The 71,222-nt window shown below is 45.3% G+C and overlaps 5 protein-coding genes and 1 non-coding gene across 7 annotated transcripts; 2 read left to right on the top strand and 4 right to left on the bottom strand.

Moving 5' to 3' along the window:
* Positions 1-26,177: 26,177 nt before the first annotated feature.
* On the bottom strand, positions 26,178-28,710 carry LOC123410640 (disease resistance protein RGA4-like). The gene is made up of 2 exons (XM_045103584.1): positions 28,640-28,710; positions 26,178-28,549 (listed from the first exon to the last, which is right to left on the bottom strand). Exon 2 carries the CDS (start codon positions 28,496-28,498, stop codon positions 26,540-26,542), a length of 1,959 nt encoding a protein of 652 aa, XP_044959519.1. The 5' UTR covers positions 28,499-28,549; positions 28,640-28,710; the 3' UTR covers positions 26,178-26,539.
* A 1,438-nt stretch (positions 28,711-30,148) lies between these two features.
* On the top strand, positions 30,149-37,086 carry LOC123409544 (disease resistance protein RGA5-like). Its single transcript, XM_045102412.1, has 4 exons — positions 30,149-30,788; positions 30,893-31,100; positions 31,396-33,450; positions 36,801-37,086. The coding sequence occupies exons 1-4, from the start codon at positions 30,149-30,151 to the stop codon at positions 37,084-37,086; spliced, it is 3,189 nt and encodes a 1,062-aa protein (XP_044958347.1).
* A 6,736-nt stretch (positions 37,087-43,822) lies between these two features.
* Positions 43,823-48,104, bottom strand: LOC123410894 (vegetative cell wall protein gp1-like). The gene is made up of 7 exons (XM_045103821.1): positions 47,863-48,104; positions 47,640-47,744; positions 45,144-45,270; positions 44,990-45,061; positions 44,858-44,906; positions 44,395-44,767; positions 43,823-44,304 (listed from the first exon to the last, which is right to left on the bottom strand). Exons 1-7 carry the CDS (start codon positions 47,894-47,896, stop codon positions 44,267-44,269), a joined length of 798 nt encoding a protein of 265 aa, XP_044959756.1. The 5' UTR covers positions 47,897-48,104; the 3' UTR covers positions 43,823-44,266.
* Positions 48,105-52,675: 4,571 nt separating this feature from the next.
* LOC123412904 (germin-like protein 5-1) lies at positions 52,676-54,843 on the top strand. The gene is made up of 2 exons (XM_045105863.1): positions 52,676-52,845; positions 54,179-54,843. The coding sequence occupies exons 1-2, from the start codon at positions 52,725-52,727 to the stop codon at positions 54,709-54,711; spliced, it is 654 nt and encodes a 217-aa protein (XP_044961798.1). The 5' UTR covers positions 52,676-52,724; the 3' UTR covers positions 54,712-54,843.
* Positions 54,844-62,102: 7,259 nt separating this feature from the next.
* On the bottom strand, positions 62,103-62,183 carry TRNAL-AAG. Its single transcript has one exon. It is a non-coding gene; the product is annotated as a tRNA-Leu (tRNA).
* Positions 62,184-62,439: 256 nt separating this feature from the next.
* Positions 62,440-68,575, bottom strand: LOC123413239 (probable E3 ubiquitin ligase SUD1). Of its 2 annotated transcripts, none has more exons than XM_045106183.1 (9): positions 68,233-68,575; positions 66,838-67,518; positions 65,533-66,300; positions 65,212-65,423; positions 64,754-65,128; positions 64,007-64,164; positions 63,726-63,889; positions 63,465-63,611; positions 62,440-63,299 (listed from the first exon to the last, which is right to left on the bottom strand). In XM_045106183.1, exons 1-9 carry the CDS (start codon positions 68,491-68,493, stop codon positions 62,772-62,774), a joined length of 3,294 nt encoding a protein of 1,097 aa, XP_044962118.1. In that variant the 5' UTR covers positions 68,494-68,575; the 3' UTR covers positions 62,440-62,771. The 2 variants fall into 2 exon arrangements, with proteins under 2 accessions (XP_044962118.1, XP_044962119.1); XM_045106184.1 differs by having other exon boundaries at positions 64,007-64,158.
* Positions 68,576-71,222: the final 2,647 nt, after the last annotated feature.

Genomic DNA, 71,222 nt, shown 5'->3' with positions numbered 1-71,222 from the left:
CCAGGACATATTTCCAACAGGTGGGCACAGGGAGGGGGAGAGGGATGGGTGGGGGAGGGGAGGTAGGGGGCTGGCAGCGACGGTGGGCTCTAGCCTCGGCGGCGGCTGCGTTGGAAGGCACCAGTGGCGGGAGGAATCCTAGTGCGGGGCATGTTCTGCCGAAGTGAGGATATCCTTTGTGTAGACAAGCTGCAAGCTGCATGGATGAGTTTATTGCGGTAGGGCTTGAAATTCTTATGCTCGTGGAATCTAGTATGAATGTTGGTCGAAAATGTTGCGTCCCTTTGCTGGGTGCCATGGATTAGATCAACACATCACACAACAACTTATCATCTCGCATATTGAAACTTTCTCCTCTACATTTTCTTGGATGGGTCAACCATTCCTCCAGATCACTCTCATCCTCGCTATCATGCTTCGCCTAATAGGTGTACGAATCGGCTAATGGGTGTACATGCCTGGCTGTGGACAAATTCACTGTTTTGACACTTGCCTAAGTTTAGCCACGGATCTGACCCTTTTCTTATCGCCGGACCCTTTGGCGGTAGGGTATGACAACCTACTGTCGAGGTCCCTGGCGGTAGAAAAATGGCCTACCACTGCACGGCTGGCGATAGCATGAGTAACCCTACCGTCAAAGGGTCCGACTTTAGGCACATACGCACACTGTGTGTGTAACTTAGAAATTTTTGCTGTACGCGTGCAACCATACCATCAGGGACCTTGGCGGTAGGTTGTTATACCCTACCATCAAAGGGTCCGCCGGTAAGAAAGGGTCAGATCCGAAGAAATTTCATGACCGGATTCAGATCTGGATAAACTTAGACGAAAGGGTCAAAACAGGAAAATTGGCCCCCGGGTGTTGGATGTACATGTCCAACTTGGTGTACGTGTACATGTCCAACTTGGTGTATGTGCATGGTTGTTCGGTGTTCAGTTCCGGCTTCGAACCATCCACTTGTCTGTCCGCAAAGCAGCCTCCGCTTCCATCATAGATCATCTCCATCATATCGTTGTACGCCTCATCGTACACCGGCTCACCCGGTTGACACATACTGGCGAACAGAGAGCAGGCACCAGTTAATCCATGCCCGACGTCAACGACCAGACAAGCTGCAACGACGATGACTTGGTGAATACTGCGACACAACATTGACGGCCAAACTACATGGCAGTGTAGAAGTAAGGTGGCTGGTATTACTCTGGCCGTGATGGCGCGTGTGGATGGACGGCGTCGGTGCCCTGCATTCCAGGCCCCGCTCGGCTCTAGTCCTAGGCCACATTTGCCTCGGTACCTACCTGTATTTTTTGACCGGCCGCCCCATCATTTGCATTCACTTTGAGGCAGCGGGCTTGCCGTGTTGCCGAGTTGAACTTCTGGACAACCACCTTATCTGGCTGCACCACCTTCACAGTCTCTGCCAGCTTTTTGTACGGATTCATGCGGCATCGGTGGCAGAAAGGGAGAGAATTAGGATGGAGAGGAGAGGGATGGTAGCGGAGAGGGTGGAGAGAGAGGGGTTTTGTTGTAAAAATAGTGCACATAGCTCCAAATGTGCGGGCTTCGCCTTAGTTTTGGGTGTCCGAGGGTGATACTATTGAAAGTATGCCCTAGTGACAATAATAAATATGTTAATCCGTGTTCATTATTAAGGTTATGTTTCTATGCTACAATTGTATTGGTTATTGAATATGAGATTCAGAGGAAAACCCAAATACATGTGTGAAAATACAAACATCAATTGGTCCCTAGTCTGGCCTATAAGACTAGCTCATGTATTCATGATGATCTTGTTTTCCTAATGATGAACATTTTTAGTGCAACATGGATGCTATGAATATGAGAGAACATTGTTGTCATGATACCAACGGAGTTGGATGGTGGATACCCAACTTATGTATTACGAAGAGAGTCATTGTTGTTATGTTATCGGCAGTTCGTATAACCTGCTCATGGTTGTCGGTTTCTAAGAACCTACTCACCCGATGGACCGCTTGTGAGTATATATGTGAGTTCTACAGAAAATAAGTATGTCACCATTTTGGCACATGATCACACTAGTGCGCAATTCCGTGTCAAATGGCCTAGTCTTCTCACTCCTTAGTGATATGGACCCCAATATGAAATCAACGTCAATAAACGACTACTCTCTATGAAGACAATGCCGAAGTTGTCACATCTTCGCAATGCTACCTCCATAGATTGCCAATTCAGTGTGACATGTTTCTGGAAGGACACCACGTTCTTTGATCGATCCAAGAACCCTTATTACAAGCCTTGCATATCATCTAGTCGGTTTTGATGTCATCATCAGCACAGTTACTACACTCTGGCATATCAAAGGGCACTAATTGTCGTGGGAATAAGCTTGACAGTAGATGAGTAGGGTACTAAAGTAGAGGGCAGAGTCCTAGCTACGACAAGGTTGTATGAGTTCAGGCCCCTCTGTGGTGGAGGTAATAACCCTACGTCTCAGTGCTCTGGAGCTTTGTGTCGAGTGGAATATAGGCGTTACAGAATGTGAACCCTTGTGCGAGAGGGGAGGGGTGCCTTATATAAAGTGTGTTGCCCCTCATAAGTGTCCGGCATACAAGGGTGCAATAAGTGAGGATAAATGCATAGTTATAGATAACGTATGCCATTAATGACAATAACTACGGTAGTCTAACGTATGCCCGTTGGCCTCCCTGGGGTGGCTTCTCGCCTTCGATGTCGACTGGCTTCTGGTCTTCACCGAGTGGAATCCAGTCATCGAGTGTATGATACTCCTCCGAGTGGTTTCCTACCGAGTGGACAAGAGGTTGTCTTCATCCAGTCGGTAGGTCTCTTGTGGTCTTCAAGCTAATAATGAGGTGCCCTTGGATAGGACTTATAGGTCAGGCCTATGACCCTCCCCTAGGGCTATAACCCCGTCACTAACCATCTCGCACACTTAAAGGCGCTTTGAAGACTATGGTAGACAATATCTTCAGTGGCATCAAGTTTAACCTACATAACTTCTTCATTCGTGAGCTTGATGCATTAGGCATGAATTTCTTTGAACTGAAAGTCTATGTGCCATGGATCATACGTTTCATCAAGCATGGCTCCACAGTATGGTACCAACCTTCCTCCCGCAATCACCACATCTTTCTGCCTAAAGTGGAAGTCAATCTTGATGTCATATACCCTTCAGCAGACAAAGATCCAAATGTGATGGAACCGAGCTTCTACGCCCATATTGAGGTTGTACACATACCATCTGAAGCCAATTGTGTTCCCATTGAAGGCACCATTCATCAACCTTGTGCAAGTGCCGCTTACTAGTAAAGCAACAATGAGCATTGTTCCTCAAAGCCATCAACCAACACATGCTCGCACCCTGACTAATAGGGAACTGTTGGTTTCGCTCCACCAAAGCAAGGTAGACATCACAAGTAGTCCAAGTGCCAAACGGAAAGTATTCTTTCTGACAATAATCGCAATAGGAACCTGTCTACAAAGAATGTCTTTGTGGATCATGAAGTGTGCCACCGTGCTTGGAAGAGTCTCACCTTGTTATCCTCTTAAGATGATCTTGCAGATGATGGCTTCAAGAAGTCATTCAAGTTTTGCTCCAAGCCTCCATCCAATGAACGATGGCGTGCTACTCCATCCATTGAGGGCTCTCATCATTCATCTTCTACACCAACCGTTGACGCTCTTCTAATTGCCGAAGAAGATGACGCCATATTGCTACATCGACAGAAACCTTCCGTCGTCTCTTGAGCTTGCGTTGGTTTTCCCTTGAAGAGGAAAGGATGATGCAGCACAGGAGCAGTAAGTATTTCCCTCAGTTTGAGAACCAAGGTATCAATCCAGTAGGAGAATATCGTCAAGTCCAGAGTACCTGCACAAACATAAAGAACTTGCACCCAACGCTATAAAGGGGTTGTCAATCCCTTCAAGATTGATTGCAAAGTGATATCTGAAGGCGGAAAGTGCAACGAGGAAAAAGTGTAAGGCTGAAAATATGGTGTGGAGCAGACCCGGGGGGCCATAGTGTTCACTAGAGGCTTCTCTCAAAATAGCAAATATTACGGTGGGTGAACAAATTACCGCGCAAAGTCATGACGATATCTAAGGCAATGATCATACATATAGGCATCACGTCCGAGACAAGTAGACCGATACTTTCTGCATCTACTACTATTACTCCACACATCGACCGCTATCCAACATGCATCTAGTGTATTAAGTTCATGACAAACAGAGTAACGCCTTAAGCAAGATGACATGATGTAGAGGGATAAACTCAAACCAATGATGAAAACCCCATCTTTTTACCCTTGATGGCAACAACACGATGCGTGCCTCGCTACCACTTCTGTCACTGGGTGAGGTCACCGCATGGTATGAACCCAAAACCAAGCACTTCTCCCATTGCAAGAATCATAGATCTAGTTGGCCAAACAAAACCCACAACTCAAAGAGAATTACAAGGATATGAAATCATGCATAAGAGAGATCAGAAGAAACTCAAATAATATTCATAGATAATCTGATCATAAATCCACAATTCATCGGATCTCGACAAACACACCGCGAAAGAAGATTACATCGAATAGATCTCCATGAAGATCGTGGAGAACTTTGTATTGAAGATCCAAGAGAGAGAAGAAGCCAGCTAGCTACTAGCTATGGACCCGTAGGTCTATGGTGAACTACTCACGCATCATCGGAGAGGTCATGGTGTTGATGAAGAAGCCCTCCGTATCCGAACCCCCCCTCCGAAGGGCACCAGAACGTGCCCTAGATGGGATCTTGCGAAGACAGAAGCTTGCGGCGGCGGAAAAGTACTTTCGATGATCTCCTGATTTTTTTCTGGGATTTTAGGAAATTTATAGGCGAAAGACCTATTGCAGAGGAGGCCCAGGGAGCCCACAGGCCTGGGAGGCGCAGCCCCCCTGGCCACGGGGGCTTGTAGGATCCCTGGTGGCCCCCTGCCCTGATTCTCTGGCTTCCGATCTTTTTCTGTTTCGGAAAAAAATCTTTTTAGTAGTTTCGTTCCGTTTGGACTCCGTTTAAAATCCTACTCTAAAAAGGGTCAAAAACACGAAAAAACCAGGAACTGGCACTTGGCACTGAGTTAATAAGTTAGTCCCAAAAAAGATATAAAAGGCATACAAAACATCCAAAGTTTGACAAGATAATAGCATGAAACCATCAAAAATTATAGATACGTTGGAGACGTATCACATATCTCCTATTATGGCCTCACTTCATCAAGATTCAATGGCACACCCTCTTGTTCTGTCCAAAACTAGCATCACCCGGATGCTCCATCTTCATCACCACCTATAGAGAACATGTCGACATGCCATGTTGTAACGCCTCGGACACACCCGCTGGTGGACGTTACTCATGGCGGGATCTAGACTAGCCCTACAGATCAATACTAGTCTTTCCTGTGCACTTTGTCCTCACTCATGTGCACCCGAGACCAACATCCCGCTCGGTCACCCATCCTAAAACTACTCCAAGATGAGAACACTTAGCTTGGGAGTTCTTTCCGAATGGGATCCCGAAGAATGAGGAATTTCTTACTGATATGAATAGTCTATCACCCCTATTAAGCAAGACTATCACATACACCCTCACTCAGAGGAACTGACGTCCTCATCGGGTCATAGGAATGTTCCCTCTTGGCACATACATATCTGTGTCCAGTCCAGTACATGTTACATGATGTGTGGCATGAAGGGTCACAAACGTCATGGATAACATGACCGCGCACCTGACCCGCAAACATCCGTGTAACCGGGACTCGGCTCTGATAACAACTCGTAATGCCCCGGACACACCTGCTGCTAGTAGTTACTTCTGGCGGGATCTAGACTGGCCCCATATATCAATACTAGCCTTTCCTGCACACTGTTTCCTCACTGATGCGCATCCGGGACCAAGTTTCCAGTCGGTCACCCATCCTGAAACTACTCCAAGATGAGCACACTTAACTTGAGAGTTCTTTTCGAATAGGCTCCCGGCGCCAGGCTATCACACATGTCTTGAAACCTTTTTGGTCATTTGATGAAAAAGGGAGAGAATCATGTGTATTAATAGTCTTCAAGCGGGCTATTTGGGTGGGGCTGCTATATTTTGTTAAGTTTGCAACAACCATTCTGTTGGTTTGATGTTTGGGTTGTAAACTTAGGTCTTGATGGACATCTGCACACTACCTACTTTCTTTATTTTGTGTGTTTCCTTAAATTGGTCTTATACGCGTGAAATCATTCTGTAGACGCCGATTCATCATTTTGCATTCCATCATCTTCAAATTATCTCCTATGCACTTTGATTGGATTCCAAGTTATAGGGGGAGTTCTCCATAATCAAAACCTGCCATGTGCATTTGTATTCAAAACAAAATCTTCATATGCAGATCTTCATGGGGTGTTCTCTCTATATCATGAAATCATAATCTCTGAGTCCTTACCTTCGCATACTTTTATCCCCACTGAAAACCTCAACAAGATTGTCATCAATCACCAAAAAGGGAGAAATTGTAAGTGCATCTAGTCCCATCCCTTTGTTGGGTTTAGAGTATTGCCGACAAACCTGATTGATGGACTAATGTGTATGTGAAAGTCACATGATAACACAGATAGAAGTCCATGGAGATTCGGTTTAACTGTCGAAGATGACCCCTAAAAATGTGTGTAGAGGTTGAAGCCAATGGTTGCCTTTGAAGAGAATGAATTAAGATAATGGAACACGAAGACTTAGCTTCTTTGTAATTTTTAGTTTCTATTTATTGAGTCATGGGAACAAAGATAGTTGTCGAAGTGTCTGCTCAACCAACAACATGTATCTTCCTTGTGGAGATAATGACCTAAAATCTCTTTCAGATTTGGATGAGTCAACTTTTCTTGGAGCCCAAGTAAAGCTGCAACGTGTATTTGAAATCCGACAGTTGGACACTATCGGCTGGCCACTACCCTAGGGTCAGTTTGGTCATATCATGTCGGGTTGCCTCCTGGCTATAAATAGTCACCCCTCTACCATAAGTTGGTGGTTGCTCCGAGTTATTGCATGGCTTTTGTCATTTCAGAGCATCCCACCTCTGAAGCCTTTGGGAGAGAATTCCTGCAAAGAAAACCCAAAACACCCAGAGCCTAAAGTGTCTGGGATCACAGAAGAAATTATGTGCCGAACGAACTGAAAGACTTGTTACACTTGAAGGCTATGATCTTCCAATCCATTAGACGTCGCGTTCTGATCATCCAAGAGCCATGTGGATTACATGTCAACAAAGTCTATGAAGGTTTGGAAGTGTACCTTGAAGACTTATCAAAGTGATTGGATGAGGTCTATACCGACCATAGCTCAAGGGGAATAAGGTGAAGACTAGGTCTTCGGAGTTCAATCTCAGCCTCCCCAATCAGACGTACAACTGCCACAACAACTGGAACTGGTCAAACAAATCACTTGCCTTCTCCAAGCAACTGGTTCTATCACTTCCCGCTTTACTTACTGTTTTGTATCGTGAAGCCTTTGCTTGCTCATCTTCTTTGAAGATATTGCGTGAAGACAAGCCCTCTTATCACATCTTTGTCTTCAGGCTAAGTGTGTGAATTGTCTTCACGCTAACTGTGTCAACTGTTCATTGCTACCTGGTTTGACATATGTATTCACTTCTAATTTCAATTATGTTGTTATATCATCATGTCTGTTGCAGCTTATCTTCGGTTGTATCCTATTTAGTTACTGTTTTGCTTCTGCGTCTTTGAAGACATTGCCTATTTTGAAGCCTTATAGAAAAATCGCCTATTCGGCCCCCTCTATCCGATAACTATCACTTTGAGTAAACAACAAAAAGTGTCAAAATATTCTGCCATGGTATTTGACCAAACACTTGCCAAATGTGGTGTCCACCATCGACATCATTGGCAAGGGTGGAGGATACTTACATGGTAGCGGCATTGGCATAGGCAGTGAGGTGGTTGAGTGGATCGTCGAAGGTTTACCAACGTGTGGATGATGTGTGAGTGCGTGTCGGGGAAATTGGGGGGGGGGGGGGGGCAAAGATGTCACCAGCCTTTAAGAGCGTATTCATCAGCCTCCGAGAGCGTACATAAAGAGTGGAGGAGAAAGGTGTGATTGTGAAAAAAAGTTGACTCCGGATGGAACAAATCTGCTAGAGTTCAACGTTACGCCCGGACTCCTCCAGATCTCCCCAATGACTTGGGGGCCCTCCTGAGGGATTTTGAATGTTCAAAACGGTCCGGTCCCAAATTGCCATTCACGTTGGTGGTCTAGATTAATGCCTTTGGGGTATTTGGGATGCAAAGGTTGCCTCACGCAATTGAAAATTTTGTTTAGTAGTCAAAAAAAAAAAAGAATTGGGATGCAAAGGTTGTCAAGTGGGATGGAAATGTATTTTTTTATTCTTAATTGACTTGTACAAAAGCGATTTTTTTGATGTCGTGTCTGCCGAACAAACACTTTGCCATGGGTTTTTTAAGGCCATTGCCGAGTGACTATAGTCTCAAAATCCAGTAGGAAAAAATAGTGATTTTACGCTAATGAAGTAACAATCCTAGATATTCATCTTTTACTGCTGAGGCTGCAGTAACAGTAATGTACGGCAAAATTCACTATTTGAAGCCTAGCTGACCAGCAAATCCAATAGGAGCTTGGACGAGAGGAAGCATGCCAAGTGCAGCCTCCGACACCCGATCCTCGTTGGGGAATTTCTCCCGCAGGCTTCGCGATTCCTGCTGCGACCTCCGAACGCAAAGGGACACCTCGTCGTCGCTCACATGGTTGTTCCGCTACGCCTTCCCTGCACTCGTCGTCTCAGCAGCTAGCGTGCTCTTGGTGCTACGCTTCGCCGTCGCCCCGCAGGTCAAGGCCTACGTCGAGGACGCCCGTCTCAACAGCTTCGCCTTGGCCGTCACGCAGGCGTCCTTCCCGGCGTACAACATCTCAGCCTCGGTCGCCCTCACCGTGCGTAACCTCAACGGGGCCATGGCCATCACGTACACCAGGCCCCTCGTGGCCACCTTCCTCTTCCACGACCGGCGCCTGTACAACGTCACCGTGGCGGACGAGGGGCACAGGCACAAGCCGCTCAAGAGGGAGCTGTACCTCCTCCACACCGGCGGGAAGGTTCCGTATGTGCTCGACGCCGCAGCAGCGGAGGAGTTCGAGAAGCAGAACGCGACGGGGGTGTTCGAGGTGGAGATGCGCCTCTCCGGGGCGATCACCATCGGCCTCGGCAACATCCGTGGGCTGGAGCTCACCTGCCCGCTCACGCTGCAACGCCCGGAGCCGGGACCTGATGTCGTCGTGTTCCATGAGGTCGAATGCGAACCTGATAAGCCCAAGAAAATCATCTTTTGACGATTTTTGTGTGTTGAAGATCGATTATTTTCGTGTGTATTGTCCTATTTTGCATCGTCGTCTTCCCATTAACCTAAACCACGTATATATGGTTTTTAAGGAGTGTGCATAAGTACCCCCTCCATTCGGATTTAATTATAAATCACATGTATTCTAAGAAAACTCAGACCATTAGTTTGATCCGAAAATGTGAGTCATCTGTCACGAAATACGGAGTATTATATAATTAGATATATTTTCAAATGTGAACAAATTTGTGTGCCATATTATTCGTTTATCCAATTAATGTTCATAATTTCATTTCTAAGACGTGCGGAGCATATGAATCTGAGAGGGGTTAGTACAATTCATACAAGTTGTCTATTAATCATTTCGTTCTTGACCATTGCAAAAATGTCTAAGTTATGCACCGAGAACCTATCGAGCAGTACGTGTAAAATTATTTATCATATACAAGATGATATCATGTGTATTGTTCTGTGAATCTCTTGCAATTTATTTTAATAAGACTTGATTCTATCCAACATGTATATTTGGATTCATAATGCAAGAACTGAAATTGTAAACATATATTATCTACGGTATTTAATTATTATTATACAATTGTAAAAATATTTATTGAATATTAGTATATTACTACCATGATGAAATGAAGAGAGGTAACCATTTGTTCCAGGTATGGTTACCAAGTTGAGGTCGACATTTTCCATGGGTTATATGCTCGCTTTAACATTGTGGAATCGTATATGAGTATATTAGACGCACATATATTCATCTCTATGAACGAACGCATAGACACTCTACTCCTATAAGCACTTACGATATGCTGAGCCGACACCACATCTCATACTCAGTGGGAAAGTCTCCTTCCACGGAATGAACGTTACCAGGAACGGATTTAGGGGGTGAGAGGGAAGGGGAGGTCAATTGTGATGAAATGGCTTCACACTACAGCAGGGAAATTCAGTAGTTTAATTGCATGCTTGCTGATATGGCATGATAGCTGCGTTGGCATGTGTGCATGTCAAGATAAATAGATTAGTGAGGATGACTCTCTCCCCGAATGTTGCTTCGGTAAATTTGTTAAAAAATATGCAAGTACTAGTTGCTAAAAATAACTAAATCTAACTAAAAACAAAATATAAGCTTGAAAATCAATAAAAGAAAGTGTCTAAAAATAGAATGAAACTTTTAAATTACAGTTAAAATTGATATTTCGAACGAGAATGCGAACGATGACTAACATGAACACATGGTGTGACAATGTTACTTCAATAATGCAATTATAATTCTAATTTATAAGTTAAGTGCATGACTCGTTTATGTGACAAATTTTGCATGGCTTAGTGGAAGAAAATACTTAAATACATTGCTTAGAGCATCTACAACCATACTTGACAAATCCGGCCCCTCAAACGCCCGTAGACGCACCGGCACTGACCGGTCACACCTCATATTTAGTGTTGTGCATCTGAATATCTCTTATTTCACCCCCTAGATTCATACAAACCATGCAAAAGAGTTCCTAGGAACTACCAAGCTAGCCTAACCTTCATCGTCGGAGATGTCCACTACGTACGTGTCGGGCGCCGGGTAGATGGGAGCATGGAGGGCTTCAACTCGTTCTCTTCCTCCTCATCCATTGCCGGAGATGCCTCTATGTCGTCCGTGGTCGGCCACTGTCGGCATAGGGCCGTCGGGATCGCGTACGTCGGCATAAGTGGTTGTGCCGACGGAACCCGTATAGCTGTCGGCATAGATGTTTATGCCGACGGAAGTCATACGTTCGTCGGCATAGATAAACCGTCGGCAATGTTTTTCCACTTGATGGTAGATGACGGCGACGTTGGCAGGAGTCATCCAACAGCAACGAGCCATGTGCCCGACCTATACCGACAGCATAACCATCGGCATACCCTACTGAACCTATGCCGACGGCATACCCGTCGGTGTATCTCTGCTACGTGGCTGTTGCTGGTGCATCGCGGCGACGCCGTCGGCGAATCCCTGAACCTATGCCGACAGCCATGCCGTCGACGTACCCTTGCCACGTGTGTGCTGCTGGCGCATCCTGGCAGCTGACTACGCCGACGGCATAGCCGTCGGCATAACTCATGTTTTTTTGTCATTCATGTCCAAATCAAATGCAGAACACATATATATCACAGACGACCGGCGGATCTAGTCCTTTGACTTTCGACGAACGGGATTTGACCGGTGGACCTTTTCACCGGGTTGTCATAGCCCAACCCATAGCTACACCCCTGAACACGGTCCCGGCCCAACCCACCCAAAGATTCCCTCTGTGTCGGCCCGACGTTGTCGTTTCCCCCTCCGTGACTCGACGACATCAACGGGGGGCACACCCACGGAGCCGGGTGCCGGGTGCTTGCGCCTGCCATCACGCTTCCACATGCGTAGGAGGGCCCACTGCAAGACCTCGCGTGTTTGCTACCCCCCTAGGTACCCTGTCCCGTCTAACCCACACACAAACGACCGGCAGATCTAGCCCTTTGACTTTCGACGATCAGGGTTTGACCGATGAATCTTTTCACCGGGTTGTCATAGCCCAGCCCATAGCTACACCCCCGAACACGGCCCGGCCCAACCCACCGCAAAATTCCCTCCGTGTCGGCCTGATGTGGCCGTTTCCCCCCTTCGTGACAAGGCGGGTGCGACGCCCGTGAGGGGGGGGGTACACTCATGGAGCCGCGTGTCGGGTGCTTGCGCATGCCACCATGCTTCCACACGCGTATGAGGGCCCACCGCAAGAACTGGCGTGTTTGCTACCCCCTTGGTACCACGTCCCGTCTAACCCAGACACAAACGACCAGCGGATCTAGCCCTTTCACTTTCGCCGGACGTGATTTGACCGATGGGCCTTTTCACCGGGTTGTCATAGCCCGACCCATAGCTACACCACCGAACACGGTCCCGGCCCAACCCACCCCAAGATTCCCTTCATGTCGGCCCGACGTGGTCGTTTCCCCCGTCCGTGACACGGCGGCAGCAACGCCCGCGAGGGGGGCACACCACGGAGCCGCGTGCTTGGTGCTTGCACCTGCCAGGACGCTTCCACACGCGTAGGATAGCCCATAGCAAGACCTGGCGGCATAGCTACCTTATGGGCAACGTCGCATGGGAAACAAAAATTTTCCTACGCGCACGAAGACCTATCATGGTGTTGTCCATCTACGAGGGGGATTTCAGATCTACGTACCCTTGTAGATCGCACAGCAGAAGCGTTAATAAACGCGGTTGATGTAGTGGAACGTCCTCACGTCCCTCGATCCGCCCCGCGAACCGTCCCACGAACCGTCGTACGATTCGCTCTGATCTAGTGCCGAACGGATGACACCTCCGCATTCAGCACACGTACAGCTCGACGATGATCTCGGCCTTCTTGATCCAGCAAGAGAGACGGAGACGTAGATGAGTTCTCCGGCAGCGTGACGGTGCTCCGGAGGTTGGTGGTGATCTAATCTCAGCACGGCTCCGCCCGAGCTCCGCAGAAACGCGATCTAGAGGAAAAACCGTGGAGGTATGTGGTCGGGCTGCCGTGGCAAAGTTGTCTTAAATCAGCCCTAAAACCTCCGTATATATAGGGGGGAGGGGAGGGGCCTTGCCTTGGGGCTCAAGGAGCCCCAAGGGGGTCGGCCGAACCAAGGGGGGAAGTCCTCCCCTTCCAATCCTAGTCCAACTAGGATTGGAAGGTGGAGTCCTTCTCCACTTTCCCACTTCCCCCTTTTTTTCTTTTCTCTTTGATTTTCCTTTCTCCTGCGCATAGGGCTTCTTGGGTTGTCCCACCAGTCCACTAAGGGCTGGTGTGGCACCCCTAAGGCCTATGGGCTTCCCCCGGGTGGGCTTGCCCCCCCCCCCCCGGTGAACATCCGGAACCCATTCGTCATTCCCGGTAACTCCGAAAACCTTCCGGTAATCAAATGAGGTCATCCTATATATCAATCTTCGTCTCTGGAGCATTCCGGAAACCCTCGTGACGTCTTGATCTCATCCGGGACTCCGAACAACATTCGGTAACCAACCATATAACTCAAATACGCATAAAACAACGTCGAACCTGAAGTGTGCAGACCCTGCGGGTTCGAGAACTATGTAGACATGACCCGAGGGACTCCTCGGTCAATATCCAATAGCAGGACCTGGATGCCCATATTGGATCCTACATATTCTACGAAGATCTTATCGTTTGAACCTCAGTGCCAAGGATTCATATAATCTCGTATGTCATTCCCTTTGTCCTTCGGTATGTTACTTGCCTGAGATTCGATCGTAGGTATCCGCATATCTATTTCAATCTCGTTTACCGGCAAGTATCTTTACTCGTTCCGTAATACAAGATCCCGCAACTTACACTAAGTCACATTGCTTGAAAGGCTTGTGTGTGATGTTGTATTACCGAGTGGGCCCCGAGATACCTCTCCGTCACACGGAGTGACAAATCCCAGTCTTGATCCATACTAACTCAACGGACACCTTCGGAGATACCTGTAGAGCATCTTTATAGCCACCCAGTTACGTTGTGACGTTTGATACACACAAGGTATTCCTCCGGTGTCAGTGAGTTATATGATCTCATGGTCATAGAAACAAATACTTGACACGCAGAAAAACAGTAGCAACAAAATGACACGATCAACATGCTACGTTCATTAGTTTGGGTCTAGTCCATCACATGATTCTCCTAATGATGTGATCCCGTTATCAAGTGACAACACTTGCCTATGGTCAGGAAACCTTGACCATCTTTGATCAACGAGCTAGTCAACTAGAGGCTTACTAGGGACAGTGTTTTGTCTATGTATCCACACAAGTATTGTGTTTCCAATCAATACAATTATAGCATGGATAATAAACGATTATCATGAACAAAGAAATATAATAATTACTAATTTATTATTGCCTGTAGTGCATATTTCCAACAGTCTCCCACTTGCACTAGAGTCAATAATTTAGTTCACATCACCATGTGATTTCAACGAATCCAACACCCATATAGTTCTGGGGTCTGATCACGTCTTGCTCGTGAGAGAGGTTTTAGTCAACGGTTCTGAAACTTTTAGATCCGTGTGTTCTTTACAAATCTTTATGTCATCTTATAGATGATGCTACTACGTGCTATTCGGAAATACTCCAAATATCTACTCTACTATACGAATCTGTTTCACTACTCATAGTTATTTGGATTAGTGTCAAAGCTTGCATCGACGTAACCCTTTACGACAAACTCTTTAACCACCTCCATAATCGAGAAAATTCCTTAGTCCATTAGTTACTAAGGATAAATTTTGAACGTTGTTTAGTGATTCAATCCTGGATCACTCTCTGTACCTCTTAACAGACTTGAGGCAAGGCACACATCAGGTGCGGTACTCAGCATGGCATACTTCAGATTCTACGGCCAAGGCATAGAAGACGACCCTCGTCTATTCTCTTTATTCCGCCGGGGTCGGGTTTTGAGTCTTACTCAAATTCACACCTTACAACACAACCAAGAACTCCTTCTTTGTTGATCAATTTTGAACTCCTTCAAAAATTTGTCAAGGCATTCATCTTGTTGAAACTTCTATTAAGCGTTTCGATCTATCTCCATAGATCTTGATGCTCAACGTTCAAGTAGCTCAATCCAGGTATTCCTTCGAAAAACACCTTTCAAACAACCTTTTATGCTTCACAGAAATTCTACATTATTTCCGATCCATAATATGTCAACCACATATACATATCAGAAATTCTATAGCGCTCCCACTCACTTCTTTGGAAATACAAGTTTCTCATAAACCTTGTACAAACCAAAAATCTTTGATGATCTCATCAAAGTGTATATTCCAACTCCGAGATGCTTGCACCAGTCCATTGAAGGATCGCTGGAGCTTGCATACTTGTTAGTATCTTTAGGATCGACAAAACCTTCTGGTTGTATCACATACAATCTTCCCTCAAGGAAACCGTCGAGGAAACAATGTTTTGACATCATATGTGCAATATTTCATAAATAATGCAGCAACTACTAACATAATTCTAACAGATTTTTAGCATCGCTACGAGTGAGAAAGTCTCATCATAGTCAACTATTTGATCTTGTCGGAAACATCTTTGCGACAAGTCGAGCTTTTCTTAATAGTGACTTATCACCATCATCGCATGTCTTCCTTTTAAAGAACCATCTTTACTTAATAGTCTTACTACCATTAAGCAGTTCCTCCAAAGTCTACACTTTGTTCTCACACATGGATTCTCTCTCGGATTTCATGGCCTCCAGCCATTTGTCGGAATCCGGGCCCACCATTGCTTCTCCATAACTCGTAGGTTCATTGTTGCTCAATAAGATGACCTCCAAGATAGGGTTACCCTACCACTCTGTAGCAGTACGCGACCTTTGTCGACCTACGAGGTTTGTAGTAACTTGATCCGAAGCTCTAATGATCACTATCATCAGCTTCCACAGGAACAACTTCCTGCACCCTGCTACACACTGGTTGAAGTGACGGTTCAATAACCTCATCAAGTTCCACCACTCTCCCACTCAACTCTTTCGAGAGAAACCTTTCGTCGAGAAGGATCTGTTTCTAGAAACAAACACTTTGCTTCCGGATCTGAGATAGGAGATGTATCCGACTGTTTTGGATATCCTATGAAGATGCTTTCATCCCCTTTGGTTTCGAGCTTATCAGACTGAAACCTTTTTCACATAAGCATCGCAGCCCCAAACTTTCAAGAAACGACATCTTAGATTTCTCTAAACCTCAGTCCATACTGTGTCATCTCAACGGAAATACGCGGTGCCCTATTTAAAGTGAATGCAGTTGTCTCTAATGCATAACCCATAATCGATAGTGGTAATTTGATAAGAGACATCATAGTATGCACCATATCAAATAGGGCGTGGCTATGACGTTCAGACACATCATCACACTATGGTGTTCCGGGTGGCATGAACTGCGAAACAATTTCCACATTGTATTAACTGCGTACCAAAACTCGTAACTCAGATATTCATCTCTATGATCATATCGTAGACAGTTTATCCTCTTGTTACGACGAACTTCACTCTGAAACAGAATTGAACTTTTCAATATTTCAGACTTTCTGATTCATCAAGTAAATACTCCTGTATCTACTCAAATTGTCAGTGAAGTAAGAACATAATGATATCCACTGCGTGCCTTAGCACTCATTGGACTGCACACATCAAAAATGTATTATTCCCAACAAGTTACTCTCTTGTTTCATGTGGCATGTTTTGCATGTCTCAAGTGATTCAAAATCAAGCGAGTCCAAACGATCCATCTCTGATGGAGTTTCTTCATGCATTTATACCAACAGGTATGGTTTGCATGTCTTAAACATTTCAAAAATGAGTGAGTACAAAGATCCATCAACATGGAGCTTCTACATGCATATTATACCAACATGACTCAAGTGGCAGTGCCACAACTAAGTGGTACTATCATTATTATTTTGTATCTTTGGCACTAATATTGTGAACATGTGTAACACTATGATCAAGATTCAATAAACCATTGAGGGTAATTATTCAAGCAAATAGAATAACTATTATTCTCTTTAAATGAATAATCGTATTGCAATAAACATGATCCAATCGTGTTCATGCTCAACGCAAACACCAAATAACAATTATTTAGGTTTTACCACCAATCCCGATGATAGAGGGAGCGTGCGACGTTTGATCATATCAACCTTGGAAACACTTCCAACACTTATCGTCACCTCGCCTTTAGCTAGTCTCCGTTTATACCGTAGCTTTCATTTTGTGTTACTAATCACTTAGCAACCGAACCGGTATCCAATACCCTCGTGCTACTAGGAGTACTAGTAAAATACACATCAACTTCATGTATATCAAATATACTTCTTTCGACTTTGCCAGCCTTCTTATCTACCAAGTATCTAGAGTTGCTCCGCCTCAGTGACTGTTCCCCTCATAACAGAAGCACTTAGTCTCGGGTTTGGGTTTATTCTTGGGTCTCTTCATTAGTGCAGCAACTGTTTTGCCGTTTCACGAAGTATCCCTTCTAGCCCTTGCCTTTCTTGAAACTTAGTGGTTTTACTAACCATCAACTATTGATGCTCCTTCTTGATTTCTACTTTCGTAGTGTCAAACATCGTGAATCGCTCAAGGATCATTGTATCTATCCTTGATATGTTATAGTTCATCACGAAGCTCTCACATCGTGGTGGCAGTGACTTTGGAGAACCATCACTATCTCATCTGGAAGATTAACTCCCACTTGATTCAAGCGATTGTCGTACTCAGACAATCTGAGTACACGCTCAACGATTGAGCTTTTCTCCTTTACTTCGTGGACAAAGAATCTTGTCGGAGGTCTCATACCTCTTAATAAGGGCACAAGCATGAAATCACAATTTCATCTCTTTAGAACATCTCTTATGTTCCGTGACGTTTCAAAATGTCTTCGGCGCCTTGCTTCTAAGCCATTAAGTATTTTGCATTGAACTATCACGTAGTCATCAGAAACGTGTATGTCGGATGTTCACAACATCCATAAACGACGCTCGAGGTGCAGCACACTGAGTGGTGCATTAAGGACATAAGCCTTCTGCGCAGCAACGAGGACAATCCTCAGTTTTAGAGACTCAGTCCGCAAAGTTTGCTACTATTAACTTTCAACTAAATTTTCTCTAGGAACATATAAAAAACAGTAGAGCTATAGCGCAAGCTACATCGTAATTCGCAAAGACCATTAGACTATGTTCATGACAATTAGTTCAATTAATCATATTACTTAAGAACTCCCACTCAAAAAGTACATCTCTCTTGTCATTTGAGTGGTACATGATCCAAATCCACTATCTCAAGTCCGATCATCACGTGAGTCGAGAGTAGTTTCAGTGGTAAGCATCTCTATGTTAATCATATCAACTATACGATTCATGCTCGACCTTTCGGTCTCATGTGTTCCGAGGCCATGTCTGCACATGCTAGACTCGTCAAGCTTAACCCGAGTGATCCGTGTGTGCAACTGTTTTGCACCCGTTGTATGTGAACGTTGAGTCTATCACACCCGATCATCACATGGTGTCTCGAAACGAAGAACTGTCGCAACGGTGCACAGTCGGGGAGAACACAATTTTGTCTTGAAATTTTAGTGAGAGATCACCTCATAATGCTACCCTCGTTCTAAGCAAGATAAGGTGCATAAAGGATTAACATCACATGCAATTCATAAGTGACATGATATGGCCATCACCATGTGCTTCTTGATCTCCATCACCAAAGCACCGGCACGATCTTCTTGTCACCGGCGTCACACCATGATCTCCATCAACGTGTCGCCATCGGGGTTGTCGTGCTACTCATGCTATTACTACTAAAGCTACATCCTAGCAATATAGTAAACGCATCTGCAAGCACAAACGTTAGTTTAAAGACAACCCTATGGCTCCTGCCGGTTGTCGTACCATCGACGTGCAAGTCGATATTAACTATTACAACATGATCATCTCATACATCCAATATATCACATCACGTCGTTGGCCATATCACATCACAAGCATACGCTGTAAAAACAAGTTAGACGTCCTCTAATTGTTGTTGCAAGTTTTACGTGGTGACCATGGGTATCTAGTAGGATCGCATCTTACTTACGCAAACACCACAACGGAGATATATGAATTGCTATTTAACCTCATCCAAGGACCTCCTCGGTCAAATCCGATTCAACTGAAGTTGGAGAAACCGACACTCGCCAGTCATCTTTGAGCAACGGAGTTGCTCATAGCGATGAAACCAGTCTCTCGTAAGCGTACGAGTAATGTCGGTCCGAGCCGCTTCGATCCAACAATACCGCGGAATCAAGAAAAGACTAAGGAGGGCAGCAAATCGCACATCACCGCCCATAAAAACTTTTGTGTTCTACTCGAGATAACATCTACGCACGAATCTAGCTCATGATGCCACTTATGGGGAACGTCGCATGGGAAATAAAAAATTTCCTACGCGCACGAAGACCTATCATGGTGATGTCCATCTACGAGGGGGATTTTAGATCTACGTACCCTTGTAGATCGCACAGCAAAAGCGTTAATAAACGCGGTTGATGTAGTGGAACGTCCTCACGTCCCTCGATCCGCCCCGCGAACCGTCCCGCGATCCGTCGCACGATTCGCTCCGATCTAGTGCCGAACGGACGACACCTCCGCGTTCAGCACACGTACAGCTCGACGATGATCTCGGCCTTCTTGATCCAGCAAAAGAGACGGAGAGGTAGATGAGTTCTCCGGCAGCGTGACGGTGCTCCGGAGGTTGGTGGTGATCTAATCTCAGCACGGCTCCGCCCGAGCTCCGCAGAAACGCGATCTAGAGGAAAAAACCGTGGAGGTATGTGGTCGGGCTGCCGTGGCAAAGTTGTCTTAAATCAGCCCTAAAACCTCCGTATATATAGGGGGGAGGGGAGGGGCCTTTCCTTGGGGCTCAAGGAGCCCCAAGGGGGTCGGCCAAACCAAGGGAGGAAGTCCTCCCCTTCCAATCCTAGTCCAACTAGGATTGGAAGGTGGAGTCCTTCTCCACTTTCCCACTTCCCCTTTTTTTTTCTTTTCTCTTTGATTTTCCTTTCTCCTGCACATAGGGCTTCTTGGGTTGTCCCACCAGCCCACTAAGGGCTGGTGTGGCACCCCTAAGGCCTATGGGCTTACCCCGGGTGGGCTTGCCCCCCCCCCCCCCCCCCCGGTGAACATCCGGAACTCATTCGTCATTCCCGGTACATTCCCGATAACTTCGAAAACCTTCCGGTAATCAAATGAGGTCATCCTATATATCAATCTTCATCTCCGGACCATTCCGGAAACCCTCGTTACGTCCGTGATCTCATCCGGGACTCCGAACAACATTCGGTAACCAACCATATAAGTCAAATACGCATAAAACAACGTCGAACCTTAAGTGTGCAGACCCTACGGGTTCGAGAACTATGTAGACATGACCCGAGGGACTCCTCGGTCAATATCCAATAGCGGGACCTGGATGCGCATATTGGATCCTACATATTCTACGAAGATCTTATCGTTTGAACCTCAGTGCCAAGGATTCATATAATCCCGTATGTCATTCCCTTTGTCCTTCGGTATGTTACTTGCCCGAGATTCGATCGTCGGTATCCACATACCTATTTCAATCTCGTTTACCGGCAAGTCTCTTTACTCGTTCCGTAATACAAGATCCTGCAAATTACACTAAGTCACATTGCTTGCAAGGCTTGTGTGTGATGTTGTATTACCGAGTGGGCCCCGAGATACCTCTCCGTCACACGGAGTGAAAAAATCCAGTCTTGATCCATACTAACTCAACGGACACCTTCGGAGATACCTGTAGAGCATCTTTATAGTCACCCAATTACGTTGTGACGTTTGATACACACAAGGTATTCCTCCGGTGCGAGTGAGTTATATGATCTCATGGTCATAGGAACAAATACCTGACACGTAGAAAAACAATAGCAACAAAATGACACGATCAACATGCTACGTTCATTAGTTTGGGTCTAGTCCATCACATGATTCTCCTAATGATGTGATCCCGTTATCAAGTGACAACACTTGCCTATGGTCAGGAAACCTTGATCATCTTTGATCAACGAGCTAGTCAACTAGAGGCTTACTAGGGACAGTGTTTTGTCTATGTATCCACACAAGTATTGTGTTTCCAATCAATACAATTATAGCATGGATAATAAACGATTATCATGAACAAATAATTATAATAATAACTACTTTATTATTGCCTCTAGGGCATATTTCCAACACTACCCCCTAGGTACCCCGCCCCGTCTAACCGTGACACAGACGACCAGCGGATCTAGCCCTTTGACTTACACCAGACTGGGTTTGACCGATGGACCTTTTCACTATATTGTCATAGCCCAGCCCATAGCTACACCCCCGAACACGGTCCCGGCCCAACCCACCCCAAGATTCCCTCCGCGTCGGCTCGACGTGGCCGTTTCCCCCCTTCGTGACATGGCGATAGCGACGCCCGTGAGGGGGGCACACCCACGGAGCCGCGTGTTGGGTTCTTGCGCCTGCCACCACGCTTCCACACGCGTAGGAGGGCCCACCTCAAGACCTGGCATGTTTGCTACCCCCTAGGTGCCCCGCCCCGTCTAACCCTGACACAAACGACCGGCGGATCTAGTCCTTTGACTTTCGACGGACGGAGTTTGACCGATGAATCTTTTCACCGGGTTGTCATAGCCCAACCCATAGCTACACCCCCGAACACGGTCCCGGCCCAACCCACCCCAAGATTCCCTCCGTGTAGGCCCGATGTGGTCGTTTCCCCCCTCCATGACACGACGGCAGTGACGCCCGCGAGGGGGGCACACCCACGGAACCGCGTGCCGGGTGCTTGCGCCTGCCACCGCTCTTCCACACACGTAGGAGAGCCCGTCGCAAGACCTCGTGACATAGCTATCTCCAGGTACCCCGTGCCATCTAACCAGATTCCCTCCGTGTGGACCGTTTCCCCCCTGGCGACAACGAAGTCCGTGAGGGGGGCAATCGATATATATTTGAGCTATGTTTTTTTGTTTAGATAAGGCAAATTTAAGTTAATCAAATTAGTTTTGAAAAAAAGAACAATAAATAAAAAAATAAAACAAATAAAATAGAAAAAAAATAGCACAAATCTATGCCGACGGCTTGCCGTCGGCATAGCTACACTCACGGATCGGCAAAGCCCTGAATTGATGACGTGTCATAGGACGCAGATCGATGACATGTCAGAGGCCATGGGCCAGGCCTATGCCGACGGCAAGGCCGTCGGCATATCTCTGCTACCCTACAGACCGACAAGGGGCTCGGATCGATGACCTGACACGCGTCGCTAATCGGTGATATGCCGACGGCCGCTGTCAGGGCCATCGGCGTAGATACGACGACGTCAAACTCCCGTGAGAGGAAGGCGCACCGAGCCCACATCTATGCCGATGGCGGGGCTATGCCGACGGCCACTGTAGGCGTAAATCAACATATGTCGACGACCTAGATACGCCGACGACCACCGTAGTCGTACCTCTAGCAGCGCCGACGGGTTTTCTACACTGACGGCTTCACCTAGGACGTCGGCATACCTCCGTCTACGCCGACGACCCGGTCGGCATAATCCAAGCTGTCGGGACAAGGGCCGATTCCAGTAGTGTTAGTCGAGTGGTGATCCAAAGATTTGCCACTTCATCAATGATGTTTAAGAGGATGGGCGGTGGAACGCTTCTGTGTCGGAAGACTCGAGCATTTCTCTCGTTTCACAGGGTTCATGAGATAATCATGGTGAAAGAAGCCATGGCCTTCCTATTGGGGACCCCGGAGCTGGTCCTGCCAGACCACCAGTTCAGCACTTAATCCTCGAGATGCCAAGTCGATGTGTCAAGGTGATGGAGCCCATATTTCTCCTTGACCAAGCTCCATAACCTAAGCCTGAAATTACATTTGAAGAAGAGATGTGGTCCACTTTCTTGCTCTCGCTTGCAAAGGGTGCACAGACCACAATTTGGCCAGCCCCTTTTCTCCGGTCTATCAGCAGTCCAAATTCGATCTTTTGAGGATTGTTGTCAGTGGCCTAAGCCTTTTCTGTAATGTCTAAAATGTACAGTTTTCCCTCTCCTGTAATGCGATGACAGAGCTCCTGAAGGTTCCGGTCAAATATATCATGTATAGTAGAAAGATTTAGTTCATACGTATTTGCTTTTTGAATTTGCTCTATGACATATTTGGACTAAAATTGAATTGCTCATAGTCTGACAACAATTCCCCCATGTTAGAATCCTGACTCATCCCTGTCATCGATAAGTCTGAAATAAATCCAAGTAACCAAGTAATACAAATCCAAATTAAGGAGATAATTTGCTTCCCTCAAAAGGACCTTCAAACTGCACGAACAATACTCATCTTCTCCACAATATGTATTCTGGATTAATGTCACACGGTCTGAATCGCTTTGTTGTCATGCTTGATAACTGGTGACCACACAAATAACATCCCCTTAAGATCTTGTCACCATCACCCACTATGTTCCACGCGTCAGAAAACGCCGTCCACATTTATTTTCACACAATAGGGTTTGAAAACATACATATTCGAAAAGCATACGACATGACACGAGAATAGATGGCACACCAGCTAAGATTGTTCCACTGTTATTGTTTAGAAAATGGGATGTTTAGGACATGTTTGCAGATGCTAGCAGAAACACAAGAACAATCTTCATATAAGAATTGGATGCCATGATTTTTAGATCCCTAGATGAAATCCGAGTGCCGATTAGGTTTGAAGGAAGTCTACAGGAATTTTGAAATAATCGATTCCTTGAATATTTTCCTATAGATATTGTTTTGTATGATTAAAAATCATAGTAATGAGAACCAATATGTAGTTGAATGGTTAGGAGGATGATGGTATCTCAGCACACCAGCGGTCAAACACCAAGTTTGGCGCTTTGGTGTCGCACTAATGCAAACAATCCTTTTAGGCAGAGGCGACATTTCAATCACTAGTGGTGTGTCTTAAAAAAACATATGAACTATCCCCATGACCTATTTTGCATGCAATTTCAAAGTGAAAATTTCACTGAATCAATGCTCATCCAATCAGTCCCTAAAACGCTTGTACAGTATGGATGCTTGGACCGATCAGAGGGACGGAATATCCTATGGGACGCTCGGTAACCTATCATGTCGCTCCACGGGACGGCTCGGGAGATCTAGATCTCAGCCACCGCCGCCCCCACCCCCTCGACCTCCGTCTCCCACCATCGCCGGAGGGAGTCACCGGGCTAAGCTTGCGCGGCTGATGGCGGCGGTGGGCCCTCATGTCCTCGTGTGGCGAGGAGCGCCGCCGTCCTTTCATCTCCACCTAGGTGTTCTTGGTGGTGTTTGTACTGTTGTTTCAAGGACTAGATTACTGTAGCAGGACTTTTCCTTTTTTAGATTCTTCTTCTTTTTTCAGTTGTGTGCATTTATAGTGTCATTAGAAGATTACATTGTTGCAGAGGTGGCTATAATTGGTATCTCCGTAATATTAATATATCTTCTTTTTGAAAAATGGATGTTTGGATGTTCGATTGGTGTTTTTAGCTGCTTGATTCAGTTAATAGCAAAATAGTTCATTAATTAAATCTTAGATTCAACTGTGGTTTGCATTATTTTTCTTAGAGAAAAAATAAACATGACACAACAGTTAATAGCAAATTACAATCTTAGCAACATTCTTTCTCAACCCCCTCCCCTCCCTGACCCCCTCGCGCGGCCATCCCAGGGCGACGGCGTGGGGAGTCAATCCCGGCGCCTCCACCCCCCATATCTCGGCCGGTGAAGACTGCCGCCGGCCTTGACCGCGATGGCGGCGGCGCCCGGCGTCAAAGGCGCTAGGGCAGGAGGATGTGGCGGCTATCACCAGGCATGACTGGGGCGCCTCGAGCGGGCGTCGTGCACAGTGGCTAGGGCGGCTGCCTAGCCATGCGGCGGCAATCGTCTGCCGCGATGCGGCGGTGGTGGTTGTGGATCCTCGCATCTCGGCCAGATTCGTCCGGGCTTGGCTTCGGCTGGCCGGGGCGCGAGATGAGGCCGGTGTGGGCGCGGTGGTCCTCTACCGGCTTGCCGTCGGCGCAGTTCGTCCTCGGGGCGAGAGTACTCGCGGATCCATCCAGCGGCGACATCTGGGCGTTGCGGCTTCCGGTGAAAGCCGCGCTAGCTGCTGCCTTGGCAGACGATGGCGGCGTCTCCGACGTTGTTCCCTTCACGAGGCATCGTCATTGCAGGTCGTGTCACCAAGATCGAGATGTTTCGGGGGAAACCCTAGATCTGGGTTTCCCGGATCGGACGATGACGACTCTTTCAGGGTTGCTATCCCTCTTGGAGGCATCGTTTTGGAGCAGGTGTTGGTTGGGACGGGTAAGAGGAGGCGGCTAGATCCTTTGATCTAGTCTCCGTTAGAGAAGGCGGCGACCCGTGCACAAGAAGTTGGATGGAGTTCTCCAAACAGATTTGGGTGAAAACCTACTCTTGGTTAGATGCCAAGGCCGGGGATGGCGACACTCTACGGCATCGTTTCCTTCTTGAAGGCATCGTCTAGGAGAAGTTCTAGACCACTATCTGCTACCTCCGGGGGAAAACCCTAGATCGATAGATCAGAAGACGGCGGCACGCTTGTGTCGTCTCCCCCTTGGGGGCGTCATTCTTGGAGGTGTACGCGGGCTCGGGGACCAGTGGATGTTTTCTTCGGTGGAGCGGTGCTTCATCCTACGCATTGAAGGCGACGGATCTCGATGGCGTGGCGCCCTGGTGATTTGGCATCTGATATGCAATGATGGACTCGTGCAAGAGGGCGGTGTTGTCTGGCGTCGTGGTGACGTCGACGGCTCTAGACCGGGCCAGGTGGATGCGTCCGTACAATTCTAAAGATGGATGTGTGGCAGTTGGCGATGGCGACCTCTGAGTGTGCGCCGGACCAGTGGCTCTCCCATAACCGGTAGATGGCTTGGTTGGAGCCTCAGGTCTTAGATGTTAGTTTTGGCTGCGAGGTGTGTTTGGTATTAGGTCCAGACTATCAGCATCCCTTCATCAACTGTATAGAAGTAGCGATATATGTCGCCTAGACGGTGGCTTCAGTCTTAATGATATATTACTTTGTAAGGTCTTTTATGAATAATTAATAAAATAGTTGCATGCATCGCTCACATGCGAGGCCGGGGGGGGGGGGGGGGGGGGGGGGTCTTCGTCCTTTTCTAAAAAATACAGTTAGTAGCAAAGTTCTTGATCCGAAGGTATACAATAAGATGTACAACAAGAGTAAGGAGTCGTCTCTCTAAAACATTATGCAAGCAACAATCGGTACACAGACAAGTAGTTATTTGGAGAAAGTAAATTGAACAACATGTGGTAAACCCTGTTATAATAGTAACATTAAGAAGAAAACCATAACACAAGGAGAGAAGCAGCATTCAGCTTAAGTTGGCAGCAATGCACACGGGAGGTTGCTCCATTGTTGATTTGCGCCGAGTGCACATACATAGTTAAAGAGTGGATATGCTCTAATTAATTGGCTCAAATGGAAGATACTTGGAGTGGAGACAAGAGAGGAGAAGAGTAGAGGACTAACCTTGTTTGATGAGGTATGCATTATTGATCAGGGTCCTTCAATGGACAAAAGGATGGGTACGGGCCTATTTGTATGGCCGTCGACAACACGTTGCCATTCGTCTTTTATTTCAACGTCGATGTCAGGATGGAGTGCTACTTCATTCAGCTGAGTCATGTGTGCGATTTTGATACCAAGTGCTCTTCCAGGAAGAAGGAATGGACAGATGATATGAAGCGACACAAGACAAGGCAGAGCGCCATCTTGGATTGTTATGTCTGTTAGCATTGGATCATTGAACACGATGGATAACCGTTCAATGCTTATGAGGTGATCATTCCATATGTCGATGAGCCCAAGGTTGTCTTCAATAAGCTTGAGATATTTTAGCCCCCCCACGAAGCTCAGCCCTTTTCGAATAACCTCCCAACTCAGACCAGTCGACCAAAGGCACAGCTCCTCGAGAGCGCTTAGCTCCACAACAAACAGGGGGAGTCTCCTTAGTTGGCCGCGCAGCTTAAGCGAGTCGAGCTTGCCCGCGACTGCCTCTATTTCACCCACGAACTCTCTCGAGCATGCTTCGAAGTCGATTGATAGGGACCGCTTAAGATGAGGCGCTTCGGTGCCATCACGAATGAATTTCATAATGGCGCTTGAAAGAACACCCAGGTTTTCTGGACTTGCGTCAGATTTGCACCATATCTTCACCTTCCGCAGTCGTTTCATGAGACTCATCAGTTGCGGAAATCCGTATCTCTTGCCGGTGACAAATCCTGCTAGCGTCTCTAGCATACTTTTATTACCACTCAGGAACTGCTCTAGCTCCGAGTGAAACCATCCCAATACAGGCATAGAAAAGGTATCGGTTCTCGAAAGCTGGAACTTGCCAAGGAGGTGCTTCAATTTGGGCAGCAGCAGGACCTCTTTGTACACCGTCACTAACTGCTGGCTCCCGCTCAGGTCGAGTGTCTCCAACTGCTTCAGGTTCCCGACTTCCCTTGTAACCCGGTCAATGATGCCCGATTTGATGCTCAGGTACTTCATCAGCACCTGGTTGTAGATAGCCTGGATATGGCCATCGCTCAGGTGATCACATTCTTTCAGATCCAGCACCCGCAGCAATCCATACTGGGAAAACTCTAAAAGAGCTTCATAACTTGCGGGATCCACCTCACCAGTAGCAAATATAGCCAGTGTCCTCAGAAGAGATAAACTCTGAGGCAAATTCAGTTGGGCATTTGCACAAGGATACACAGACAGCCTGCGGGGATGTTCCTCCGGCAATTCGGCCGCACCATCACATAACAGTATGAAATTCTCAGATATGGATCGTTGCGAGATGTACTGTCGAATCGCGTCGCAGGTAGTTTGGAATCCCCTCACCTTCCCATTGTTGCTTGTCCGGGTGGATCTGATGATACTAGACTCAATGAACTTCTCCAAATTGTTAATTGCGGCTTGCTCTCTTCCTACTAGCCCTTCAGCGGTCAATCTCCTAATGAGGGGCTTAGTCCTCACATGATAATTAGGTGGGAACAAGCAGAAATATAGCAAGCAGTTGAGGTAATCACCATGACGATTACCCTTCATCGAAGAATGAAGATTATGGATCTCTGCGGGGACAGCAACAGCGGCCTCTTGTGCTGCAGCCCCTTGTGCAGGAGGAATAAAGCCGAACCTCTTTATCCGATCAGTCGTTTCAGTTGATCTCTCCTTGAGTCCGGCAATTTTGGTGGCAAATTCATCATCAGTCATCATCTTGGCGTTGAAGCAGTCTATACAGTCTTCGATGTCACATGCCAAGGCCCTCAGTTGCGCAAAATATTCTGCCCGCAGGAAACTCATAGGCCGGAGGACATCATCAGCATGGTCTAGCATGGTAGCTTTGATCGAGCTGAGATCGTCACTGATGCTCCTAGCATCAGCGTTCGGCCTCCCCTTCACGCCGCTTAGCTTCGACACGGCGGCGGCAGCTACTGCGCTAAATGCCGCCACAGCAAACTCCATCGATCTCTCTTTCCTTGCCTCCACAGATCACTCCTCTGGCCCTCCCTAGATCTGCATGGACGGTAAAGACGGGTTAGTAGTGTTTTTTGGAATATTATGGAAAACAGAAGAGGGAAGGGAAGGTGGGCAAAACTTCTCTACCTCCGTGGGAGAGGGAGCTTCAGAGTTCATCTCTCGGTTGCAGGAGTGACTTGATAGAGTCACAAGTGGCAAGGAGGACGCAGGACTAACATATGGGAATACTCTGTCCTTATAGTGTAAAAAAACATCTTACATTACGAAAACGGTAGAAACCTTCATTTCTATGACACTTAATTCCAGCGGGAGGAAATACTAGTGTGCTATGAACTTGTTAACTCGACTCAGTTTTATTGTTAACTCAACTCAGTTTTATTGTAATATTTAATCAGAGATATAAATTAAACTTAAGATAATTTTGCAACAGAGATTGGAAGGATGAATAATCAGAAAAGTAATTAAAAATCAATTATGTTTATTTTCCCTTTCTTTAGCTCTTTTATTAAGATACTCCCCCTTACGTACTTCCTAAGAAGTATTCGACAACATCTTACCTTTCAAGAGTAATATAGTAGTCATTGGTATGCAAACTGAGCATATCGCTCGGATGGTTAGATTTCTTGTGCTCGAACCAGCTCATCAGGGTTAAGTCCTAGACTTGGCACAAGTGTTCATATTTTTTTCTAATTTATTTCAGTCTTTTCGACGATATTCATTCAATGGAAGGAGACGTGTTCGTTAACTATCAGGTGTCTGTGTTGACTCCGTCAGTCTTAAGATGTTGTGTTGACTCAGTATCTTGGAGGTGCTCATAGAGATGGATCCAGGATATGTGTGCGTGTACTAACTGAGGTGAGTGTATATGTGTGTATGTGAGCATATCCGCTTGTGTTGTGTCTTAGAAATATTAGTAACCATCGCAATACATGAAATGGATTTTCAAGCTATTTTGAAAACTTCAAACTCTTTTGTACAATATTTTCATAAACAAAATATACCTGCCTAATCACGAACCTAAATTAAAAACCATCTAAAGCCTTCTCCTATACCGTTGTTCCGAAAATTAGGGCCCAACTACAAATTGAACGTCGACTTTTAACATGGCAAAACAAAATTATATTAATTTAGGTTTGCCGAGGATAGCAAATTTAGTTGGCAATCATGACAAATCTGACTCAGTTTTGGTTGCTAAAAAGAGTTATGCTTACAAACTAAATTTGCCATGAAAAATGTTTGATATATTCGTGCCTAAAAATCGGACCTCGGTTTCTTTAGCATTTTTGAAAAAATAATGAGACAGTTTTTCTGTGGACGAGCGGTGGTTGCGTGGAGTAGAGGCGAACCGATAAACCAGTTGATTGGCCGGTTCACTCACAGGCCAGGTCTTCTAAGCACCCAATCCTCCTTCCTCTGCTTCCTCCATGTATGTATAGGGGCCTGCCTGTTGAGTTGTGTTGTTTCACTTTGTTCACGCCATCTGATAGCCTCATCAAAATCGAGATTTCCCTGGTAGTGTTTCCCCTCCCGAGCTTCCTTTGTCGTGCATTCATACAATTACAAAAATCAATCATCTGGTTTTCTTTGAGGGATCGTTAATCATCTGGCTCTTGCTTCAGGGTGTAGATGGCGCAGATGGAGGATGTAGATGCCGCGTCCCCTCTGCCACCCGGGATGGCGGACCCTGATCTTAAAGCAGCGATGCAAGCTCCTATTACTGTTATGCTGGGTCCCGTGGGCCTCCTCCTCCGGGAACTCCATTCTCCCGAGCAAAGTCTTCTCGATGCGGAGGAGATTCGTCTTCTTAGGGATGCTCTCACGGAATTATGCATCCCCCTGATGAATATGTCGGAAGAAGATGACGCTAGCTTCATGTCCCGATGGTGGATGAAGATAGTTCGGGAGCTTTGTTATGACGCCCATGATTATCTCAACTTTGTCGCCCGAGATCGTCACGGTTTTTCAGAGTTGCCTGATTGTGCCAAGGCTGTTTATTCAGACTTACTTGCTCGTGCCAAGGATGCGAGGGAAAGACGCAAAGGTTTCCAGTGGTATCCCAAGACCACCTGGACTGAGAGGTGGAGAGCCCACACGCACGAAGCCAATGACCGTCGCTTATCCAAAATTTTGGCCCTGATGCCTGGTCCCTTGGCTGTCCGTACCACACCCGGTGTCGTCCTTGCGGAGGCCCCAAACAAGCTTGTGGAGCTGCTAGCTTTAGACGACAACGTCGACTACAAGACACTCAAGGTGATACCTATAATTGGATGTGCAGGTACAGTAATCTATCTTCAACTCGAATGTTTCAAGTATTTTGCTGCCCGGCCCGTTGATACTAGCTAGAAGTACATATGCCAAGTTTCTTTCATCTTCTTTCAGGTGTTGGAAAGACAACTGCTGCCAGAACCTTGTACCACAAGCATGGAGGGAAATTTCAGTGCCGGGCCTTCGTAAGTGTGTCTCCGAATCCAGATATGAGGGGGGTCCTCACGAGCATGCTCTCACAACTCAAGGCACCAAGTCCCCCTGGTTTTCCTGATGTGCTGGACCTTATTGGTGCTATCAGAAACCATCTCCAAGGCAAAGGGTGATTAATCTCAACTATACTGTCTAAATAAGCAAATTGTGTGTTCTCTTCTCATAAATAAAAGAACAGACATAATCTCATGAGGTTCCGCCGTTCCGGTCATGGCGTGTCAGGCACCGCCATAGCATTTTGAGAAATTATGCATATTATTAATGGGTGTTTACCTGCAAAAAAGATTATAGCACTTGCTCAGGGTGTACGTAGGCAAATTAATATATATGCTGCCACTTGAGCAAGTTATATATAGTTTGTTATTTTTTCTAACCTAACAGGCTAACATACAAATTATGCGCAGGTACTTCATCGTACTTGATGATTTATGGACTGCATCGGTATGGCATGTTGTTAGCCGCGCTTTTCCTCGTGGTTATCGCCGCAGCAGAGTAATAACAACTACACAAGTGCATGACGTAGCATTGGCATGCTCTGGTTATCACCCGGTCTGTATATATAAGATGGAACTTCTTGATGAACATGAATCTCGAGAGTTATTCTTCCGTATGGTGTTTAGCTCGGCCCCAGGAGATGGTTGTTCTCCAGGTACCAAAGAAGTTTCATACGAGATTATCAGAAAATGTGAAGGTTTACCGTTAGCAATTGTAAGTATAGCTAGTCTGTTAGCAAGCGAATTAAGCATCGTCATGGAAGATTGGAGGCACATAAAAAATTCTTTTTGCTCCACTTCCCAAGGGATGAAAGATGTTTTAAACCTTATGTACAATAGTCTTCCAATTGATCTGAGGACATGCTTGCTATATCTGAGCATGTATCCACAGGGCTACTTGATGAAGAAGGATGAGTTGGTGAAGCAGTGGGTAGCCGAAGGTTTAATCAGTGCTGTGGAAGGGTTAAGGAGAGGCATGGTGGAAATTGCTGAGGGTTATTTTGATGAGCTCGTCAGCAGAGCAATAGTCCAAGCCGTGGACACCAAGTATAATGGAGAGGTGTTATCATGTACAGTTCATCATTTGGTACTGGATTTTATTAGGTCCAAATCCTTGGAGGAGAACTTCGTCATCACCGTAGACTACTTTCAATCAACTCTAGCACTCCCTGACAATGTTCGCCGACTGTCGGTCCAGTTTGGAGGGGTAGAAAGTGCATACTTTCCGGAAAGCATCGTAACATCGAAAGTTCGGTCACTTGTATTTTGGGGTTTCTTTAAGTGTGCACCTCCTTCCATTATGGAGTATGGATTTCTTCGTATATTGATTCTTCATATTTGGGCTGATGAAGATGACGGCGAGAGTTTTGACCTCACTGGAATCACGATGCTTTCTCTTCTGAAGTATCTCAATATTGAGTGCAATATCACCGTCGAACTTCCACACAAGATTGGAATGCTGCGATATTTGGAGACACTGGAAGTAGATGCAATACTGTTTGCTGTTCCATCAGATATTATTAATCTGGAGAGGTTACTGCACCTCCGGCTTCCCAGTGAGTCTATTCTGCCTCAAGGACTAGCCCACATGACATCTCTTTGCACTTTGGGGAATTTTGATCTCAGCCATTACTCAACAGAGAATGTATTACAACTTGGAGGGTTGTCTAACCTCCAGGATCTCAAGCTCACCTGTTCTATGGTACAGCCAGCAGAAAATCTGGAAAAGAATATGCAGCTCCTAGGCTCAATTGTTGAGAAGCTCAGCTTCTTACAGACCATAACTTTGGTACCTGCTTCAGTCTCCTCTCATGACGATGATGCTTGGGCTGCACCTGCAAGCATAATTATTCCCCCTGATGGCTTTAACATGGCGTCTCCTCCTCCAGACCTGCTTTTACGAAGGATCGAGCTGTCGCGACACTGCTGCATCTTCTTCCGTGTCCCCAAGTGGTTTGGAGAGCTCAGGAAACTCTGCATTCTTAGGATTGCAATTAGGAGGCTGTCCAGGAATGATGTTGAAATCCTGGAAAGAATGCCTGCCCTCGTTGCTCTCACCTTATCTAATCAGACAACTCCTGCAGAAAAGATGGTCATGACCGAGGAGGGATTTCATGTACTCAGGTACTTCAAGTTCTCGTGTTCTGCACCATGCCTGTCATTTGCGCAAGGAGCAATGCGCAGACTCCAAAAGCTCAACCTAGGATTTAACTCAAAAGAATGGAGATCGGATACCATCGAAAATGTTGGCTTGAGTCACTTGAGAGGCCTTACAGATGTATGTGTAAGACTTGGTGCTGGGGCTACTGACAACTTCAACGTAGAAGTTGTCGAGTCGGCATTGGAGGCTGTCGTCTGGAATGACCCCAACTCTCCCAGTATCAGAATAAAAATTGTGGGTGTGATTTTTGATGGTGAGGATGAGAGCACCCTGGCTCAGGAGATTCAAGAGGACGAGGAAAACAGGTACGGGGCCGTTCTTCTTCTGAGACTAAAACATGGCAATTGTCCAATCTTCTTTGTTGAATTGTTGCCCATTGCACCGCCCATATGTTCTTCATTTTTGCTTCAATCGTGCCAGGCTTGCCAGAGATCTCGGGGCATCAAAGAGTGCAGCAAGGCTTGTCGATCATCCTGCGCAACATGGCAAAGCTCGGCAGGGGCTATCATCACAGGGTGAAACAAGGGACGGGCGTCAACAACAGCCTCGAGGAGGCTCCTCTACACGAGATGACAAAGCGGGAAACGAGGCACCAATGCTCCCCAACAAACTGGTACCGAGCCTAGCAATGCACGCCAAAGCGTCGCCAGACTCACCGCCGCCGCTAAGGAGCTCAGCAATGCATGCCGGAAAGTCGGGAGAGCTAGCGAACCCCGCAGCCCACGCGAGAGGAACATCAGGAAGACCGCCTTCCACCAGCTCTGTTCCGGTATTGAAGTCATTCTCATCTTCCTCCTGCACAAGTCCACCAAAACCGCCGAGGCAACATCTTGGCTCACGCACCAGCCCTCCCCGACCCACAAGTCTGTCCCGACCTAGGCGCGGATGGTGGAGCCCTTCCCAATTCACAAGCCCGTCCCAGCCTAAGCTCGGTGTGTGGAGCCCTCCCCAACCCACAAGCCCGCCCCAACCTCAGCTCCGATCCACAAGCCCGCCCCAACCCAAGCGCTAAGCTTTTGGTACGATTATTTCTTCTTTCACGCACCCCCAAAAAAAGAATTTTCATGTAGAGCTATGCTCAAGTTTTCTAAGCTCTTGGTATGATTTTTCTATAAGGACATAACAGAGTGTCAAGCTGTTCTTCCTTGTCATGAAGTCCATCTGCTATCTACTTTCTTCCCTTTGGAAATTTTCTTTTGCTGGAAAGCAAACTATTCAAAGTCAGAACTGCGCCGATCAAATGCTTTTTTTTTTCGAATACGCATAAGCATGTGTATCATATCATTAAAGAAGAAGCGGTAAAGAAACCGGATGCAAGGCCTTTCGACCAATACAAGTGCTTATTTTCTGTCCCTGGCCCAGGCAAAGGCATTGAGCACATAGTCCCGCTCATAAGCGACGGGCGCACCCGACAGCTGGTATGTCGAAACGATGCATGAAGCAGCTGGACGAAGGAGCAGTCCCCAACCCTGATGTCATCAAAACTGATCATCAACTCTGTAACTATAACAGAGTCTACACCCGGCCGTATGTATACATGTCTGTTCTTCTTGTGCACTAAGTTGTAACCACGCATATATGTTCTGTAATGTGTCATCTTAATAGGCTGGCATTATACTTCCTCCGTTCCTTTTTTTTTGTAAAGGAGGATAGCCCCCGGCCTCTGCATCATGATGATGCATGCGGCCATTTTATTTAAACGCAAAGGTTAAAACATAGTACAAGGTACGAGGTGATTCATAAGTCACTTCAGAAAAAAAAAATGAGATACACGCCAACATGGGCCAAATCAAACTCAGACTAAGATGCCTATACATCTAGCTTGTTTTTTTGCGCAGAATATACATCTAGCCTGTTAGTGTGTCGCCATCCATATTGGTTGAAGATAGCCCGCGCTGCGGTCTCCCACCCGTTGCACCTAATAACCAAACGATCTCTGGACTCTACAGGCGTGAGTAAGGACCACGTACGGATCAAAGAGGTTGCTCTGTATATGACCTGTAAGAAGTTGTTGAATCTATTGTTGTTAAAAATCATATCATTTCTGCTATTCCAAATAGCCCATAATAAAGCAGATGCTCCTATCCTAATTTGCTTGACTGTATTTGCTTGCACTTCGTTAAGCCACGTCCCAAATAACATGTCCATACTTAATGGAGTATTAATATTAAAAGCTATATGAATAGTGTACTATAGAAGTCTAGCCAACGGACAATCGAGAAAGAGGTGTCTAATTGTTTCATTGTTGTCGCAGAAGCAACATCTAGGATTACCCACCCATCTTCTTTTAATCAAATTATTTTTCGTGAGTATGACCCGGCCCTTTGTGAAGAAACCACATAAAAATCTTAATTTTTAGTGGTACTTTAATTTTCCAAATATGTGAAGAGGTAGGAAGTGATCCGGTATTAATAATGTGCGTATACATCGATTTCACTGTAAAACTACCACTTGTAGTTGGCTTCCCAGTGAATTTTGTTTGGTTGATCAGATAGTTGTACATCCATGAGTCGTCAAACCAAGTGTAACCAGGAGTTCCACCTTTCTCCCAGGGTTTGTGTGCAAGACTGTAGCGACAAAATATAATTCTTCCGTTCCTAAATACTTCCTCCATTCCTAAATATAATTCTTTATAGAAATTCTACTACGGATTACATACAGAACAAAAAGAATGAATTTATGCTCTAAAATATGTCTATATGCATCTATATGTAGGTCCGTAGTGAAATATCTAAAAAGACTTATATTTAGAAACGAAGGGAGTACATTTGATACTTCTGTGACCATGCCGCCAGCTGCATGATCGACACGTTCTTGTTTGAAGAGCGGAAGACACAAAACATATGTCACACCTGAAAAGGGAAAGAATGTTTCTTTTGAAAATAATTAGAGCATTTGAGTGCTATGTTACCGATTTACTGGCCCAAGGACAAAAGGTGACTTGTGTTATAAAACAAAACAAATATTTTTCTTGGAAAAGGAGGAACAAAGACCCCGGCCTAAAACAAAACAAATAGGGCTTGCGTGGCCTAGGAAAAATTTCTATCAGTTCAAGGTAAAGAAATCCTCTTAAAGGCAGTAGCTCAGGCAATTCCTTCATATGCTATCTCTGCCTTTAAATTACCAAAAGAAATTTGCAAATCAATAACGGATGAAATATCGAGCTTCTGGTGGGGAAATGGAGAGGAGAAAAAGAAAATGCATTGGTTTGCATGATGGAAGATGTGAGTACTGAAGAAGAAGAAGGGAGGTATGGGCTTCACAGAGATTCATAGCTTTAACCTTCCTAGGTTAGCAAAGCAGTGTTGGCGTCTGATCTAGAATCCCGGTTCTTTATGTGCCCGTGTTCTAAGTGTGAAATATTATCCTAATGGGAATGTTTTGAGAGCTGGCCAGAAGAAAGGCTCCTCATTCACATGGCAGAGTCTGGTTGCTGGGATACAAACCTTCAAGAGGGGATGTATTTGGAGAGTGGGCACTGGTTCACAGATTAGCATTCGGAAGATTCTTGAATCCCATCAAGTCCATGAAGGAAGGTTATCACCCCTGGAGGTGGAATCATGTTGTCAAAAATGCAAGATATAATTGATCCTCATACGGGTCAGTGGGATGAAGCACTCATTCAGAGTGTATTCTCACCAGTTGATGTTTGCAGAATATTACAGATTCCACTAAATGTTGAAGCGCTCAAAGATTTTGTGGCATGGCACTATACAAAGTCTGGAACCTTCTCTGTTCGTTCGGCATACCATGCAGAACTTGAATACCAGTTTGGGCGCCACTTTTCAAACCGAAATTGGTCAGGGAATGCTCAACTTAATGGGGTCTGGAAGGAACTCTGGCACCTCCAGCTATCGGGAAAGATCAAACACTTTGGTGGGGAAATTCTTCCGGGAATTATAGCGTGCTACGGTGTACTGCAGACAGACATATACCCTTGATCTCGCAATGCCAAATTTGCAAAGTGGGTCTCGAGGACATTCAACATTGCTTGTTCACATGCGGAAGATCATGACAACTGTGGTTATCTCTTGGATTATCATGAGAGATTGGCAAAGCAGTTGTACAGGACCGGTGTGGCTCCACCAACGTGGATATCCTGATCCGTCTGAATATGTACTACATGACATTCCTATTGTCGAGCTCATTTTGGTTGCTATGTGGTTTATAGGAAAAAGTCTAAAACAAACTCTGAACTCGTGGAGAAAAGCTAAATGGAACCCTGAACTCCTAATCCCTGAAATCAGCACACTCAACTCACTAATCCCGGTCTTAATTTAACCCTCAGACCGTTCCAAACAAACTGATCGGGATTGCATATTTTTTTTTGAGAAACAGAGAGAGTTGGCGTTTGGGTCCGTTCAAGTTGGGCCGGCCCAATGCGCGAGATCGACCACTTGAGAGAAGGACTCTATCCCATCCATCGTAGGAGTCGAGGAGCCGACCCCATTTTGACCTCTCTGAACATGGATTAGTTAGGATTTTAGGGTGAAAAGGATCATCATTTAAGTGGCAAAACTAGGTTCTGTTGTTTAGATTAGTTTCTGATCTTTGTTCGTAATAGCACAAGGTAGTGATTTGTGTGTTCTCTTTTCTTCTTTTTTCAGTTACACCATGGACCCAACATAGATACTAAATGTTAGGTTTCATTTTGGAGGGGATTTCATCCGAATTGGTCAAAAATTGGACTATGTTGGGGGTGATGAGGAGGTGTCAGAGATTGAGAGAGACAAGCTCTCTTTGCAGGAGGTCAAAGGGGTTTCTGAAAGATCATATGCAGCTGAAGGAATCAATGAAATTCTACTTGTGGCAATGCTAGTGGCAATGAGTAGAGCATGTCTTCCATGCTAGTGACCATGTAATGAAAACTATGTGCTTGTCATGATCGGTTCTATGCACTGAACTACGTGCTTGTCATGATCTTAGATCATTTCCTGTTGCAAACATTTGAATCCTTTTGGTGTTGTTGCAAACAGGAAGATTATGTCTGAAATGAAAGGAATGAAATGCCTGAAATATTTGGTCATTTGTCAACATATCATGCTCATGTCAATATTATTCAACCTTTCAATGCTTTTTGTGTTGTTGCAAACATGCTCCTGTCCACATGAGTTTAGATCATGCTCATTCTTCAAGATATCAAACAACAAGGTAAATGCACAAACTGGATGATAAAGGCACAATGGCCACATACTTCATTAGTAGGATCAACATACCAAATCTTTATTACAAAGGCACGTCACACATCTGCAAACATTCAGTTCCAGCAACACCACCTGACACTAAGCAACCATTCTGCATACAAAAGGATCAACCAGACCACATCTTCAGTGCACTACAATTTTCCCTAGCACTAAACCTAGCACAAAGACAGCAAACATAACCAGAATTGTCATATATTTGGTCTTCACTGCATCTATCTCAGCACTTTTCTCTTTCAACTGTTCCTGTAAAGCGAGAATCAAACTTTCAGACATTGTTTGCTCTTCAGCTTCATCTTCAGTCCTAGCACCCTTCAGTCTCCAGACTTCATCTCTCAAATCTCCAATCAAATCAGAAAAAAAAAACTTGGGCAGTGCATCATCATGCCACTCAACATACCCACAACCACCATTCTATCAAATGAAGACAAATGAATTAGACAAAAGAAATGAGCAGAGGAAGAAGAAAGGAACTTGGAGATGGAAAAATGGAGCTCACTAGCGCATGGACGCAGGCGTAGTATACCTCGTGTCGGGGTTCTGCCGGCTCCACGATATCCACCTCGGCGCCTTCCTTGGCGGATTGCAGCGGCAGTACTTTGGCGGCTCGTACGCCATGGCGCCCTAGCGGTATGGAACCGGCGACCTCGACTCAGCCTCCCTCCTTCCGCTAGCTCGACGGAATCCGAGAGCAGAAGATGCTCCTGAGAACCCCGACATCGCACCACCCCTCCGCCGCCGCCGCCAGTCGCCTCTGCCTCTCCGTAAACCTAAAGCTCTCCTCCGATTCCCCTCTCTCTATCCAAATGCCTGGTCGACCGGTCAACACAACCTCTCCATGGCCCACAAGTCAGAATCCTCGTCAAATCCCTGCCACGTCAGCTTATTTGCTCTAAAACGGTCTCAGGGTTAAATTAAGACCAGGGTTAAAAAATTTCCTACGCATATTCAGATCTTCCTATGGAGAGACCAGCAACGAGAGAGGGGTGTGTGCATCTTCATACCTTTGAAGATCGCTAAGCGGAAGCGTTGCTAGAACGCGGTTGATGGAGTCGTACTCACGGCGATTCAGATCGCGGTGTGATTCCGATCTAGTGCCGAACCACGGCACCTCCGCGTTCAACACACGTGCAGCCCGGTGACGTCTCCCGCACCTTGATCCAGCAAGGAGGAGGGAGAGGTTGGGGAAGATCTCCGGCAGCATGACGGCTTGGTGTCGATGGAGAGACGAGGTCTCCCCGCAGGGCTTCGCCAAGCACCGTGGGAGAGGAGGAAGAAGGGGGCAGGGCTGCGCCGAGGGAGAGGGAAAACCGTGTGTCCAACGGCCCCAAAAACCCCACTATATATAGGAGGAGGGGAGGGGGTGCCACCCCTAGGGTTCCCACCCTAGGAGGTGCGGCAGCCCCCCAGATGGGAGGTGCGGCGGCCAGGGCAGGGGGAGGGGGTGGCGCACCCCTAGGTGGGCCTTAGGCCCACCAGCGCCTAGGGTTCCCCCCCCCTCTCCACCTCCTACGCCTTGGGCCTTCTTGTGGGAGGCGCACCAGCCCACTTTGGGCTGGTTTCCCTCCCTCTTTTGGCCCATGCTACCTCTTGGGGCTGGTGGCCCCTCCCGGTGGACCCCCAGGACCATTTCCGGTGGTCCCGGTGGTCCCGGTACATTACTGGTGACGCCTGAAACATTTCCGGTGTCCAAAACCATCCATCCTATATATCAATCTTTACCTCCGGACCATTCCGGAGCTCCTCGTGACGTCCGGGATCTCATCCGGTGTCCAAAACTTTTGGTAACCTCGTATAACAATTCCCTATAACCCTAGCGTCATCGAACCTTAAGTGTGTAGACCCTACGGGTTCGGGAGACAGACAGACATGACCGAGACACCTCTCCGGCCAATAACCATCAGCGGGGTCTAGATACCCATGGTGGCTCCCACTTGCTCCACGATGATCTCATCTGATGAACCACGATGTCAAGGATTCAATCAATCCCGTATACAATTCCCTTTGTCTGTCGGTATAGAACTTGCCCGAGAGTCGATCGTCGGTATACCTATACCTTGTTCAATCTCGTTACTGGTAAGTCTCTTTACTCGTTTCGTAGCACGTCATCGTGTAACTAACTCGTTAGTCACATTGAGCTCATGATGATGTTCTATCGAGTGGGCCTAGAGATACCTCTCCGTCACGCGGAGTGACAAATCCCGATCTCGATTCGTACCAACCCAACAGACGCTTTCAGAGGTACCCGTAGTGCACCTTTATAGTCATCCAGTTATATTGTGACGTTTGATACACCCAAAGCACTCCTACGGTATCCGGGAGTTGCACAATCTCACGGTCGAAGGAAAAGACACTTGACATTAGAAAAGCTTTAGCATATGAACAATACGATCTAGTGCTATGCTTAGGATTGGGTCTTTGTCCATCACATCATTCTCCCAATGATGTGATCCCGTTATCAATGACTTCTAATGCCCATGATCAGGAAACCATGATCATCTATTGATCAACGAGCTAGCCAACTAGAGGCTTGCTAGGGACACATTGTGATGTATTTATTCACACATGTATTACTGTTTCCTGTTAATACAGTTATAGCATGAACAATAGACGATAATCATGGACAAGGAAATATGATAATAACCATTTTATTATTGCCTCTAGGGCATATTTCCAACAGTCTCCCACTTGCACTAGAGTCAATAATCTAGTTACATTGTGATGTATCGAACACCCATAGCATTATGGTGTTGATCATGTTTTGCTCGAGAAAGAGGTTTAGTCAACGGGTCTGCGGCATTCAGATCTGTATGTACTTTACAAATCTCTATTACTCCACTCTAGACATGGTCCTGGATGGAGTTGTAGCGGCGTCTGATGTGCTTGGTCTTCCGGTGAAACCTGGGCTCCTTGGCTATGACAATGGCCCTAGTGTTATCACAGAAGAGCGTCATTGGACCCGACGCGCTTGGAACTACTCCAAGGTCGGTGATGAGCTCCTTCATCCAAGTTCCTTCATGAGCCGCTTCTGAAGCAGCTATGTACTCCGCTTCACATGTAGATGCTGCCACGACTTCTTGCTTGCTGCTGCACCAGCTCATTGCCCCATCACTCAAAACATATACGTATCCGGTTTGTGACTTAGAGTCATCCGGATCTGTGTCGAAGCTAGCGTCGACGTAACCCTTTACGACGAGCTCTTCGTCACCTCCATAAACGAGAAACATCTCCTTAGTCCTCTTCGGGTACTTAAGGATATTCTTGACCGCTGTCCAGTGTTCCATACCGGCATCACTTTGGTACCTCCCTACCAAACTTATGGCAAGGTTTATATGAGGTCTGGTACACAGCATGGCACACATTAGAGAGCCTGCGGCTGAAGCGTAGGGGACAGTACTCATCTTCTCTCTATCTGCTGCCGTGGTCGGTGACTGAGTCTTACTCAATCTCATACCTTGCAAAACTCGCAAGAACCCTTTCTTTGAGTTTTCCATATTGAACTTCTTCAATATCTTGTCAAGGTATGTACTTTGCGAAAGACCTATGAGGCTTCTCGATCTATCTCTATAGATCTTGATGCCTAATATGTATGCAGCTTCTCCAAGGTCCTTCATTGAAAAACTTTTGTTCCAATAGGCCTTTATGCTCTCCAGCATCTCTATATTATTCCCCATCAATAATATGTCATCCACATACAGTATGAGGAAAGCTACAGAGCTCCCACTCACTTTCTTGTACAGACAGGCTTCTTCGTAAACATGTATGAACCCAAACACTTTAATCACCTCATTAAAGCGAATGTTCCAACTCCGAGATGCTTCCATCAGCCCATAGATGGAGCGCTGGAGCTTGCACACTTTGTTAGCACCCTTAGGGTCGACAAAACCTTTTGGTTGCATCATATACAACTCTTCCTTAAGGTTCCCGTTAAGGAACGCTGTTTTGACGTCCATTTGCCAAATTTCATAATCATAAAAGGTGGCAATTGCTAACATGATTCGGACTGATTTCAGCTTCGCTACGGGAGAGAAAGTCTCTTCATAGTCAATTCCTTGAATTTTTCGAAAACCCTTTGCGACAAGTCGAGCTTTATAAACGGTTACATTACCGTTTGCATCACTCTTCTTCTTGAAGATCTATTTATTTTCTATGGCTCGCCGGTCATTGGGCAAGTCCACCAAAGTCCATACTTTGTTCTCATACATGGATCCTATCTCGGATTTCATAGCTTCAAGCCATTTGTTGGAATCCGGGCCCGCCATCGCTTCTTCATAGTTCGAAGGTTCACCGTTGTCTAACAACATGATTTCCATCACAGGGTTGCCGTACCACTCTGGTGCGGAGCGTGCCCTTGTGGACCTTCGCGGTTCAGTAGTAACTTGATCCGAAGCTTCATGATCATTATCATTAACTTCGTCTTCAGTTGGTGCAGGCGCCACAGGAACAATTTCCCACGCTGTGCTACTTTCCTGTTTGAGAGGGGGTGTAATTACCTCATCAAGTTCTACCTTCCTCCCACTTACTTCTTTCGAGAGAAACTCTTTCTCTAGAAAGGATCCGTTCTTGGCAACAAAGGTTTTACCTTCGGATCTAAGATAGAAGGTATACCCAATAGTTTCCTTAGGGTATCCTATGAATACGCATTTCTCCGCTTTGGACTCGAGCTTTTCTGGTTGAAGTTTCTTCACATAAGCATCGCAGCCCTAAACTTTAAGAAACGACAACTTAGGTTTCTTGACAAACCATAGTTCATACGGTGTCGTCTCAACGGATTTAGACGGTGCCCTATTTAAAGTGAATGCTGCAGTTTCTAATGCGTATCGCCAAAATGATAGCGGTAAGTTGGTAAGAGACATCATAGATCGTACCATATCTAATAAAGTGCGACTACAACGTTCAGACACTCTGTTGCGTTGCGGTGTGCCAGGCGGCGTCTGTTGCGTTGCGGTGTGCCAGGGGAGTTATAAAAGTGAATGTGGATGCATCATTCCATGAGGAGACTTTTCGTGGAGCTTGTGGAGTTGTCGCCGGGGACGATCATGGCAAGTTCTTGGGGGCAGCAACACAAGCACTACGGGATCAGCTAAACTCCTGACCATCCGTTCTAGACTATATCGAACAGCGAATCTGGGCTGCGCAAACACTATCATTGAATCGGATCGTATGAATGCTTTGGAAGCTGTTTCTAACCCGAACGCTTTCATGGGAGTTGATATTCCTGTGGTGACAGAATGTTCCCTCTTGGCAATGGAGTTTGTGAATATTAGTTATGAGTTTTATAACAGACAGCACTAGAACAGCACCCAAGCACAACCACAAAATCCCAATAAAATATCAACTGATTTTTTAAAAAAAAATTGAACAGGTGATTATTCTACCAACATCACCAGATCAGAAATCAGGAATCAGCATCAAAGATCTCGGGATTGGCAAATCCCACAAACCTCATTTCACAATTCAACACACATCATGAGTATATACCAACAAAGCAAATTTATTGAGCATCAAAAAACACTACCAGGGGTTTCAGGTGCTTCAACCTTGCAGCCGGCAACCACCAGTGCATTCGCTGTCGTTCAAGCAGGCGGCACTATAAGTCTATAATTAGGTTTACTGGCCGAATAGTCAATAGGGATTTCAAACTAGAAGCAAGGCGCCTGACCATCTTGGCAAACCCACAATATAGAACTGACTTGGTCACAGAAGTCTGCAAGCTACTTATATAGTGCATACCAGAGAGAATAAACGTTTCTGATGGTTGCTAGGCTGTTCGCAACACTAGCGCAAAGGAGACGATTTACATGTTGTTTGAGTTATCTAACTGATCTTCAGTAGGCTTGGTGTGATCCATTTGAAACAACTCAGCGGCCAGAACTGATCATCATCTATGCCGCCACGTCAGTCACCGAAGCTGGGTATATCAATATGGCCGCGGTGGATAAGCTCCGGGGTACGGCGCTGTATAAGATTCAGTGAGATCATCAAATTAGTTCACCTGATTAGAGTCATGAAAACAGATGGGTTTATCTAAGCTCATCAAGGTCTTACCAGGTGGATAAGGGGACTGTGCTGCTGAAGGTGGTGGATACGGCTGCCCATATGGCTGTGGCGGGTACGGCTGCTGCCCATATGGCTGCTGCGGTGGGTACGGTTGCCCGTACAGCTGCTGCGGCGGGTACGGTTGTCCATAAGGCTGTGGTGGTTGACTTGTAGGAGGACATGCCTGGTGCGGGTACGGCTGCTGAGGAGGTGGGGTTGAGTATGCAGAAGGAGCAGGATATGGTGCATGGGCAGGAGCTGCATAAGCTTGGTGCGGTGGTGGTGCTGCAGCATATGCTGAAGGAGCTGGGTATGAAGCTGAGGAGGCACCGTATGGGGACGGTGCATATTGGCCAGTAGGTTTACCTGCCATCTTGTTCTTCTGGCATACATAATAAGCAAAATAATAATGAGGCAATGGAACATCAACAGAAACAATGAAACAAAGACCAGTGATCAGCCTCTCACTCACCATTGCTGAGACATCAAAGTGCATAATGAGCATCACTTCCCCGGCAGACCTGCACAGGTCGACTTTAGTGTCAGGAAATTTGCAAGTTACAGTGGGCGAAAGGTATGATACATATGTGACAAAAGGACTTACTTCATATGGCGTGTCTGGAGGGGCCATGAGGCGTCATCGAAGCCACTCGTGAGCACCTTGTTCAGCGGCACCCTGCATGCAGAAACACTCAGCCATCAGTCGCTCTACTCGGCAACAGTAATGAGTAAAATGAGCTGCATCGTAATGCACAAACCTGCAGCTGCCAATGAAGTCATCGGTGTTGATTGTGTTGCTGTTCCACACGTTGATACTCAGCTCACGGAGCCCCTCGATGAGTGGTATATGAAACTTCTCGTCAAAGGACGGGTTCCTTCCTCCATCTGATTGTATAAAAAAAGACAGTAAGCTTATGGAGCTAAAATATGTACAAGATGAAATATTTCGTTAATGTTGGAAATGTAGGCCACAGAGAAGAACAATGTCCTAGCATTCCCCGTTTATTAAAAGCCAATGGGTGATATAGCCTGCTAGATTAAATAGTATTTTATGAAATGCAGATCTAAGAACCTCTTGGAAAAAGTTGAGGACTTGTTCAGGTCAACTCTAGGATGGATGAGACTGCATTTTCTATTCGGCATAGTAACTGTAAGATATAGCAGAAAAAAACGATCCTACAGGGCTGTAATCTAGGCCTGGGTACTTTCATAAGGAACGGTTTCAGTTTCATGGTCAACAAAATAAAAACTGTAAGGGAATTGCACACAATGCCAGTTTGCTGTATTTAATTACTTGTCGGGATAAGGAATGCCAAGTAGCAAATTTCAATAACGATATAAAAATACTCGGCAAATAGCGTTCCACAAAATTGAATTGCACAACTTCTAGAACCAGCCCAGCAGCCTGAGAGCATCACTCGGAACATATACAGGTAGATGCCAAATTGTACTACAAAGGAAATGGGATTCCTGCAGGACAAGTAATGATTAACACTATCGCGTAGAACTTTATTCATAGGCATCAAACAAAGTTGATAGAATATATTCTCGAATCGACATGAGTATGTTATGCCAATCTACTAGGGTGTCACTTTTTCCACCACTAAAGGAACAAAAATAACCACGTAAAGGATCACGGCATTTTCGCAAAACTAGGATGAGTAATGGGGACCGCTAGTGTGTACAAACATATTCATCAAGGGAGCAGCGCATCAAACAAAGGTAGAAGAATATATTCTCAGATTGACCCGAGAATTTTGCCAATCTACGGTGGCATGATTCTTTTTTACTGTAATCTAGGTCTAGGGTGGCACAATTCCACCAAGAGGTGTGCAAGAAACAAAAATAACATTATCATGAGGCGCACGATCTTCACAAAACTGTTAGGAGGCAACTACGAACTATCCAATATCTGGACTCCAAAGAGATGAAGCAACAAACAACATTTGCAACTGTGTCAGCTTCCATGAATAATGAACAGTGCTTAGATTACTATTGATTTTATCACATGATTGCTAAGTATGAGATGCGTCAATTGATTAGAATCCTAATAATGCAATGCAGATGTTTCAGAGAAGCAGCCCATACATAGATTAACCGAACAGTCATCGGCCTTGCTGCAAACTATAAGTCTATAACTGAACATGGAAGCAAGTCATCGTCGGCCTTGCTGTTGCAAACTATAACTGAACATGGGTACAAGTCATTGCCCTGCCAAAAACAATGAAGGGGCAATGCTGACCTGACCTGGTCACTCACCCGCCGTTGTTTGAGCAATGGCGGTTGGCTGGTGCAACTATTGGAACAAATTGAGTTGTGTATGCCTTCAATGAACAAGTCGTTGCTAGTCCACCAACCCTCCTATAGCACAAAGAATTGGCAATGCTGCACCCACCGTGTGTGTAGACAAAAGCACCAATTACTGAAAGAGATTGAGCCGAGTACATGACTCGACGAACAGACTAAACTGGCGTCGGATTGTGCAATACTTTAGATAACTCGAGTGAATTCGCTGGGAAGCTGAGGCAAACAAAGAAATGTTGGGGGAAGAGTGGACGGGATAGCCATCACTCATCATTCATCAATAGTCTGGCGCCCACCCTACCCTCCTGGAGAAGAACAAAAGAGGCAATGCCCAACCACCGGGCGTTGCTGGTAGGTGCAACCACTGGTACTGAAACGAATCGAGTTGTTGAGCATGCTCAATGAACAGACTGAATGGACGCCACATTGTACAATACACTAGATAAGTAGGGTAAATCCAGTTCAAATATCAAGTGAATTCCACTAGTTTTGGGCAGCTAGGTTACTAGGGCGGAGGCTACTGATGATGCAGAAAACTGGTGCATCAAATTGGGCAGTGATCCTTGCTTGTAGGAAAGTAGTATATATAAACTGAAGATGAGAACAAGTCTCTGCTCCTCCTCGACAAGAAAGAAGAGGCAACGCTGACCTGGTCACTCGGCCACCGTCAACTTGAACGGATCGAGCTAGGTAAGCATAATGTATGGCTGAAAGCAGAGATTAAAGTGTCGCCAGATGTACAGATTAGCTGCACATTGCGCTAGAAACCTCCTCCCAGTTCAAAAGCCACCAGTTTTGAGTACTAGTAGTAGCTAGTTTTGATGGTGCGCACAAACAATTTTCACACGAAGAGAAGAAACATAGGAGTGGTAGGCGGTCGCGCATAAGGTCATACACCTAGAGCGCACGAGAGAGGGGAGGAGGAAAAATAAAATGGTGGAGGGTGATACCGGTGCATGTCCTGGTGCGCAGCTTGTTGTTGGCGTAGTCGATGATGACGTAGGGGTCCTGGCGCGAGAAGAACTCGGTGTCCCGCAGCTTCCTGCACCCCGTCACTGCCCCACATCCAAACCAAGCGAGCCGACAAAATTCAGTTGAGCAGCAAAAGGGGTCTATAATAAACCGAGGGGAAGCACGGAAGAAGACGAAGCGGGAGGGGCGGCGCCTTTTTACCTCTGACCTCGAGGAGCTGGCCCTGGATCGACATGGGCGGGCGGCGCGGGAGGAGGGGGGGTTGAATCGTCGTCGTCGTCGGCGGCGGCGGCGGCGACGACTAGCAGTAGCAGGCAGGGACGAAAGCGACTTTTGCTTCTTGAGGACGAAAGGATGGGCCGTGCGGGACGTGATCCAAGATTGATACTGCTGCTGCTTTGCTACGGGAGAGGAGCGAAGGCAATTTATTAGTAGTACGAGCGGACACGCGCTTTACGCCTCCCTGGAAATATTTATGACGGATTCGGCTGCGGTCCTTCATAGACGGATTGGATGCGTTTGGGGTCCGGCCACACGCGTTGCTTGCACGTGACGGCCACCACGTTGTCGCCCACTAAACCGCGTGGATTTTTGCGCGTTGGTTCCTTCTTCCATCCTTCTATCAATCAATCCCGTTTCGCAAGCAAAACTTAAACCAAATCTAATAAAAGGGGCTGCCGGTAAACATCCGCCACCTCGATGGCCGTCCGATCTACACACAGTCGTTCAATCCGTCCATCCGATCCACGCGTGGGGCTTCGACCGACACCCAGTGATTCCTGAAACGATGATTGAGTTGCAGAAAAAATCGCTTTGTTGCAAAAAAAATAAAGCTTGGACTCATTAATTCCCGAAACAAAGGTCGAATTCCAGAAACAATCGCTTTGTTGCAGAATTTTTTTCCTTCATCTTTCTGCAACACATGCCGTGTAACGGAAACAATTCCTAAAACAACAAACGGGTTGCAGAAACAATTCTCGAAACAACGAACGGGTTGCAGAAACAATTTCTCCAACTCCTGCAACAACAGCCGCGTTGCAGGAAACTGGAGACGGATGAATGGCTGCAAGGTTAGAGGAGAGGGAGAGGAAGCATAGGGGAGGAGATGCCTCGTCTTCCGGCGAGCTCTCCTCATACGCTCCAGCACCATGGACGCATCCAGCTCTTGCAGGAGCCAGATCCAACGTCTGCAGTCTCCCTCCTCCTGATCCAACCAGCGCTCGATTGCTCCTCCACAACGTGCGGACGCACCCATCCAACCGGATGCCTAGCCGCTCGAGCAGCCGTGGTCATGGTGTCCGAGCGTCCGTGCTTTCCTGTGCCGTGCACTCGCGAGAGAAGATGAGAGAGATGGATGAGAGTGTGGGCTCACAAGAGGAAGATTGGGGAGATAAGTATGAGTTGGTTCTGCAGGGACATGGATCGCAAGCATGAGGATGCGGATGGACGGTGAAAAATCGGCTGGTTGAACTAGGTATCTTTCCATAATAAAATGACGGACAACAACTGTGTTTGGTTGGGTTGAACGAAAGAGAAGAAAAAAACGGGCTTGTAGATTTACAACAGGCTATAACACAAACTCCAAAAAGCTACTACTCCTTTTAATGATCTATAAACGTTCTTATATTTCTTAACAAAAAAGTAAATCAAAATATATGATGGGTCACGTGTTAAAAAAATAAATACTTTTTATTACGCACTACTATTTTATACGTGTTGACTATTATATTAATTATAAATAACATGACAACATTTTTATAGCAAGATTATTAATGATGCTCTTATACCGTATCTATAGTCCTAGAATTTATATCCCAAACAAACAATGTGTATTGTGCACGAACATGCAAATGGCAATGCAGGGAGAGGAACGGCAACAACACTGCTACTAAGTACGTACTTCCTTCGTATCAAAATAAATATTTTAAGCTTAATACAACTTTATAATACAAAGTTATGATACTTATTTTGAGATGGGGTGAATATCTATCAAGAACGCTTTTGGTTGCCTCAATTGAACAGTAGGAGATTGCATACTAGAAACGAGTCAGGTTGAGTATAACTTAGTTAAGAAGATAGTACTTCCTTTGTTTTTAAATATAAATTTTTTAGAGGTTTCACTAAAAAAATTATTCGGATGTGTACATACATATTTTAAAGTATAAATTCAATTATTTTGCTTCGTATGTTTTTCTCTAATGAAATTTTTAAAAAAACTTATATTAGGAACGGAGTGAGTACATGCCAAAATATGATGATTGCGAATTGTTTGGTTGTCTGTATGTATGAGAGGTCTTGACATCGGAAACCAATTTCGACCCGATGTTTGGTTGTCTCGCTCACATTATGGTTAGCAGTTAACAACTCTACGTAAAACAGAGCACCTCGTCTAACACGAGACGAAAGGAGGACATGTTGCAGACCACCCGAACGCCGACGCGAGCGCCTCCAGGACATCGACGTGTGGCAGCGCGACCTCGAGCGGCACCACCGTAGTGCACGCGCGCTCACCTGCGCTCTCACTAGAGTTGCAGCGTCGCTTGATCTTGCATCCATGGCCGTCATCTGTGCATGCTTCTCCATCGTGTGTCGCAAGCAAAACCTGCTCTACTTCGTCAACCTGCAAGAAGAACCTCGCAGGGGACCCGTCGTCAGCCTTCGTCAACCTGCTGGCCGAACCTCGTTATAATAGACCCGTAGCTCGTAGGGGATCTCCCAAGGATGCTTGATGTGGAGGGTCTGGCTCGTAAAAAACTGTGGATTCGGCCGTGCCTATAGCAGCATCTACGTGTAAGCGAACAGTCCATGAATTTTAAAAAAATGCTACGTACAACAGGCCTGCTTATGATTTTGTGGGCAAGCAGATATGCCCAAGTTTCCAAGTGGGAAAACACACGGAGGCCTGTTGTATCCGCTGGATGCCCTGCCCTCGGTCAAGAGTCAAGTCAAGACCATTGGATTCGGATGGGATGCATGCAAAACAATGGAACATGCTATGGTGGACCCGCCATGCCCATGGTATGATTCCACTGCCATGTGAGACAGTTTCCGTCCAACTCCCAGAGCCGGTCAAGTCAAGTCAACCCATCAACTGCAAGAAAGTAGACACGCGCAAGAGCGGGCACGCAAGTTTTGTGCAATCTGCACTCCGCTTGTCCGACAGCCCGCCCAAACTGTCACCACCCCGGCCGCTCTCACGAGACCGTATTTCAAATATTCACCAGGTCCTCAAAAAACTTATTTTCACCTCTAGCCCGTCGGGCATACCCATTTCATTTGGCGTCTTTTAAATTATCTGAAGCCATCAATATGATGAAAAAGGATTTTTTTCTTGCTTTATATTATAATAAAACAACAATCGGGCACACAACCACCGATACAATAAAAAGGAAAAAAGATTGGGGAGAGAGGATAGAAGATGCTACCGAACAACAACGGTCTTACAACCCTAGCAGCTAGTACATCGATGACCTCGACAACCCAAGGGGCAAGACCCCAAAACACTCATGCTAATGGAACAGCCCGCCATCGGAGAATTGTCAACTCGCATGCCGTTGCCCGGCCATCCGAGAGCTCGCCCTTGAGCCCGGATGGACTGGAAGAGGAAGGCAACACACCACCATGTCGGCAAAGCCACTCCGATCAACGCCACCGTCTCGGGCCACCACCACCAGGATCACCAAACGTTGTTGAGTAGGAACAACTGAAAAAACACTACTACTACGTGGAGGCCGCTGATGATCAGGAGTAGTTAGGAGGTTCTCAGGCAGGAGGCCTCGCCTCGTTCGATCGTTGTATCTTTTGTGCTAGCCTTCTCTAAGGCACCCCATGTTTTATGTCTGTACTCAGATATTTGTTGCTTCCGCTGACTCGTGTGTTTATCGAGCTTTCGTATTCTAGCCCTCGAGGCCCCTGGCTTGTAATATGAAGCTGATGTTATTTTATTTGTGTCTAGAGTTGTGTTGTGATATCTCCCCGTGAGTCCTTGCGTTTGATCGTACGCATTTGCGTGTATGACTAGCGTACGATTAAGCCGAGGGCGTCACAGTTGTCCTGACACGCGGCGCTCTACGTCAGGCTACTGCGTCTACCTTGGGCCCTCGTTGATCTCTTGGTCATCGAAGCGCCAACCCACGGTCTCCCGTTCCAGTGCCGAGGCAGAGTATCGCGCCATGGCGAATGCCGTGGCCGAATGCTCTTGGATACGGCAGCTGCTACAGGAGTTGCTTTGTGATGTTCACAAGGCCACTGTCGTCTACTGCGATAACGTCAGCGCGGTCTACCTCTCTGCCAACCCGGTGCACCATCGACGGACGAAGCATATTGAGCTTGATATTCACTTCGTGCGCGAATAGGTTGCCCTTGGACGAGTTCGGGTTCTCCACGTGCTGACGGCACAACAGTTTGCTGACGTCATGACTAAGGGATTGCCTGCTCCCGTCTTCGAGGAGTTTCGGTTCAGTCTCTGTGTCTCTAGTGACGCTTCGACTGCGGGGGGTGTTGAATATGTATTTGTGTTGCACGTGTATTACAGTTGTGGCCCACCTCCTAATCTTGTATAGTTGAGGTAGAGGTTTTCCCTTGTATTAGATATACGTGCACCAGCACCCCTAATGAAATATCGCATTACAACTCATCTCTCTAGATTCTGTATGAATCCCCTCCTATAAATTGAAGTCAAAAGCATGCGAAAAATTCGCAGTGATATGATAGATAATGACACGGTCGCACACACTTCCGAAATAAACGAATAGTTTTTTAAAACTTGCGTTAATTTCCAAACGGAGCCCCCCACAGTCCCACACAAAGGCCTGCTCGTCCGTGAAAGCTGGTCGGTTTTCTCCCTGCTTGATTAAACATCGCGCGCGGACGCCTGGAAAACAGGAGCCTTCGTTGACCTTTAGCAAATCTGCGTTGATTTCCGCCGGAATTCCACGTTGTACGTTCACACCTCACACGACGGCTCCTCATTCATGGAAGTTCAGCATATATCTATCATGGAGGTTCAGTAACTTGTAGTCGTTTCTCGTTGCACATGTGCTGATCGAGAGGATCCACCCGTCATGTCTGCCGCGGCGTTGCTCCTGGTGGCCGCGCTCGTCGCCCTCGGCTCCGGTCATGGCGGCGAGGCCTTCGACCCCAACCCTCTCCAGGACTTCTGCGTCGCCGATGCCACGTCCAAAGGTAAGGAAACACCAGCCTCGCTTGCTGTCTATCCTTCTGGCCTCTGCTTCCTCCGTTCTAATTTATATGACCACACTTTTCGATAATCAACTTTGAGTAATAATTTGACAGATAAAACTTCTAAAATTTTCAATGTTATAATGTTTATGCCACGCACTCCTTACTCTCTGCTTCCAAATTATGTGGACAATTAGTTTTGTTCCAAGTCAAACTTCTTTAAGTTTGATCAACTCTATGAAAAAATGTGTCAAAATCTATACATCAGCAAATTAGTTTCACTAGATTAATCGTAAAATAAGTTTAATACTATATATTTGATGTTGTAGGTATTAGGTAGAGAAGTTTGGCCAACTAAGATAAAATTGACTCGAAGCTAAAACATCAATTAATTTGAAAAGGGTAACACACATTATTGGTGTAATTGATGATCCTATCTCTGTCACGGTTTAGAAGACACAGTTAAATTTACGTGCATTTTCATAATAGACAAGGTTTAAGGCGCATTGCATTTACTCCTAGCAGCTAAGAGCAAGTACAATAGTATAGCCAGCTACTGGCTATAAGCCATTGTCATGTCATCTATAGCTCATCTTTTAGTCAACATGTACCATGGTTCATTACAAAAGTGTATTGCTTTTTTATTATATGATCCACCTTTCATATTCATAAAATGTCTAGGAGCACGTGCTAGAGCTGGCTCTTAGCTAAGAGCCCGCTTACCTTCTCTCTCCTATTCTCTTTCCTCTAACTAAATAAAAATATATTAGTTTATTCCTTATAGCCAGCTGACTCAGCTTTATTGTACTTGCTCTAATTTGTACTCCGTTGTATTATTTCTATATGCATGTGTAGTGTGAATGCTATTTTTTACCCCATATCACAATCAATCAATAACCACCTAGGTTTCAGAGAATTTACACGTACGCCTTCTAAACCGTGACGGAAAGGTGTAGTAAAAGTTGGCTGCCCGTAATGGGAGTATCATAGGTAGTATCATGCATGCCAACTAGGCAATCTCAATGAGGTGGCATAAAATTAAATAAAGGAAGAGAGAGTTGAGTATCATATCATGATACCGTATCATATTAAATGATGTGCTACTATGTGTCTTGCATGTCAATAAATGAATTACTCTGATATTAATATATGATGATATGCATTACAGATGTGGTATCATAAACTAGTATCATATGTATGATACTAGTATATGATACTACCCATTACAACCAGCCTAAATCATGAAACAATAATGTCACATGAATGTGGTATTGTGGACACAGAGAGTTACTTCGTAATGTGATCATTTAAAGTCCTGTATATACGTACTATGCAGTGCGCGTGAATGGGTTGCCATGCAAGGACGCAGCGGCCGTGGTGCCGGACGACTTCTTCTTCGCCGGCGCGGACAAGCCGGGCGACATGACGAGCCAACGCTACGGTTTCGCAGCGCTGACCGTGCAGATCCCGGGCCTGAACACGCAGGGCCAGTCGCACGCCCGCGTCGATCTCGCGCCAGGGGCCATCTTCCCGCCGCACTACCACCCCAGGGCGGCAGAGACGGCCGTGGTGTTGGAAGGCTCCGTCTACTTCGGCTTCGTCTCCTCCTACCCGGACAACAAGCTCTTCGCCAAGGTGCTCCACAAGGGCGACGTGTTCGCCGTGCCGCAGGGTCTCATGCACTTCCTCTACAACAATGGCACCGCTCCCGCCGCGCTCTACGCCAGCCTCAGCAGCCAGAACCCCGGGCTGGTGCTCCTCGCCGACGCGCTCTTCGCCGGGGCGCTCCCCGACGATCTCCTTGCCAAGACGCTCCTCGCGGACAAGCACACCGTGGACAGCATCCGAACAAACTTCCGGAGGCCTTGAATGCTTGTTCCAATCTCCTAGTAATTTATCACATTTTCTCGGGCATAGTAATCTCGATCGATGTGTTTATTTGTCATAAACATTTAAAATGTAATTCGAAATAAAAATGCTGCGAGTCATATTCCATCATGCAAATGACCTCTCCGGTGCAAGTATCATGAAGTGGCACTTAAGGACGAGAAAAGAAGACGATGATGTAGCATTGGAATTAAGGGTGTGACAGAATATTCTGATAACATACACGTAAATGAGAGAAGTAAACAAGAAGATCGTATCACGTAAATGAGAGAAGTAAACAAGAAGATCGTATCCACAACTTTGTATTGAATTTTACAAAGTATAAATTAGGTGAAATATCATTCGTGAAAAAAAGTGAAATATGATACTAGTGTAGTGCATGATATTATGCACAATGTGAATGTAGTAACTAAAGTAGTTCTACCATATGGTACTGTGCATTGTGAGTAGTTCTACCATATCGTGAAATATGACGTGGCATTGGAATTAAGAGCGTGACAGAACATTCTGATATCATACCCGTAAAAGAGAGAATTAAACTAGAAGATCATGTCCACAACTTTGTATTGAATTGAATTTTACAAATTATAAATTAGGTGAAATATCATTCGTGAAAAAAAGAAAAATATGATACCTTTTTTTAACACATTAGAGACACAAGCGCTCATATACACGCGCATACACTCACTCCTATGAACGCACACACGCTGACACGCACACCCTACTTCTATGAGCACATTCGCGAGACTGAGCCAACATGTCATCTTGAGATTTACGAAGACACTGTAGGCGCCTCGTCGTCGACGAAAACGTCTTCTCCCACTGAAAGCGTATCGTCGAAATCCTAAAATAAATCTAGAAATAATGCAAGCACCAGAACTTAAACCCTGATGGGCCGAGAATACCACGGTCCCTCTAACCATCCAACTACAGGTGCATGATATTATGCACAATGTGAATGTAGTAACTAAAGTAGTTCTACCATATCCGTAGTATAGCAATCCCTCCCAACGTGTGTACAAGTCCATCTCATATTTTGGGTCTAAGTTTTTTTAAAAGGAGGATTACCTCCAGCCTCGGCATCATGATGATGCATGCAGCCATTTTATTAACAAAGTTGTTCAAAACAAATGCAATCCCCAACGGGACCAACAAGGTCTCACCAAAATAAGGAAAATTACATGCCACCAATGGCAGAATAAAGATAGACTATGATGACTAAACATCTAGCCTATTAGTATGCCGTCATCCATATCGATTGAATATATCCAGTGCTACCGTCTCCCACCGGCTGCACCCAATAACCATAGTTTTCCTGGACTCCGCAGGCATGAGTAACGACCACATACGAGTCCAAGCAGTAGCTTTGTAGATGACCTGCAATAAATTGTTAAATTTCTTCTTGTTAAATATCATATCATTTCTCCAATTCCATATAGCCCAAAGCATGGCTCAAATTCCTACTCGAATGTGTCTAGCTGTGATGGATCTACTCCACTGAGCCACGTTCCAAATAATGTGTTCATACTCGTTGGAGGAGTAATGTTGAAAGCTATATGGATAGTATGCCATAGAAGTCTTTCCAAAGGGCACTCGAGAAAGAGGTGTTTAATAGTCTCGTTATGATCACAAAAGCAGCATCTAGTATTACCAACCCATTTTCGTTTAACCAAATTATCATTCATAAGTATCACTGCTTTGTGAACAAGCCACATGAAAATCTTAATCTTGAATTGTACTTTAATTTTCCAAATGTATGCAGAAGTAGGTAATATTCCGGCATTGGTAAGGTTCAGATACATTGATTTCACTAAGAACCTACCACTTGTAGTTAATCTCCAATGAATTGTGTCTGGTTGGTCCCATAAATGAACTTCCATCAATCGACGGACAAGATGGAGCCACGCATTCCAACGTTCTCCCACCATAGATCTAATAAACTGAATATTAAGAGGAATCGTATGCATAATTGTAGCAACATAAGCATCCTTACGTTGTACAATATTATATAGAGTCGGATATTGTGTGGCTAGAGGCGTCTCTCCTAACCACGTATCTTCCCAAAATATGGTTGTGTTACCATTCTCAATGTGAAACTTCACTTTGTGGAAAAAACATCATTTGTTCTCATTAAGCCATTCCAGATGGTGAATCTGAAGGTTTCACTGTAACTTGAGCCAAGGTTTTAGATTTGCACGTACTTACTGCACAGAATTTGTACCCATGTACATCCTGTCTCCATTGATAATATATATAGCCATTTGCTCAATAGACACTTATTTTTAATTTGTAAATTCACGATCCCTAACCCACCTTGCTCTTTGGGTCTGCACATCATCTCCCATTTAGCCTATGTGTATTTCGTTTTACTACCATCACTTTGCCAAAAAAAATATGTATCAATAGAAATCTAGTCTTTTCCGTACCCTCACTTGTACTTCAAAGAATGATAACAAAAACATAGGCAAACTTGTTAATACTGAATTTATTAACACTAGCCGCCCTCCATAAGATACACTAGTGGAAAACGGGCCTTTGGCCTGGACCCTTTAGTCCCGGCCTCCATCTGGGCCGGGACTAAAGGCCCGGCCACGTTGCCCCAAAATCGCAATGCCGCCCACGAGGCTTTGGTCCCGGCCCGTAAGGAGCCTTTAGTCCCGGTTTGGACACAAACCGGGACTAAAGGGCTACGCGGTGTGCAGCCCGCATGTGCGCCACCTTTAGTCCCGGTTTGTGTCTCAAACCGGGCTAAAGTCCTCTGCCTATATATATTGGCCACAGCCCCCCTCTCCCCTCTTCCTTGCATTTTTCTTGGATGGAAGAGTGTGGGTGTGTGCTAGCTCTTCATTTTTCTTGGATGCACTAGAGGTGTTTGTTGAAATATGTGTTAGAGTGATGCCGCTTTAGTTCACCGAACACAACTACGATATGAGATGCCCGAGCCACGCTTAAACCTCTTCCTCTTTATTTCTACTTATTCTAAAAGGTTAGCAACTATATTTCCTCGTTTAGACCGTGCGATACTAATTTTTAAGATCGTGATTGTATTTGATATACTGTCGTATAACGTAGATGAGCCATCCATGGATGTACGGTGATCGACGCACAGCCGCTTACAGAGAAGGCGTGCATTCTTTTCGAGATGCAGCCGATGCGAACAAGCATGATGGTGGCTATATGTTTTGTCCATGTGTTGAATGTCGGAATGAGAAGGATTACACTTCCTCAAGAGTCATTCAGAGCCACCTGCTTCGGTCCGGTTTTATGTCGGGCTATAATGTTTGGACCAAGCACGGAGAAAGAGGGGTTATGATGGAAGACGACGATGAAGAAGAAGAGAACGATGATGACAACTACCGATCTATGTTCCCTGAGTATGCTGATACCGCAATGGAAGACAATGAAGAACAAGATCAGGATGAAGAACGGGAACTAGATGAGCCCGCTGATGATCTTGGCCGGGTCATTTCTGATGCACGGCGAGGTTGCGACACAGAAAAGGAGAGGTTGCAGTTCGAGCAGATGTTACAGGACCACAACAAATTGTTGTACCCAACTTGTGAAGATGACCAGAAGAAGCTGGGTAGCACAGTGGAATTGCTGAAGTGGAAGGCAGAGACCGGTGTGACTGTCGGGCAGGGTTTGGAAGCGGTTCAAGTGTGTGACTAACGGTATCGAGCATGAGAAGCTGACCTTTAGAGCGGCTCAGGTAAGTAGTAGTATGATATACTTCTATTTTCAATACATTTATGATGCTAGATTATTATTTTGATTATATATATTGTATTCTCGTAAAGTGCGACCAGCAGCCACGGGGGACGCATCTATGCGGATACTATGTTTGCGAGACCATTCGCACGTTTACCTCTGAGCACAAGGATTACAGATACGACGTAAGCAATGAACATTCACACCTCTATTTTTACCCATCATTCTTTGTTATCATGATTGCTATTCATATTCATCTCCTCTTCTTATATAGTACACGGCCATGAGGGAGAAGTACCTACCAGAGCAACGCGCGATTGCTGTTGTAGAGGAGCTTGCGACCTTTCTGAGGACGGAAGCTATAGATGACAAAGGACGATTTAGTATAGCTAGGGGCCATTACTGATGTTGGTCCATGTAATCGAATAGACGGGCTCTAGTCCCGATAATTCAGATCTCCATATAATTGTATATATATGCTCGCTTGTAAGATAAGTTAATCTTATATATATGCATAAACATGTATATTTAGAATTATATGAAAACTAATTCCCGAACACCAAACGAGGCATCACGTTAATCTCCGAACACCTAAACCCTAAAACCCTAAAATAAACAAAATCTGCAGAAACTCTTTAGTCCCGGTCCGTGTTAAGACCCGGGACTAAAGGGCCTGCCCCTGAGGGCGCTCCGAGGCGCCCACGTGGAGCACCTTTGGTCCCGGCTTGGAACTGGGTCGAGACTAAAGGTTAGGCCTTTAGTCCCGCCTCTTTGGTCCCGGTTGGTGAACCGGGACTAAAGCCCCTTACGAGCCGGGACTATAGGCCCTGTCCCCACTAGTGATATAAGCCTACCCTTCCAGCAACTTAGTCTTTTTTCAAACCGATCCACTATACTCTTCCATACCTTATTAGTGAGTTTCCGATGATGAATAGGGATGCCAAAGTAATTAAACGGGAGAGAACCCCTCTCACATCCGAATAATTGCTTGTAAGTATCTTGTTCTTCCTTGGCCCGTCCAAAGCAGAACAATTCACTTTTTTTAAAATTAATTTTGAGCCTTGATAACTGTTCAAAGAGCCATAGTATCAACTTCATATTTGTAGCTTTTCAAGATCATGTTTAATAAAAAAAATCGTATTGTCTGCATATTTAATGATGGACATCCCCCATCCACAAGATGTGGGACTAGCCCTCCTGCTAGATCGCCCGCTTTAGCACGACCTATGAGAACTGTAAGCATATCAACTATAGTGTTGAGTAAGATCGGGGACATCGAATCCCCCGCTCTTAATCCTTTTTGGGTTTGAAAATAATGACCCATATCATCATTCATCTTAATCCCAACACTACCATTCTTAACAAAAGAATCCACCTGGGCCCTCCAAGCCTCATTGAATCCTTTCATCAGTAATGTTTGTTGGTGGAAAGACCACTTAACTTTATCGAATGCTTTTTCAAAATCCACCTTGAAGATAACTCCATCCAGTTTCTTGGAGTGGATTTCCTGAAGTGTCTTGTGTAGAACAACAACCCCCTCTAGGATGTGTCTAGCCGGCATGAACGCCGTCTGCGTGTGTTGTATAACCGAGTGGGCTATCCTCGACAGTCTATTCGTTGCAACTTTAGTCAAGATATTAAAGCTCACGTTCAGCAAGCAAATCAGCCTGAATTGTTTTATCTGAATGGCACCCTCCTTCTTTGGTAGTAAAGTTATTGTTCCAAAATTTAAGTGAAATAATTGTATCTATCCGTTAAACAAGTCATGGAACATGGTCATCAGATCATCTTTAATAATATGCCAACACCTTTTATAAAATTCAGCCGGGAACCCATATGGTCCCGGGGCCGTGTTTTGCTTCATTTGCATAATTGCTTCAAACACCTCTTTCTCGGTAAATGGGGCTGACAGTACCTCATTCTCTTCCCGGTTGAGTTGAGGAATGTCCTCTGTTACGCTTTCATCAAGCGATACAGAGCTAGCTTCATGAGCTCCGAAAAGTTTTCTATAATATTCAGATATGTACAATTTAAGGTTTTCATGTCCTACAATTGTACCATCATCATGTTCAAGTTGAATTATGCTTTGCTTTCTATGTTTGCCATTAGCTATCATGTGGAAGAATTGGGTATTGTCATCCCCTTGGACGATCGTAGACACTTTGTCTACTTTCGCTCTTCATGCCCACTTAATTTCTTCCTCTCGAAGTAAATGACGAAGCATCTCCTCGGCCTCATTCTTTCTAATCTGATCACTATGATTAAGTATCGCTACTTCAGCCTTCAACTCTAACTCATTTATGAGTTGAATAAACCTTTCTTTTTCCACTCTGTATGCACCACTCTGATTTTTGGCCCAGCCCTACAAGAACTGGTGTACATGTCTGATTTTATTTTACTATATATCCATATTTGTATTACCTCTAATTTCTTTGGCCCGTTCAGTTGCTATTAGCTCTAAAAATCCTTCTCGCTCGAACCATCCTACTTCGAAGGAGAAGATATTTTTATCACCCATATGTGTCGCTCCCCTTAGTCAACAAGTCGGGTGTGGTCTGGAATTTCTCTCTGTAGAGCCTCGACCATAACAAGAGAATTTTTTTGTTCCCACTCCACATTGGTGAGCACTCGATCTAGCTTCTCATAAGTCGGATTGGGTAGGGAATTTGCCCATGTAAATTGCCTAAACATAAGATCAATTTCTTTCAGGATAAGACTTTCAATAATCATGTTAAACATGAAAGACCATCTAGCATCAAAGTTATCATTATTCTTCTCTTCTTGTCGTCGAATGATATTAAAATCTCCACCCACTAAAATAGATAAACCTTCGTTTCCACAGATCCTCTCTAGATCTGAAAGAAATTTAGATTTGACATCTTGTTGAATTGCTCCATAAACAGCCACTAAAGCCCATCGAAAACCATCAACTTTCGACCTCACTCGAAATTTGACGGTAAAGTCTCCATATGTCACGTCAATCACTTCTAACTTTGACTCCTGATTTTACAAATGAAACATAAATTTGTGTCACAAAAATTACATATGTTGGTTGTTGTGTGAGCTAAACCAATTTTTTTTGTCAGTTGTAATTGAATGTGAATGTGGATTTGTGCTTTATGGAGCTGCGTCTTATATGAAATATGGCGTACTGCAACTTGTTTCATGTTGGCATGAATGTTACCTATTTGGAAAGCTGGTGTTTGTGTATTATCAAGTTCACTTTTGAAGGCAGACTATGTGTGAGTTTATCAATTCTTGCTACAATGGCAGCCAAAAAGGATATACTAGTCATTTCAATCTATAAATTCTTGTAGCAGCCATACATGATTTTTGCCATTGGATTTAACCAAATGAAATCCCCATGGAGATTTCATTTCATTTCGTTTCTATGAAATGAAATGAAATGAAGGGTGCCAAACAAGCTGTTATAGATCCAAGGATGATCCACCGAAAGACAACATGTCAGATCCAAGGATGGATCTCGCCTTAACCCGATGGCATCAACTGATAGAGCTTCTCATCAATTCCACACAGCGATGCAGAGAGAGCATGACATCACTTCATTTTTTTTTTGAATTCCTAAATCAGCACTAGCCAAAAAATAATGATGAGAAGGACCCTGCACGTAGAAGGGGTCTTGAAAAAGGAAAAAAAAAGGAAATTGACCAGAGTGGGATTTGAACCCACGCCCTTTCGGACCAGAGCCTTAATCTGGCGCCTTAGACCAACTCGGCCATCTGATCTTGGTGCCATTTCTTCTTCAATGCTTTACTCAACGGATAACTATTTGCCAAGCCATTCAAAAGCAATCTAAATATTCAGATAGTGAGCGCCTGGTTGCAGGCATTAGCAATGTCCAAATGGCCTGGATTGGAGTGATCGCCTCCAACAGCTATGACTCTGGCGAGTGTCACGTTGTCAGCTAGCAGCGCAAGCAAACTTGATGCTTCTTTCACAGGATGATCATTAGCACATGAGATGAAAAGTAGAGCAAGTAAATACTTGAATCATCAGATATTACTGGGATGAAAACTAGGTCCAACTTGAATCATCAGATATTACACCCGTGTCGAATCAGATTTAACATTACACATTACATCAGAACAACATCAGATTATGTCTGCTTAGATGTACCATCAATATATACATTCAGCGACGACTACCGCAGGAACCAAAAAAGAAAGGCAGTTGACCATCAGCTTTCGACGCGAAATCCTTCTATCTAGCTTATTCCCCTTTCTACTATGTGGTGTACAACAATGCTTGCCTACTACCCTAACACTACAGGGCAACTCACTCACTCTACAATGCCTCCTTTAACACGCTCCTGCTTAACCGACAACCACCCCCACGTCTTCATCAGCATGCCGGTTGTTACCCCTGAACCTCAGCCCAATGTCGTCGTCGTCCTCATGATCTAGAGGGATCAGCGCAAGGTCGTCGTCTCCTGATCCTGGAGTCTCATCAGTAGGCTCGTTCGACCGACGGGAGTCCTCGCCAAAGTTGTGCAGCCTCCGGCCAATGAGATAGCGATCGTCTCTGATTGAATTGTGGAGGTTGGTGAACCAGACATGGAACCTTTTGCCACAGAAGAAGAGCGTGCTGAATATCAAGCAGCCAAGCCAGGCAAAACGGTAAACTGCTGAGTTCACAATCAGTGGGTAGCCCAGCACCGGGAACACACCCCTTGCAAGGACGTATGGGACACATAGAGCAGTAAGGAGCTTCGTGATGATGGGGGTTATGATTTCGTGCAGGACCCATAGACCTTTTAAACGGGAGAAGCCGTCCTCTCTTACTCTCTCAAACTTCATCCTCCAGCTTTCATCAACCAAAGGTGCCATTTGATCCAGCATCACCTGCAAGAGTACACAAGAAAAACAATCAACAGAACAATTCAAACATTCATATATGTGCCTACCCATGGTTATAAAGTTTATCTGATTATAAATGGTTTAAGAGTAAATGCAGTCATTGAGGGCTTAAGTGGAACAAACAGAATCAGAGATTTGCAATCTTCTTACCAGTCTAGTCCAAATTTTCAAGAATATTAATCCAAGTGCCCAATCCTGATACAGCAGAAAAACTGGGCTCTCGTCGATAGGCACCCTCATGGGTACAATCACCAGCAGCTCAAAAAGGAGTCCAATAAGCACAGGGATAACGAAGATCTGGAAAGAAAATAATTCATGGTTAGACACTAGAGTACAGGCCTTGTCAATCATAGACCACACTTACAAATGCAAAATGAGATACTTGGAACAAGCTCAGCCGAGATGAATTACCCATATTGACAGGAGAGCGGAACTCTTCAGTACAATAGAGCACCACTTGCAGATCTGTTGTACCAGGAAGCCCAGACGTCGTGATCTAATGTAGTCAATTGCATATCTGGTTCCAGCTGCTGCACTCCAGATAATATAGCAACCAATGCTAAAAGAAAACAGATCTGAACAAGAGACAAGAAAACCACAAGTTTATTGAAGTGTAACTACATTAACCTCATAAATATGGAAGTTATATAGCAAACAAAGCAAGGTAAGCAGTACAAATATCAGCAAATTACCATTGCACTTGATACCATGCGTGATTGGCAGGCGGGGAACAGCCTCGAAAACTAGACGGCCAAGTGAGATAGGAATAACAATCATTCCAGCGTTGAATATGAGTAGCGTCATCCATGCCAGCACAAGCAAGAGTATGATACGGAGTGCAAAACTGTACCTTCAAAAGGTAAAGAATTATTAAGAGGACTTAACTAGTGAAAAATTTAAGTAGTAACAGTATATATACTAATACAAGAGAGAGATTTCTTGCTCCCAGAGCCCAATGGAGCTTTATTTTTTAGAAGTTCAAAACTGAGATATTTCAAGTTTCAAACAATTCTGAAAAGAAAACATGGACTTTTATAGCGAATATTACATGTGCTAGAAATACATTGTTTTTTTTCTGTGTGTATATAGCTCACACCAAAACGTATTTCATCATGAAATTTACAGAAATGTGGTGTGCATCTCTATGTGCGCTAAACTTCAAATCTGAAGGTCTCGAGCCCCGGGATCCAAAAGCATTTTCTATACTTATACTCATAAGTTAGCATAGACGCACAACAAGTAAATCTAAAGGAGGAGGGAGGGGGCTTCAAGTAAATACTTGTAAAATTTAAAGGCACAACAACTGGCTATTCTTTTACCATACTAAAAACTGCTTTTCTTTTGATATATAGGAAATATAATCTTCTTTTGTGCAGGTTAAAAATGATGCAACAAAGTAAGTAGTTATCCTTTTACAGCTATCTAGATATTATACTCACTCTGAATCTCCTTGATCATCTGCATCAGATTCTTCAGCAACGTCATTAGCTTCATTTGCATTACCCCTGCCATCATTATCTAAGGCAGCATGCTGAATCATACGCTGCTCAAGCTGTGGGGCTACCATTTCCCTCCCACCGTGTACTCTATCTCTTCTTTCTGCCCTGCCATTCCAGTTCTCTTGCCCAGCAGCATTTTCTTCAGGTTTTGGTAGTAAGAAATCTGTTAAGCCTAGTCCCCAGCCAATCACAGCAAACCAATGATGCAACAGAGCTTTAATAGTTGCCCGAGGCTTGAAATGCTCAATCGCAAATGGGATGCATATTTGGAAAAGAAGCACGTCAACTGGAATCTCAGTAAAAGGGTCAAAAATGCTGCAATAACACGTCAACCAAAAGATGTAAGTATAAGATAACCAAATGAGATGGAAAAAAGATATCAGGATGATCGGACGCACGTAATGTCCAGAGGAAAAGTTTTAGGAGCTACTCGCATGGCCAGTTTGACAGGTAAGAAGACCAGCATCACAATCAAGCTTCCATACACAGCAACAGATAAAAGAACTCGTCGAGCATGTTTATGCACAGGATCATCGATTAAGTCCCTAAAAGGATTGTAATTTGGATCAGCAGGGTCCCGTAAGAAGTAAAGAACCCCATTCCTCAGTACCTACATATGAAGGCAAAACAAACGTTGAGAAACAAGGATGTATATGAGTCCTTACGTGCAGTTAGTGAACTAGCAGAAATATCACAAGGATTGACAAGTTGAGCAATACCCCTCGAAGAAGGCTCACAAATATGCTTATCAGGAGCATATATACAATCCCAACAAGCCAATGGATCGAGGAGCTCGCCAAGGGTGACATAGTAAAGAATTCAACTCTCTGAGCAATTGTGGTACCCAACATCTTAAGAGTGCAGACATCAAGCCACCAACCACACATAAGGGGAAATACTCCAAGTTCTATCACCAAAAGGAATGCGACTTTGACCATAGTCATGAGATGCTTCATTCCAGAAAAGAACTGCCTGCATAGAGATGGAATGGCCTCTAGTATTGCAGCAATGCCATAGAGTCTTCCAATAGTAAAACGTTCTCCGCGGGCATATCGAAGTAAAGCCAGTGATCCGATGTACAAAAACACAAGGCAAAAGATAAACATGTATCCAACAGCAAGAGTTGTCAGATCTGAAAGATAAGATGAGCCCATAGCTGTTCCTTTCACCACACTGCCCTTTCCAGTGCCCTGCATTACAGCAAGACCAGTGGCGTTTATCTTCAAGGACTGAGTAACCACCTCAATCACATGCCCGATAACACCTTCATTGTGACTGTCGGAAGAGAAATTCTTCATGGCATTAAAAGCACTATTCAATGTTTCATTAGCCAAAGAAATAGCAGATTCCGTAAACGGCATCACCCTAGCCAGCATAGGACTGGAGGCTGAAGAGAAAAACCATGATAGATAATACAGGACAATCCTTCCCAATGAGAATGGTACGAAGATGACAACAATGAGGAATATAGCATTGCTGGCCAAAACCTGAAGAGAATATATGCATATAAAAATTAGAAAATAAGGGAGCAACAGACACTGCCAGCATGATAGCAATATAGAGCTAACAATACAACCAAGTGAGACATGACCACAAAATCACAATTACACTGTAAGGATCCTAAATGCATCTGAATTTTAGAATAAACATATTTCTTTCATGCCACATATTAATATGACATTTCTGGGAGTGCGATAAGACACCAATGAGGACACCAAGATTGAATAGTGCTTTTAATGCATCTAACAGTCTGGAAAAAGGAAAAATAGATGTCACAGATAGCAGTTCTGAACATCATATTAATGGGGACACCAAGATAAGGCATCTAACTGGCTAACTATCTGGAGGGGACATAGTAAGGATAATCGATACAAATGATGTACAACCAAAGGTTGTTGAGAAAACAGGCCTAATATTTTGCAAAGGATGAAAATTTTAGTTGGAATATCGATTCACACACATGCAAACATACAATGAAACCCATTTGTCTAACTAAAACAAGAAAAACAAGAAGAGATCCTTACCGTAATTGCATTCTCAACCAAGTGAAATACTGGCCCTTGCATACCAACAAGTTCATCAAAAGGAACATCCTCCGCACCATCGGCATCATCCAGACCATCTAGCATCTGCTCAACTTGGGCCTCTAGTCTTTCCAATCGAGCAGCAACATTTTCTGCATTTCTCCTCAGAAGCTCCCCAGCACCAAGTCCTTGGGCCTCAGCCAGGTCATCAATATTTCCATCTGCACCAGGAACCCTGTTATTAGGACCAGCTAGCCTTCTGACAGCTCGGGCACCATGCCTTTCACGACCTGCATCGTCCCTGTCAGCTTCATGTCCTCCAAGTTCCCGCAAGTGCCTTATATAGTCTCTTAAAGAGGTAGCTCCAAGAAATATAAGGACAATGATAGCTGAGAGAAGAAATCCATGTAGGCAATCACTGAGGATCAACTGAGCGCTGATGTGACTCAAGAACAGCCTTTGTGCTTCACCGAGACTTCTCACAAATGTTAACCGCCATATCCAGTAGGTAATGAAGGGGATAATCATGAGCCAGACTGAAAGAACAAAGGCAAGCCGGAGGACAAACTGGAACACATGGCATGCTTTCATCCCAACGCCAAACACAAGTTCTTGGAAAGGCAGCCTGCTTGGAGCATTCTGAGCATAGACGGGCGAGAAAGAGAACGCGTGTTTACAGACCTGAAAATAGGAAAGCACGGTTTGTTAAAACTGGAGTTGGGCAGAACAAATAGGATGGTGGTATAACGCTATCAGCCTTTTCGTGCAAGTTGAAGTTGAAAGTCGTTATCAGGCATGCCCTAAAACTAACGTGCCCCACAGGATTATGACGCAAGAAGTAACTAAAGGGATATCGGCCCCATGACAACAGAATAGCATGGTCATATTAACTGCCAATCACTTGACACCAGGCACAGAAGCAAAGTAGCTCTGCCATGAGCCGCGATCCTACTGCTTGATCCTACCGCGATCCCACTTCGAAAAAAACATTCCACGGACATGGTTCTCAAAAAAAGCGAAAGTAGCCAACGGACCGAGATCCTATTGCTTGAAGGACAATTCACAAAATAACATTCCATGGACATGGTTCTGAAACCCTAGTTTCACCAATTATAGCAACGTCGAGCGCTAGAATCATTCCTACGTCGCGCGAAATCACCACGGCAGCACTTGCCCAAATTATCCAGGTATAAGACGACGCCCATTGACCGATTTTATCCCCAACCTAGAGCTAGGAGCAGATTCCCCGAATGAATCAGCACCGAGAGCACCGGCTCGGCGCCCCCGTCGATCGAATTCCGCCACCGCCCAATCGAATCCCCCAGGGAGCTAGGTGGCTACGGAGCACGGGCACAGGTGCGTCAACGGGGGCGGGGAGAAGGAGGTCGCGCATACCTCGCACTGGCGGGAGTTGCTGTGGTCGAGCCACTGGAGGAGGCAGTCCTGGTGGACGAACTTGATGCTGCCGCTGCATGCGCAGGGGTAGCGCAGCGGGTGCTCGTCGTCGCCGCGGTTGCGGCAGATCCGGCAGACGTCCCCGTCCTCCTCGTCGTCCTCGTCGTCGTCAGCGGCGGCCGCGGCGGAGAGCGGCCGCGCCTCCTCCTGCTCCTCCGGCTCGCCCGCGGCAGCCGCGGCCGGGTCGAGGATCTCCGCCATGGCTGCGTGGGCGATCGCGGCGGGGGCGGGGAGGCGGATAGGGAGGAAGGGGAAAGAGAGAGGCGAGGATTTTCCGCTCGCCTCCTCGCTAATAACGCGTCGGTCGGTGAGGGTGACGAGGCGGTTTCTCCTCAAACGGGTCCGGGCTTGGGCTTTGTGCCGGGCCGGGTCGGGAACTGGATAGGGCTAGGCCGGGGGGCGACCGCTCGTTGAATATCGTTTTTGAGAAACTTATGTTTTATTTGCTTATAGCAAAAAATAATATTTATTACTGATTAAAGGCCAAAAGTGTCGATTAAATTCTATAGGCAAACCGTGTGAACCGTCGGCTTTATTATGTCTCATTTGAAAAATAGTTGTCTTGGTTTTTTTCTAAGAGACAATTACATTTGAGCCCCTAGTTGTGTCACATTCGTTTGATTTGCTTCTAAATTCAAAAAACTCTCGTTTCTAAAAAAACTCTTGACCCAAAAACTCTCTATCATGTTCAAACAAAAGAAATATTAGCAGCATTATTATTTGGACCGAGCAGACTCCTATAAATGGTAGTAGCACAATGCAAGTTTTGTATCTTCTTCAACTCGACAAGCCCATTTCTTTAAAGAAGTGGTTCTATTTTATTTTTCGCCTTCTACCACTCGCTCGGTAAGATCTAAGAGTGTACCTCCCGAGAATTTCCTGCTCCTTAGCCCTTTGAAACAACTCGATTTCCTCTTCTCTGTATATATTGGCCACATGTTCCTCTAAATTTTTACTAATGGCATTCTTTTCATCATGCTAACCCATTTCTTCACTCCCCTTATCGATGAAATCTATGGACTCTACACTCTTTTGATGCCTCTTATACAAACCAAATGTAATTTAAACTATACTCCTCATAAACTTCCTTATCTAACCCTATTTTTTCATTTATTATGAACTCTATTCCTACTAGAAACAGAGGGGTGCCACACTTTATTCACAACTTCATTTAAATCCTCCCTAGGAGACCAGCAAAACTCAAACCTAAAAAGTTTATAATATGTTTCTGATTTAAGCCCAAATCGACTAGTAAAAGAGTGGTTAGACATGATTCTAGGTCTAAAATCTAGGTAGCCGAAGAGGGCAAGAAAAACAAACGAGCTCGGCACTGATACTTCCATTTTGCATCATGCTTTTATATTGATATTTATTGCATTATGGGCTGTTATTACACACTATGGTACAATACTTATGCCTTTTCTCTCTTATTTTACAAGGTTTACATGAAGAGGGAGAATGCCGGCAGCTGGAATTCTGGACTGAAAAAGGAGCAAGTTTGAGATACATATTCTTCACAACTCCAAAAGCCATGAAAATCAGCGAGGAATTATTTTGGAATGTATAAAAAATACTAGATGGAAGAAGTACTGGAGGGGAGCCACCAGGAGGCCACAAGCCTCCGAGGCGCGCCCTACCCCCCTGGGCGCGCCTGGTGGACTCGTGGGCCCCCTGTTACCCCTCCGGTTCCCATCTTCTGCTATAAGGAGGGTTTCGTCCCAGAAAAAATCGAGGGAGAGCTTTCGGGAAGAATCGCCGCCGCCACGAGGCAGAACTTGAGCAGAACCAATCTAGAGCTCCGGCAGGGCCATCCTGCCGGGGAAACTTCCCTCCCGGAGGGGGAAATCATCGCCATCGTCATCACCAACACTCCTCTCATCGGAGGGGACTCATCTCCATCAACATCTTCATCAGCACCATCTCATCTCCAAACCCTAGTTCATCTCTTGTAACCAATCTCCGTCTCGCGACTCCGATTGATACTTGTAAGGTTGCTAGTAGTGTTAATTACTCCTTGTAGTTGATGCTAGTTGGATTACTCGGTGGAAGATCATATGTTCAGATCCTTAATGTTGTTCAATACCTCTCTTATCATGAACATAATTATGCTTTGTGAGTAGTTACGTTTGTTCCTGAGGACATGGGATAAGTCTTGCTATAAGTAGTCATGTGAATTTGGTATTCGTTCGATATTTTGATGTGTTGTATGTTGTCTTTCCTCTAGTGTTGTTATGTGAACGTCGACTACATAACACTTCACCATTATTTGGGCCTATAGGAAGGCATTGGGAACTAATAAGTAGATGATGGGTTGCTAGAGTGACAGAAGCTTAACCCCTAGTTTATGCGTTGCTTCGTAAGGGGCTGATTTGGATCCACTGGTTTAATGCTATGGTTAGACTTTGTCTTAATTCTTCTTTCGTAGTTGCGGATGCTTGCGAGAGGGGTTAATCATAAGTGGGATGTTTGTCCAAGTAAGGACAGCACCCAAGCACCGGTCCACCCACATAACAAAATATCAAAGTAGCGAACGCAAATCATATGAACATGATGAAAACTAGCTTGACAGAATTCCCATGTGTCCTCGGGAGCGCTTTACCTTATATAAGAGTTCGTCCAGGCTTGTCCCTTGCTACAAAAGGGATTGGGCCATCTTGCTGCACCTTTATTACTATTGTTACTTGCTATCCGTTATGAATTATCTTATCACACAACTATCTGTTACCGATAATTTCAGTGCTTGCAGAGAATACCTTGCTGAAAACCACTTGTCATTTCCTTCTGCTCCTCGTTGGGTTCGACACTCTTACTTATCGAAAGGACTACGATAGATCCCCTACACTTGTGGGTCATCAAGACTCTTTCCTGGTGCCGTTGCCGGGGAGTGAAGCGCCTTTGGTGAGTGGAATTTGGTAAGGAAATATTTATAT

The sequence above is a fragment of the Hordeum vulgare genome, chromosome 7H (assembly GCF_904849725.1).
Source record: "Hordeum vulgare subsp. vulgare chromosome 7H, MorexV3_pseudomolecules_assembly, whole genome shotgun sequence".
Lineage (NCBI taxonomy): Eukaryota > Viridiplantae > Streptophyta > Magnoliopsida > Poales > Poaceae > Hordeum > Hordeum vulgare.
Note: the sequence above shows the minus strand (reverse complement) of the source record. Positions and strands in the feature narration are given on the sequence as shown.

What these genes read in the sequence shown, in the direction of transcription:
- LOC123410640 (XM_045103584.1), bottom strand. Translation starts at nt 28,498, where the DNA reads ATGGAGTTTGCTGTGGCGGCATTTAGCGCAGTAGCTGCCGCCGCCGTG.
- LOC123409544 (XM_045102412.1), top strand. Translation starts at nt 30,149, where the DNA reads ATGGAGGATGTAGATGCCGCGTCCCCTCTGCCACCCGGGATGGCGGAC. An exon ending in ACCTATAATTGGATGTGCAG is followed by an intron (nt 30,789 to 30,892) that starts GTACAGTAATCT and finishes ATCTTCTTTCAG; the next exon opens with GTGTTGGAAAGACAACTGCT. An exon ending in CAAGAGGACGAGGAAAACAG is followed by an intron (nt 33,451 to 36,800) that starts GTACGGGGCCGT and finishes TGATGTTTGCAG; the next exon opens with AATATTACAGATTCCACTAA.
- LOC123410894 (XM_045103821.1), bottom strand. Translation starts at nt 47,896, where the DNA reads ATGTCGATCCAGGGCCAGCTCCTCGAGGTCAGAG. An exon ending in GCGCACCAGGACATGCACCG is followed by an intron (nt 45,271 to 47,639) that starts GTATCACCCTCC and finishes TTATACAATCAG; the next exon opens with ATGGAGGAAGGAACCCGTCC. An exon ending in GACTTCATTGGCAGCTGCAG is followed by an intron (nt 45,062 to 45,143) that starts GTTTGTGCATTA and finishes TTCTGCATGCAG; the next exon opens with GGTGCCGCTGAACAAGGTGC.
- LOC123412904 (XM_045105863.1), top strand. Translation starts at nt 52,725, where the DNA reads ATGTCTGCCGCGGCGTTGCTCCTGGTGGCCGCGCTCGTCGCCCTCGGC. An exon ending in CGCCGATGCCACGTCCAAAG is followed by an intron (nt 52,846 to 54,178) that starts GTAAGGAAACAC and finishes CGTACTATGCAG; the next exon opens with TGCGCGTGAATGGGTTGCCA.
- LOC123413239 (XM_045106183.1), bottom strand. Translation starts at nt 68,493, where the DNA reads ATGGCGGAGATCCTCGACCCGGCCGCGGCTGCCGCGGGCGAGCCGGAG. An exon ending in ACTTTTCCTCTGGACATTAC is followed by an intron (nt 65,129 to 65,211) that starts GTGCGTCCGATC and finishes GTGTTATTGCAG; the next exon opens with CATTTTTGACCCTTTTACTG. An exon ending in TGAAAATTTGGACTAGACTG is followed by an intron (nt 63,300 to 63,464) that starts GTAAGAAGATTG and finishes GTACTCTTGCAG; the next exon opens with GTGATGCTGGATCAAATGGC.